The sequence below is a fragment of the Paroedura picta genome, chromosome 6, assembly GCF_049243985.1.
Source record: "Paroedura picta isolate Pp20150507F chromosome 6, Ppicta_v3.0, whole genome shotgun sequence".
NCBI lineage: Eukaryota > Metazoa > Chordata > Lepidosauria > Squamata > Gekkonidae > Paroedura > Paroedura picta.
The window spans coordinates 55817656-55889744 of NC_135374.1; the positions used below are offsets into that span (position 1 = coordinate 55817656).

The 72089-nt window shown below is 41.6% G+C and overlaps 1 long non-coding RNA gene across 1 annotated transcript; it reads right to left on the reverse strand.

Annotated features, from left to right (window-relative positions):
* Positions 1 to 21989: 21989 nt before the first annotated feature.
* On the reverse strand, positions 21990 to 54748 carry LOC143839860 (uncharacterized). The gene is made up of 2 exons (XR_013231915.1): positions 54566 to 54748; positions 21990 to 26720 (listed from the first exon to the last, which is right to left on the reverse strand). It is a non-coding gene; the product is annotated as an uncharacterized LOC143839860 (long non-coding RNA).
* Positions 54749 to 72089: the final 17341 nt, after the last annotated feature.

Below are 72089 nucleotides of genomic sequence, written 5' to 3' on the forward strand. Positions count from 1 at the left end.
CAAAAGCAAGGTGCCACAACAGGAAATGCCCTGCCTATTCATTTCTTACCCTATATGTAAAGGCAGGGGAACAGAAAACAGGGTTGAAAAGGAGATCTTAACTGGCAGGCTGAATAGTACAGGCAGACATTATCTTCAGGTTTAAATAATAAATACTGAATCACTTCAAAATAATATTGAATCATAGATTGTAAACTGTGACTTCTTTGAGTATTGAATCATAGATAACATTTCTTGCTTTATATCTTCAGGTATACCACTTTTTCAATAATTCATAAAATGAAACCAAGTTTCGGGGGGGGGAGGGAGCATGATATGTTTGTTCACTAGATGAAGCTGGGTTCCCGGAACCCAACATTTTCTCCGCAGACCTATATCAGGAATGCTGTTATAAAGATCAGAGGAAATCTTTTTCATCTTGAACTGCTGCTCCTGCCATTTTCAGACAGTGAAACACACACCCAGGGGATTTATTCACATAACTTTGGAGGGCTGCTGAAAACAACATGGGGAAAATCCAGACCCCACCCTTCAGACAGCAGTTCAAACCTCTGATCATTACAATGACATTCCTCTAGTTAATGTGTGCAGAGAAAACCAGCACCCTAGATCTGTCTAAAACAGTAGTTCTTTGAGTCGTTGGCCTCAAAATCCCAAGAGGGTAAGTATCTCTCATCACCATTCTGATAACACTAAAACAGAGCCACTCCTCTTCTTTTTAGGAATGGGGGCATGTACTGTCTCACTCAGCTGTATGGAGAGTCCTGTGTTTTCAAAGACTGGGAGCTCCTAGAACCACGAGCATCCCACAGTCACCTAGTTTCCAGATCAGTGACAATCCTAGAAAATGTTGAAATTAAAACATGAGCTTGCTAAAATTTGAAAACTGCTGCTCTGAAAAATTAAACACAGCTATTTATGTCAGTTTCCACATTTTTGAACCATTTCTCTGAGCAAAGGAGCAAACTGTCCATAATCTTGTTAATTGTAGCATGATTTCAACATTACCCTGCCAACTAATGATCTATGTTTAGCTCTCACTTCCCTCTAGAAAGTGCAAACTAAATTAGAAATTGATTGCATAAGATTTTACAACCAACAATGTTCTGCCAGTAAATTTTCAACATAAACAAAAAGGTTGCCATCTACAATTAAACATCTCCAACAATTCTCTGAGCTGTTGGAACATTTCATTTTATTTTAGATTTGATTTATTTAAAACAATCTCCCTACAAATGCTTCCAAGGTGGCTGTCAATCTCTTCAAAACATTATCAATAAAATACGAAAATAAAAGGTGCAGTCACAGAACAAAATAATACAATAGTAAGAACACTGTTAAATAACTATGGTTGTAAAACTAGATAAGAAACCAATGCAGTTAAAGTACAATTAAAAAAAAAGATAATTCAACTGACCAAAATCTAATCAACAAAAATCCTGGGGGGAAAGAACTTTCTCACCTAGTGTCTATAGTTGGTCATGCTTGATGCCCAGGCTGTCAGCTAGAAGGATAACATTCTACAGCTCAGATATCACCCAGAAAAAGAAATCTTTAGTTATCACTTCTGACAGTGGATGAATCTACATTTGTCAGTTAGGCAGAAAGATGATACAACTCAAGGTTTTGCCGTTTAAGTGGCCACAGCTTTAATAATCAACCCCCCATGGAGGGTTGGCACAACTCGGGAGTAAGCCTGACCTAGGCAGTCCGCTGACTGATGCACCCACATGCAAACCCACAAGGAGTCCTTCAATGTTCCCTGCAAGGAATATGAATCTCCAATTTGGATTTGTGTAAGAATGGGAGATAATCCAGATAAAGGGCCAAAGGGCACAAACCACCTTGGCTTCCTCCTGAGCCATCTGGTCAAGAATGAGCTACTCTAGCCTACCTCACCAGGTCGGCTAGCTGCTCATTACCACCAGCCCCTTAAGAAGGCCCCGATTTCCACAGGGAGGCTGATCGGACACCGGCTCCACTCAAAACAGGCTCATTCTCATATGCAAAGTACGCTGTGACAAAATATAACAATTAACGCAAACAATAACACAAAAACAGGGAGGGTGGGTGGGTTTGCTTGCCTGTGCTCTGGCAAAGAGGTGGTAAGGAAACAGACAGCATCCCAAGAGGATGCTCCTAGCCCAGTCTCTTGCGCCATATGCACTGCTGCCATAGCATGCACCCCCAACACGTGGCGCGGCTGCCTGAGACGCCACACTCTCTGCATACCCTCCACCCACCAAAAAGCAGCACAGGTAAGTTGCTAATTGACAGCAAGGAGGCCAGTTAGGCAGAAAGATGATGCAACTCAAGGTTTTGTCTTTTAAATGGCCACAGGTTTAATAATCAACCTCCCATGGAGGGTTGGCCCCAATTCCCATAGGGAGGCCAATTGCACACCTGAAAACAGGCTTATTCTCACGTGCAAAATGCGCCACAGAATGAGGAACACCTTATTCCTGCCAACCCTTGACCACCCTTAACCAACCAGTTAGGGCCCACCTGATATCATGGAATCATACATCCTGCCCAGAGAGATGCACTCCATCAGAGTGATTTAGCACACCTAATTGGTTATCAATATCAGAATGCCAAACAACCCGGCACCCTAACTTAACAATGACTCATGAAACCGAACAATTAATTTTGGCTTTTGCCCAATTGATGACTCTGGACTCTTCAAACTCCTCCACACCCATCGGCTCAACAGCTCAGACCACATCAGGACAGTACGAGGCATCCACTGATGTGAGAACATCAAATCCTCAGTCATAACTTTAATTAACTGAGAGTAGAGAGCTTTTTTCTGACACACATGAGATGCACTCTCTATGCAGAGTAAAACAATAGTTGAGAGTGGTGTTCCTAGATATTACATATCTTAGAAGGTGGTGCTTCAAAAAGAAACACTATACCAGTATTTGTTGGGCCTACATCTAACAGATTTCCCTTGACCACCCAGCTATACTTCATAATTATTTAATTTTATTGACCACTGAGGAAGACCCAGTAGGATCGAAACACATTTGGTCTGTTCATGTGCAATTAGACCTATATAGTTTTTATGTAGTTTTTACTTTGTTTTTAACCGAATATTGGTGCACTTTAATAAATAATTGTTACAATTTTATATTGTTTTATAGCTCAACTTTTGAGTTCCTGACTTTGTGAAGGTTGGGTTTTCATTCCCCTTTTGGCTTGGTTTTGTACTGAAACATCTGCCTCCAGGAGACCAGCGTATCTGCCAGTCTGTCAGGTGGATGGTATACCAATCAGATAGCCAAGTTATTGACTGCACCTCATCACAGGCCAACACATTCTGTTCCTGGAATTAGAGTCTAGTAGCACCTTTAAAACCAACAAAGATTAATTCAAGGTGTGAGCTTTTGAGTGCAAGCACTTTTCGTCAGACTAAGAACTGACCATCATAACAGTAGGAATATATAAGCAAAAGTTAATCCTGTTACATTATTATTATTAAACTGTGTCACAGCATCCAAACACAGCGACACATTTGACTGTGTTCTTGTCCACGTCAATGAATCCAAGTAGTTGTCCTCGCTTGTGAAACTTCCCCTTACATAATTGAGGCAGTCCTCGTTCACCAGTTGCCAGATGGGCATAAAGCTCCCACTGCCTACTAATCTCATACCTTGTTCTCAGCCAACTGGAGTTATACCCAGATCAACAAAGAGGCCCTTGTAATAATTGCTGGCATCAAAAAGTCCAACAATTATATCTATAGACCAGTGGTTCTCAACCTGGGGGTCGGGACCCTTTCACGGGGGTTGCTGCAGGGCAAACAGCTTGGCCGGGGGGGGGGGGCACCATCCACACAACAGCCTTGTGGTTATATTGAGATAGAGCACTCATCTGCCTGGTGCAGCGGAAAAGAGCAAGATCGGCATGGCGGGACAATAGGCAGAGCTGAACTGAGAAACCCCAGAAAAAAACCAATTCATATACAATCATGAACAATGGATCTTCATGCCATTGGTCAGTTTTGGTTTAATTTCTTATGGTTGGGGGTCACTACAACATGAGGAACTGTATTAAAGGGTTACGGCATTAGGAAGGTTGAAAACCACTACTGTAGACGTTGCTTCATACCATCACCAACCACATCCCTCTTTATCCCTTGGATTGTTATGACCCAATCACAAGTGTACATTTACAGACAATTGTGTGTCTTGGGGTATGGTTTAAGCAAGTATTTAAGGCCTGTTGTTCAATTCTTCATGTTCAATAAAGTTGCCTTGTTGTTTGGATCTTAAGTATCTGTGTCTGACTGAACCCACATACTTAATAGGTAAATTATTCTCACTTCATGACTTATCTGATCTGTCCTCACAGACATACGCTTCTGTAGCCTCAAGTTTTCATTAATTTAAACATAACAATCTGTACACCGCCCGTGGCGCTGTGGGCGCCACGGACTATATAAAGGAGTAAGGGGTTGTGGGAAGGAGTTAGGGCGGGACCAGTCCGGGATAAAAACTTGGAGGCGTCCAATCAGGAGCCGCGAAGCGGCTCCTGATTGGGCCCCTCCGAGTGCCACTCGAGGGCCAAGTGGCCAATTGGGAGGTGCGTGTAGCAGCTGCCGGGCCCTCCCTGCCTCCCCCGCCGCCGCTCACAGGAGGGAGCCGCCACGGAGAGCCGTCGCCGCGGGACACAACAAACTGTAAGTGCCTAGAGCCCGCTGTATCCCTTCTACAGCGGGCTATATTTCTAGTATAAAATAGATACTTATCCAGGATGCTTTAGGCTGATTCTGCACTGAGCAAGGGGTTGGACTAGATAGCCTACATGCCCCCTTCCAACCATATGATTCTGTGACAGATCTACCTATGACAGGCTGTCCTTGAAGATAAGTTATGATGTTACAGCTATAATACACTGATCCACCTTATTTATTTACTTCACTAGTAGCCTCTCTTTCTCATTGAGTGTCCTTTTCCCCAGACAAAATGTTTGCATCATCTGAATTCCTTCACTCTGAAATGGACTTTTGAAGGAGAAGGGCTCCTTAGCTGTCTTAAAGAAGGCTTGTCAAATCCTATGGGTCCTGAGTGATTGTTATTGGTTTGTCTGCTGGGATGTGATTTTTTCCCCTGATGTTCTCTTGTTGTTTCCCAGAGAGCAAGTTTGGTTAGGAGTGCGGACTTCTAATCTGGCATGCCGGGTTCGATTCTGCACTCCCACATGCAGCCAGCTGGGTGACCTTGGGTTTGCCACAGTGCTGATAAAGCTGTTCTGACCAAGCAGTGATATAAGGGCTCTCTCAGCCTCACCCACCTCACAGAGTTTCTGTTGTGGGGAGAGGAAAGGGAAGGCGACTGTAAGCCACTTTGAGACTCCTTCGGGTAGAGAAAAGCGGCATATAAGAACCAACACTTCTTCTTCTTCTTCCCCATTATTTTATGGTGAATTGGTTTCAGATTTTGATGTAAGCTTCTCTGAAATTATGGATAGATATCCATTTGTAAAAATAAATACTTTAAAGTGTTTTACTGAGATGTGACCGAAGGAAGTAACTGCAGATAAATAGCACCCAAGCTGTTTAGGACTTTTTACTACTTGGAGGCCAAAGTGGTGATGCTTATGTCCCTGGTGGTATGGTCATTCTCTCCAGGTAATGAACTGCTGAATTTTGTGCATCAATTGTGTTTCTTGGGAATCTTTAATGACAGCCTCTAATTCAGCCAGTGTCAACTCAAGCCATGAAAAGGCCTAAAGGATTATAATCATATCCCAATCACAGAAGAAACAAAGAATTACACTCCTCCATGGAAGTAAGATGCTGAAAGTCACTCTTAACTATTATGCCACAGCTGGCCCATTTATAAATGTTCTGTGGTTCTTGTGGATGCTTTTGTACTGTAGGCTCTACATGTAAACACCATCATTTTTTGTTGACGTGACACAACTATGTATTTCTTCCTGCAAATGCTAAACTACATTCCAAAAATTATTTGCCACTGTTTTCATTGAAAACCCCCAGTGTAAACATCCTATTTATATTAAGATGGCTTCCCTCCATTATGAAGCATAGATTTCTTGTCCAGCGTGAATAGTGTATACTGTATGGAAGATTATGTTTGGGCCCAAGGTGCATTGCCAAATGTGGCACAGGCTTTCTGTGGTGACAGGAAAGACACAAGGTACAAAACTGTTTATATTGCTCAAATTAGGGCCAAGAGAGCTTTCAAAGAAAGTCATGGGTTCCAAGTCAGTTTAGAAATCTTAGTTTAGAATGATACTGTACTTGAGACTTAAGCTGAAACCAATGCTGTGAGACTTAATGCGATGGACAACAAAGTCAAAGAAAATTAATATACTAAGCCACAAGCAAAAAAAGAAGACAAATGAGACTCATATGTTAAATATCTAGAAGCATGGAGTGGTTTAGTCTAACATGGTCCGCCTGGGTTTCCAATGCTTATTCAGATATTTCTTAAAACCAACACATAGCATTGCGAGAACTGAAGTGTTCTTTCCCCTAGGACCTAGGTAGTGGCTATTTATTAGGTCTTACTAATAAGATCAGTCTCCTGATCATAATGGTCAGCTATTTACACATTTTTTTTTAAACTGAGCCATTCTGTATGATTTTAGAGAAATCAACTTCATGAAGCAAAAATAAATGTTAACACAACTGTGTTTTTCACTGTATATATGGAATTATGGTTAGTGAAGCTTTAACCACTATTGATTTGGTTCCATAATCCACTCAGGGGTAAGAATTGTGCATTTCAGTGCTGTGCAGAATCTATTAAAATGAGTGCAGGTGGAGTCAATTCAGTTCAGTACGTGAAACATTTAACACTGCACTTCTGTTCCAGAATGTCTAATGGGAAGTATTGAAATCTTTTAGAATTGCATTTGTGATGTTCCCATACAGAGGTTTTTGGTTCCACCTTGTGAACAATCTCTTTACATGTTTGTAAGCTGGCAGGCGGGGGGAATCCCTTCGTTTTTGCTTGCAGAGTACTTACTTGGATGGTTTCCACATCGGGAATTTGCCCTGCCTTACCACTCATCTAGTGGTGGGACAAATTCCCAGTTCTACTCAATGTCGGCAGTGAGTTGGGGCCATCCCTAGCGTGGCCTGATTCAGGCCCTCTGTTGCCCTGCAGCAAGGGAACATTTACTGCCATCACACAGTTGTGAAAGGGACCAGAGAGGAACTGGGGGGGAGGGAGGGGAGGCTGATGGCAGCCTCATTTATCGACCCACACCCTGGTTTCATCTACAGCAACTTGAGTTAATTGTAAAAAGGACAAAGGCATTTTAATTAACCTCAAAGACTGTAGGTGCTAACTGCAAATTACAAGTTATTACAAATGCTACACATTTTTACTTTGTGATATAATTATACTACTTTTGCATATTAATTGTTAGTCATACAAAACTCTTTTCTGCCCTGTGACAACTGTGGCTCATTATAGATTTGCTGGATAGGCTTTGCCCACAGTAGCTCTGAATTTGAAATAATAATTAACATCTATATTACTAGGGCTTTTCCAGAATGGAAATTTTAAAAAAAATTACCAATTTTGAACTTCTCCAGAGTCTTATCAAATAAATATAGTAAATACTTTTCCTACTGAACAGTGAGGCATGGCAACCAGTTAAAAAAGAAGCATAGTGGTTTTCAAGAGGACCGCCATCAGATAAGAACAGTAAGAAGAACATAAACATTTTCAGTTATTTGTGATTTAGGCAAGTACACATAGGTGTAGAACAACTTCCTTTTATTTGATAGTACAAGCAGAACTTGGATGAATTAACTAATATTTCTTATATTTGTCTTCATACACATACATACACTGTGTCAGTTCAGTTGTTTGTTATTTATGGCTGACTTTGTTAGAAACCCAATATTATTTCCCCAAATTTGATTTCTTTGCTTGCAAAGGATTAGTTGTGTCAAATGATCCCTCCCCATGTTTTTCACACTGCTTTAGTTAAAAACGTGTGTTTTCAGCCAAGTGGAACTGCCATAACATTCTTGCAGGAGGAACACACAGTTAGCAACCCACTAATTTTAGGGTGGAACTATTTCTGGAAATGTCGTGCGCTTAACTGCTGAAGAACCTCTTCTTCTGCAAGTTACATACACAGGAACTAGAACTGTGATTCACAGTGGGGGAGGGGATAGGGAAAAGCTGTAGGTAAACTGGCCTCCTTTAGATACTTTTTTAAAATAATAAAAATTGTGTTCAACAATAATAAAAAGTTGGATACAAAGTTTTATCTTTAATTCTATAAACAATAACATCTATATGATTTATTCACATCAAAATCACAAGATCACATCAAAATCACAAGATGTCATAGTCCCATTGTATACGGTACTGGTCAGACCACACTTGGAGTACTGTGTGCAGTTCTGGAGGCCTCACTTCAAGAAGGACGTAGATAAAATTGAACGGGTACAGAGGAGAGCGATGAGGATGATCTGGGGCCAAGGGACCAAGCCCTATGAAGATAGGTTGAGGGACTTGGGAATGTTCAGCCTGGAGAAAAGGAGGTTGAGAGGGGACATGATAGCCCTCTTTAAGTATTTGAAAGGTTGTCACTTGGAGGAGGGCAGGATGCTGTTTCTGTTGGCTGCAGAGGAGAGGACACGCAGTAATGGGTTTAAACTTCAAGTACAACGATATAGGCTAGATATCAGGAAAAAGTTTTTCACAGTCAGAGTAGTTCAGCAGTGGAATAGGCTGCCTAAGGAGGTGGTGAGCTCCCCCTCACTGGCAGTCTTCAAGCAAAGGTTGGATACCCACTTTTCTTGGATGCTTTAGGATGCTTAGGGCTAATCCTGCATTGAGCAGGGGGTTGGACTAGATGGCCTGTATGGCCCCTTCCAACTCTATGATTCTATGATTCTATTCATCGAATTAAAGATAAAACTTTGTATCCAGCTAGTCAGCTTTCAATTTATCAAACTAATCTAACTTTTTATCAGGAAACAAGCAGATTAGTTTACTGAACTGTACACATTCCTTTAGTTTCTCCAACCACTCCACTTTATTTTTGAGTTTGTTTCTTAACCTTGGGATTCTTATATGTAGTTTATTCTTATAATAAGCTGGTAGTACTAACCTTATAGTTATAAATGTGGCAAATATTATTTTAACACTAGTTTTACAGATTTCATTACAATCCCACATCTGCCTGAACTTGTCTCAAACAAGAAAAAAATTACATAAGATACTTTCACATGACTACTTTACCCAATGTTTTTTTCATTGCTATATTATCTTCTCTGAACCAGAGAGATTTCAGACAATCTTTTCTTGTAAAGACAGTCAGACAGATGAACAGGTTTCTAATACAATTTGTAGGACATTGCCTCTTTTCAAAATGTAAAGAAGGCTTCCTTTGCAAACTGCCCACCCCATCACATAAATCTTTGAAAATAGCTTCAATCTTTCAAAAAGAAAAAAAAGACTATGTGTCTGTGTGATTCCATATGATGAATTGATCATCCAATTATTATGAGACACATCTTCATTATGTGGATAACAGTGTATCTAGACTGTGACAACCAGAGTACCAGCTCTGGGTCCCAATTGATGGGGGAGCCATTGGAAACAGCAAGTGGCTTTTTGGATCATCCATTTTCTATTGCATTTCAACGGTAATAGAGTGATGGAAACTTCATGCTTTTTATGTTGGGCTTTAAATTTCATAAAATTAGAAAAGCAATATACATGTTAGTCTCACAAACAAAATAAAAATCTGTCTACATAAGACCACAAGAGAAAAAATGTGCCAGTGGCTGGAACTGAAAGTAGAATAGAGAGTTTATCAGACAGCTACGAAATCCTTACTGAGTCAGTTCTGCTGACACTCCCTTTGAGATCAAGTTCAGAGATGAAGCTGTCCATTCTTATTTTTTCTGCATATGTTTTGAAATTATTCTTTAGTGCCTTTTCATTGAAGTTCAAACTCGTGACAGCTATTGCTTGGAAAGAATCCTTATCATTCAGATGCCTACATGGCCATTTATTTTTTAAAAAACGGATATTATGAAAGTGCTGGACCCCATTCACACAGGCATCAGATGTAGCCTTGACATTGGAAACAGCATTAATCTGATCAGTCTGGGATCTCCTTAAGACAAGAAAAAGGCCAAACATTCTTGATGGTTTTGTTTGACCTCATGTTGACCTTTGGTTTTCACCAGTGATCTGCTATGGCTGTCTTAATAGAAAATTCCAGTCAAAAAAGATGAATGTCTCCAGAGAATTTCTTTCAGACAAATCCCAGAGTCTGTTGATGACCTGCCCCTCAACCCAGATGCCCGGAACCCAGAGTCCGGGGTGAGGTTGTGTTTTTATCCCTTTTGTTTACCATCTGTGCAGTTTCTCTAAGGGATTTGCTGGGCTGGTATGGCTTATGGTACCATAATTATATTGATGATGCTGGGTCATCTATCACCCTTTTGTGTGCATATGGCTACCTATCTCTGTATTCTGTTAAAGTTGACAAAACAAAAAGATTTGCATCTGGTCATCTGTATAGATAAATAGCAGGATTTCCCTCTGTGCTGGTTAAAAGCTTCTTTGCAGATCAACGAAGGTAACCTGAATTCAGATGAAGGAACTTATTCTAACCATAATCAATATTTGTATTGCTAATGTTTCCCACTTGACTCATTAGTGAAGATAATTTTGTAGTAGCATTAGGGACCAAGGACATTTTCTGTTTAGCAGACACAGGATTTTAAGGATGGAGTGACCCTTTGAGTCACATCCGTCATTGAATGGAAAGAATTATATATAATTATCTATTTATCCATCTATGGCAGATGGTATTGTAATATGTTAAAATGTTAAAATGTGAGGAATGGCCTCACCATTGGATAGTCTGTCCTCTCTCTGACCGCTACTGCATGGGAGGCTCTGCACTAGGCTGCTGCCCGGTGTTTGAACCAGGGCAGATTGCTCCACCTATTCCTGCTCCCACGCAGGAAAGCATTTGACTGACTGCATCCTGTCCACCCTGGATTCGTGCTCCTGCATGGCAGCTGGGGTAGCAAAGTTCGACCATGCTGCAGGAGAACATGGGCCTTTTCTTGGTTGTTTAAGAATGTGGTATTGCATACCAACACAATACCACGTTCCTAAACGAACAAACAAATGCCCCAGGTGGCTCTGCTATGCATTGTGGAGGAGCCACCCGGGGCATTTTTTGTCCCTTCTGGGGTTCCTGTACCCAGGTGAGGGTGGGGATAAGCTGGGCAGGATGGCCCAACTCTTCCCTTATAGACAGCCCTGGCCCAACATAGGCCCTGTTGATGCCCAGAGGTATTGATGTTGCCTTGCTGCAGGGCAAATGAGGGCATGTGTCTGGCCATGCCTGGGACGGCCACAGGCTAGTGCTAACATCATGGAGAACCTGGTATTTGCTCTGCCACTGGGCGAGTGGTGAGTCAGGCCAAAATTCAAGTGCAGAAAAGGTCTCCGAGGTAGAGCTGAACCACTGCCCTGCTAACAGGCAAAGCTAACCTCCAAACTGCTCTTGTAGAGGCAGACCAAAAACTATCACTGCATTCTCCTTGAGGCAGAACTGAACTACACTGCCACTGTGCTTTCCTTCTGTGTTCAGCTTCCCCCACGCTAAAAGGTGATTGGATGCTGGGGTAGCACTCCCAGAGACTCACAATGAATGTCTCTTTTCCCTTTCAGAGGCATGACAGCCTCTTGTCATGCTACCCCTTCCTACTATGGGGAATGTCTGTGCAGGTGGCCTATATAACAGACAGTGCACATTTTAGAATTCCTTTGTTTTATGCTTTTTTGTACCTTCTTTCAGGTTCATATGCTGTGGGAAATTGGGTTGAGCTCCATGGCCTGCTGAACTGGAAGCATGGGCTTGCAGTGATTTCCACCATTATGGTTTTGTCTGCTGTTTTCTCCCCCTTCCACTTATATGCTCATTGCTGAAGGCAAGTGAACTGTGGCAAGAAAATTCTCAGTTTTGAATTAAGTTTGAGGAAGGTAAAACTATTTTCTTAACTCAGTTGTCTCTGACTCTGATAAGATTTAGAAACATCGGAATGCTGTAATAAAATATTATAAAAAATCACATTCATTTTGTACAAAGGAAATGTACATAATTTTCTTAATTTAGGAGATGCATGGGAGAGGCTCTGTTCTGTAATCCAGCAGAACACACATTTTGGAATGCCAGCATTTCAAAGATGCATTCAGTGTTTTATAAATCATATTGTCCTTTCACTATTGAATGTAAAAGATTATCTTATTATAACAATTACAACTGATGGATGGAATGGATTGCTTAATCTTGTTGCATCTAATTTATTGCTTTTTCCATCAGCCTTTAACATCTGACTCCATGACAGCAATCTGTTTCTCATTATGAAATAAAGCAAATAAAAATACATCTGAACTGGTTAATTGTAATGTTAAGTTGGGAAACAGGCACAAACGCTTATCTAAGACACCAAACTCTGATGATCTTTGTAAATCTTTGATGTCACAACATTAACCAAGCAATAAAGGTGGCACGAGGAAAATAAATTAGGAAAACCAGTGCATACCTGAGGGTTACTTAGAACCAAACTAGACATAGCGTCCTTGTGTCCTTTACTGCCATTTAAAAAAAATGCTCAGAGGAACCGCAACATGGTAGACTTTCTCCCCCCTATCCTGCCTTTTCAAGTTTTGAAATAGCCCCAATGCAGTTTTGGAAATTAAAAAGGAAATTAAAAACGCTTCAGGATGAGTCTTTTATAGTATTTTGAAATCACTTTAAAATGGCTGTAGTTCTCTTCACCAAAGCTAACTCCCTGTTTGACCAGGGAGAGAAACTCTCCTATCAATAGACGATCTCTCCCCTTTTAAAACTGCTTCCGGTAAGGGTTCAAGGGGGTGGCAGGTTACAGTGGGTAAGCGATAGGGTTGTGAGTGTCCTGCATTGTGCAGGGGGTTCGACTAGATGACTCAGGAGGTCCCTTCCAACTCTATGATTCTAGGGATGAATACCAATATTGTCAGTACTCAATTTTTCTCAGCTAGGCCTGAAATCAGACTGAATTTTCCTCAGCAACCAGTTCCAGAGGCCCTTGCTGTTCAGCTGATGCTAACCAGTCAGATGTCTTGGAACAGATTATCACTCAAGGCTCATTTGACCATTTACAGTCATTTCTCTGTTTATACAGCACTTCTAAGCTTTTAAATGGGCAGAATATTATGTATATTTTCACACATGCTGAATAAGGTGCATTCAATGCATTTGGGGTGCAACGTCATAAAGTAAACTAATGTTGGTTATATGTTTTTCACTGTATTTTTGAATTAGATGTTTGGTTCCATCAACCACTCTGTGCTGTTTTGAAAAAGGCCAATGGAGATATTTTAAATACTGAAATGCGAGCACTGACTTCACTATAGGTTGATGATGGAAGTAGGCTATGGAGAAATTAAAAACGAATAGGCACGTCTAGACATGGGATAAAAGGACTAAAAAGGAAAACAGCATTTTTTAACAGTAAGGGATGCCTTACTGAAAACTAATGTTAAATGATTGTTCTGACACTTCATGTGTTACTTTTTTTTAAAGAACCATTTTCCAGTTTAATTTTTCTTGATTGTGGTTTACAGAGATGCTGTTTGGTTACAAGCATTGTACAGGACTTCACTGAGGGAAGTGAATGAAATTGCCGTCTTGGCAGGAGCAAGATAACTTGCAGTTTTTTATGCTGATGGCTAAACTGAAATGGTAGAAAGGAATATGGGCAACCTTCACTCACCCTGTGTACTGATCCAGGATTCCTTGTGGCTGTTCTGCATACAAATGTCCTTTGTGTCTTTTTAATGAGCATCTGGACAATTATATCTTTAAAAGTAAATTATGAGTCCAGGATGTCATGTTGATGATTTGGTTAGAATGAGCAAAACAAAAAGTTTCATTGGAAAGAACTGGCCATAGCCTTCTGTTCACTAGATTAAGTTGTATTAAATTTAACAGACTAGGCTTTTCCAATAAAACATCTGGCTTCCTCACAAGAAACTAGCAAAAATTTCCTGTGAATTAAAAAAAAATCTCACAAGTAAGCAAAAACAATGTTTCCATCATGCTCAAAGCCATGACCGGATCTACTGATGTTTTTACTTTAATGTGGCCAGAGAGGGGAAATTTGAAGACAGCAGTGGAGATGAAGGAAGATGTTTTAACACTTTCACCCATGCTCCTTCCACAATTAAAATTGTTCTTCCCAATTTTTTGCTGCTGCTGAAAAATGTTGATAGCAGTATTGTTCTCCACAAAGCTAGTACAAATAGTCCCAAGTGGGTCAGGTCAGGAAAATGGTGTGGGAGAAAGCACTGAACACTTCAAATGTTCCTGTTCTGGCAAAATTTAAAGTCCCTTAGACCATGTTAAAAGTGTCACAGTACATTGTGTGACAAATCATTAGACACTAAGAGTTACCTACATCAGTGAAGAATGGACCCAGAAAATTCAAAGAAGGATGTTTCCCCTAGAAAGTTGTAGTCTTCACTGAGAATCTTTTATTGAGAATATCAGGACTATTTCTGCAGTTATGATTAGCTGGATTTTTCACATAGGATTCCAAATGTAGACTCTGAATTTTCACCTGGCATTATGCATCTGTGATCTTCTCCTGTCAGTGGTCAAGATTCCAATCACAGCATGAGATTTTCATTTGCAAGTGAAATCAGGGCCTTGTCGGAAATTCAGGAGCTCTTCCACCAAGCCTTTGTTTGGATATAATGTTGATATAATCAAGAAATCATGGTCCTGCCCCTACATACACACTCCCTGTTTGCTCTGTTCCATTAGGAACTCTTCCTATGATATAGTATGGTAGTGTACTGGTATGGTATGGTATGGTATTGGGCTGACATGTGGTGGTTGAGGTACTAACACGAGTTTTATTGAAAGCTAGGTTTTATATAAAACTAGAAATTAAGCCCGCTGTTGAAGAAATACAGCAGGCGATAGCGGATGGGGAGGCAGACTGTATTAAAGGAAGGAAGAAGAGGAAAGGAGGTATGGGAGGGAGAAAAAACGGCAAGGTGTGGTTGAAGGGATGGGTAGAAGGGAGATAGAAAGGAAGTAAAGGAGAAAGACAGGAAGCAAGTGAGAGGGAGAGACAGAGAGACAGGAAGGAGATGGAGAAATAGAGGAAGTCAGGAAGTAAGAAGGAAGAAAGGAAGGCAGACAGAGAGGTAGGTGAAAGGGGAGGGGACAGGGGGTGTGTGAAGGGGGGAATCGCGAGGGAGTGATGGCGAGGGAAGAGGGGGGTAGAGAGGAGTGTGTATGTGGGTGTGTGGGGTGGGGGAAGGAGTGGGCGAGCGCGGTGGCTGTGTTTGTGTGTGTGTGTCTCTGTGTGGGTGGGGAAGTGGTGGCGGTGCATTGGGGGGGTTGTCTGTGTGCGTGTGTGTGTCCGTGGTTGCTGGGAAGCAGCGGCAGGGCTATGGGGGTGCGGCCAGGGAGGTTGTGTGTGTATGTGCATGTCTGTGGGTGCGGGGAAGCCGCGGAAGCACGAGGGGGGCGGCCAGGGGGTTTGTGTGTGTGTGCGTGTTTGTGTGTCTGTGTGCGGGGAAATGGCTGTGGTGCAATGGCCATCGGGAAGGGACCCCGGGCAGGAAAGGAGTAGGGATGCCGCACCGCGGGAGGCGATGGTACCACTTTACTTTGCTCTGGTTCAGCCTCACTTGGAGTACTGTGTTTAGTTTTGTGCACCCCAGTTGAAGAGGGATGTATACAAACTGGAGTGTGTCTAGGGCCCATTATGCATGGCTGCCGAAACTGCGATTTCGGGTCACATGGAAAACGCGGAGGGGGAAGAAGCGAAGCAAACCGCTTATGCATGAGACGGGACGCAACGGCAGCAAACCCCAGAGTAACCGATTATGCACGCGGCGACCCTGGCGCCGCTTCTGTTTGCGCCCCGGTTACCCGGAAGCTGCGCTTTCTTCCACGTTTTGCTAAAGCGGCTTTTTCGGCGGCATGCACCGAATCTGTGGCCAGTTGCCGGTAGCACCCTGTGTTATCGGTGATTTTAGTCACCGCCATTCCACCCCAAATGTGCGCTATTCCCCCCATGCATAATGGGCCTAGAGGAGGGCAACAAAGATGGTGAGAGGTTTGGAGACCAAGATGTATGAGGAAAGGTTGGGGGAACTTGGTCTGTTTAGCTGGAGAGGAGATGACTAAGAGGTGATCTGATAACCATCTTCAAATATTTAAAAGGCTGCCATATAGAGGATGGAGCAGAGTTGTTCTTTCTTCCCCTGAACGGACCAGAACCACTGGGATGAAGTTAATTCAAAAGAAAATCCATCTAAACATCTGGAAGAAATTCCTGACAGTTAGAGCGGTTTCTCAGTGGAACAGGCTTCCTCGGGAGGTGGTGGGTTCTCTGTCTTTGGAAATTTTTAAACAGAGGTTAGATAGCCATCTGACGGAGAGGCTGATTCTGTGAAGGTTCAAGGGAGTAGCAGGTTAGAGTGGATGAGCGATAGGGTTGTGAGTATCTTGCATTGTGCAGCTGTTGGACTAGATGGGAGGTCCCTCCCAACTATATTATTCTATGATTCTAAGTTGCATTTTTAACTGTGTTGTTAGCCGCCCCAAGACAGCAAGTGAGGGGTGGGATACAAATCAAATTAATTATAAAGTTTACACAGCTGTTTCTGCAAATTCATGTTGTAATGCAATCATGCTCAAGATTTTTTTTAAGGAAGTGGAGAATTGGGTGGATGGGAGGAGAGGCAGATAGTAGGCAGAGTTGATATATATCTATGATGACACTATTGATGGTGGAAATGGAGGAGGAAGCAGACCCGGATGCTGAGGTTCCTCTATAAATAACCATGAATTGCCTGCTAAGGCAAGGAGGGAAATTGTGGTTTCTGAAGATTCACAAACCATTGAGCAAACAGAGATTGCATTCAAAGATGCTTCTTAAAAGTCAGATTGTTGAGTAAAACACTTGTTATTCTGTGGAGTGAAACACTTGTTATTCAGGAATGCTGGAGTGGCATTTTTCTTGACTGTGGAAAAGGTTCAGGTGAGACTTATAAAAATGCTTTGTGAGGTTTTCAATGATAATCAGGAGTTGAGTAGGGAAATACATCATCCCTTGATGATTCTACATACTAGAAAATAGGGGGATGGAAGTGATATTACCTGATTCCGCCCAGTGCTTCAGCATCCAATTGTGTGGCATTTTTCTTTGTGTGGCTCTTTAAACCATCCAAGATGGTTTTTCAGGACAAATAGCAGGTTGCTTGAAAAAGTGAGGGAATGATCCGCTGCACCGCCTCCTTCTTTGAACTCTGCACTGGATCAAACGCAGTTTGTTTGTCTTTCAGCCTTTTTGAAACAAGCTACATATTGAGATGATACCTCTCCTAGCTCCTGAATGGTTCTCCAAGAAAAGAATTATCAGAGGTACATCCTTTAACAGCTCTAACTCAGGAAACATCTATATCTGTTAAAAGAACATTAATATAATGTTTCATCAAAGTGTCTGCCTATCTAGAGCCACTGCCAACAAAGCAAAACCATAGCAGTAGGCTCATCTACAGTAATCAGGCAGCAGATCTACATTTTTATTGGTTACATACATTTTTAGTTACAGCACACTAAGTAATGAATCTTTTAAAAATTAATCCATCCTCTAAGAAGACTGAGAGCAGGCCCTTCAAAAATACAGCAAGATGCATATATGAAGCTGCAATAGTGAGAACATCATTTTAAGCTGATTTTGGAGGAGCGGTAAAATTCTATTCAAACTGTTTCTCATTTACATGAAATGACCAAGTGAATTTTGTGTTGAGATTTGAGGTGTAGCAGCACCAATATGATGATGACACACTGCTCTGTCTCTTTTATATCAGATTACAGGGAGGCATGGAAGTTCTGAATTGGTGATAGGAGTCATTTATGTATTTAGATGAGGGCAAACATGCAGAAGTTTAATTCGTACATGATGGAAGTATTGATAATTTAGAATGAGAAGAGTTTGTATATGAAAGTGTCTTGCTCGAAACTTCTTCTTGGAGAGCTTCATTTTGTTCTTTCACTATTGGAACTGTTCAGGCAACTGGAAAGGTGGTACTTAATTGGAGAACTTTTAGAGTGCTGTGATCATTCTTATACACATTTTTAAGGGTGTTCTGAAGTTTTATTTATATGAAATGTTGGTTACAGTAATTTATTTACAGTAATGTGTTTTTGGTGACAGTGTTGTTACTTTTTATTGGATAGAGGTCTTTAAGCAACGTCTGGACAGATACTTATCCTGGATGCTTTAGCTGTTCCTGCCTTCAGCAGAGGCTGAACTAGATGGCCTCTATGGCTCTTTCCAACTCTATGATTCTGTGACTATCAATTAACATCTTGTGGATTCTTTCAAAAAAACCCAAAGACTAAGCTATTAACCATTAACAAAAAATGAACCAACAAATAACGTACAACAAATAAGTGTACTATGAAGTCTCCCAGAATTACAGATTAATTTTTTGTGATCAGTCCTATCCAAAATAAAATATGCCTTCCTAAGAAAACTGACTTCAGTAGACCATAATCGTGTAATTCTGCTTAGGGCTACTATGTTTTATAGCTCACACATTAAAACCCTTGGTGAAATGTTGCCCATATAGTTTGAAGGAACAGAACTTAAAATGTTAGACGTGAAACCTAAACACTTTGAAATTAAAATAATGCTGCCTGGTTATTATAACAGAAGAAACATACAACAAATGTTTTCATTCATTCTGACTCTATCTGTTTTGACGGTGGCTTAGTTGTCTGATAATGCATTAAGACAAATTTTAAATCCTGCTTTAGGTAGTACACAGACCACATTATTTAAACAGAAAATTTAGAAACTATGCAACATCTGCTATTACTGTGCATTTAATCTGATCTTAAAAACAACTTCATTAGTTTAGCTCACATTTCAGTTCATTTTTTAGGAGGGGGCACATTTAGTGCTTAAAATGCGGGTTGAAGAAATAAATCTGGTTCTTGTTCTTGCCCTAATATATCCAGGGAGATAGGGCAATCTTTCTGTAGATCTGATTTCCCATCACTGAAACGGGAAAAATGAAATCTTCTTATCTTTGGGACTGGAAACAGATTTAATTAATTTCCCCATCCCCATCCTTCTCTACAAGTAAAAGGACATTTGCTTGTCTAACCTCAAAGTGTCTTGTGTTTCCTTAACCAGTTCATATAGAACTCTTAAGAATTCACTTGTATCTGCAACTGAGATAAATATTAAGTCAACGGGATGTGGTTACATCCCATTTCACATATAGGGATTGCATGACTGCATGATAGTAATCTGCATGCCAATTTCTTTTTCCAGCTCCCGAGGTTACCTCTGTGACCTATGATTCTAGTTCCATGGAACTATGTTGCAAAGGCCTCAGTTAATTAGTTAGATTATATTAAATTATATTAAAGGGTATGTATCATTTTATCCACCAATCTATTCTTGTTTTCAAGGCCTGGTATATAAATGCAGCAGAATGAAGGGGTGTAAGTTTGAGGTTCTAGAAAGGACTGTACTAGGTCAAACTGTAGGTTGGGAGAATTACACATTTTTATTGGTATTTCATTAAAAAAAAACTCTTTGCAAATGAAAACAAAAATCATATAAATAGAAAGATTCCAGCCTAGCCATTCATATAGTGCTACATGCATTGCACTAGCATAGGACAAAAATGCAACCCCTCACCTGCAGATGGAAGTGGCACAGGATATTCTACCACATCAATACTCTACTGCCTCATTTTCACTTCATGCTGTTGCATGTGCAGAATGGCCAAAGTGTCTCGCCGAAGCAACATGGAGTACTTTGTTGAGATTATCAGGCACCTCTCTCAACCAGAGACATATTCAAGATTGATAGTCACAACAGATTTTTGGTTTTGTGACAAAATTTTGAATGGTAACAGTGAAATATTTGGACAGCTTTATTCTAAATACATGGTATTATTACTTCTAAAACTTAGGAAAAGACAAAGTGTATAGTTTAAAATCCAGTAACATGGTTGCTAACATTTTGTTTCACAATCATTCTTTCTTCCTTTCCATATGTTCATGTACATGTTCATGTTCATTTATTTTAAATTAAGCTACTAATTAGAATGCTGATAATCCACACTCTCAGTCAATTGCAGACTAACAATAAAAGGACGTTAAAACGATATACAAAGTATTAAATTACAACTGTAAAAGAAAAAAGTTAAACAAATGAAAAGCATAGATATCTCAGAGTATTTTATAGTAAAATATAAAAGGAACATAAAAGTTAAAAACAAATTTGCAGCATGACACCAATGTAAAAAGAAAAAGAAAAGCAAGATCAATATAAATACTAATACAGGACATGGGCCAATAGAAACTGGGCCATTTCTACAATCTAGACCAGATGCTGTCTTCTGCACTTGAATTTTTCCAAGTGTTAATCTCCTTGTTCCTTCCTGCTTGATCAAGGTGGAGCAGCCTATAGATTAAGGTGACCAGATTGTCCCACTTTTCGAGGGACATCTGGGGGCACCTTGCAAATTGTACTTATGTTGCAATTTAAAAATATATATATTACAATAATATTGTTGCGTTCTATGCGTTCTATGAAAATTTTTGTTGCTCCATATAAACCAAATTTTTAATCAAGACCCCCCCCCCGGTCAATGGTGTCCCGCTTTACCAATGTTAAAATCTGGTCACCTTACTGTAGATGCCTTTTACTTTCACCTCCCTTCCCAGCCAACTGTGAATCTAGAGTGTGTGTGTGTGTGTGGGGCGGAGGGAGTCAGGGGTTGTGTGAAGCTCCAACCTGGCATTGAAGGAGCATTAGGTGGCTCAAGAGGGCTTTATTTCCTGCCTTTTTTCTCTCCTGATGGCTCTACAGCCAAAGCAAGCCAAGGGAGGAGGAAGTGCCAAAGGACCACAAGGCAGCTTGTTGATTTTTGTTTTCCTGACTAGCTCTTCAGTTACATCAAATGAGGGAGAGGGGAAGTGCCAAAGGAACACAAGGCAGCAGCCTCAGGAAGAAGCAGCTGGATAGAAGGGGGGAAGAAAATCTGAAAAGGCAAACATCTGCACATGGAAGAGTGGGCTTTCAGAGCATTTTTCTCCAATTAAACAGATAATATCCACTCTTGAATATCCCAGGGGAAAGGTGGTATGATTCTAGAGTGGGGCTGAGATATTGCAGATGGAATAATAAACCCAATTTACATCAGACTGGAAATCAGATCAGGTGCAGATTGCTTTTTAAAATATAAGCTAATAGAGGATAAAAAGCCCAGTGCAGGTAAGATCCAGAACCTTGGACAAATTAAGAGGTGTGAGCAGTTTGCTAGTATCATGAAGTACCTGGATTAGAGCATATGATTGCAGTTGTGATTGCCTCCAAATTGTTTCTAATGAGAAAAAGCTATAAGTAGAAGTTGTAAAGAATGGGCAGTATAAAAATCCAAATAAACAAATAAACAAATAAACAGTCATAGACCAGAGCTTTAAACAACACAAACATAAAAACAGATAAGGGTATCAACCATAAAACAGGAGGGGGAAAACAATCCAATGTCCAGAAAACTAAAATAAAATAGGATTAATCCCAATTGAAAATATTAAAATTTCATGAAAAAAACACCTTACCATAAGACAACAGATTTTACAGGCAACATCACAAAACTGCAGTAAAAACAGACACCTTTTCTCATAATTCAATAATATTTTGTCAGAAGTTGGAGATTCTGCCATATATTCGTGCTTTCTATTTCCTAGGACCTTCTGCTTTTATATGCATCTAGCCATTTTGTTGTGCCTTGCCTTTACATTTAGACTTTGAGCAAATCACATATCTGTCTCCATTTGTCATGCTAAGCACTGTTAGTGGGCACTGGATGGGGGGAGGCCCTAAGGAGAATGGGCTGTGTGAAGTGTCCTTGGCTTCCTCTTCCTTTGCTCCAAGGTCTTATCTGTTGTTGTTGTTGTTTTTTTTTTGCAAGGAGTTGTGTCTTTAATCCTACATAGTCTGCTTTCCCACTCAAAATGGGAATTGGGGGGGGGGGCTGAGCAGTGGGAAGGGATATAAGCACACTGATGCTATTGTCCTTTAGTCCTGACAAAGTATTGATTAGGTTTACTTGCATTTTTCCAATTAATTGATCTTTACACCAAGTCAAAGTCTCTTATTGAAACAATCGATAGAAACTCCACACATTTTAAACGAGTCAGAATGACCAAGAAACCTCTTAGATACAGGAGTTATCATTGTAAAAAGGACAGCAAAATAGAATGTGGTCTGTAGTTTCTATGGTTTGTAGTTACCTATTTATGCATGGACAGAATCTCTCTTGAAAAGGGACTTCTTGATACCAACCTTCAAGAATGGCTGACGGCAATGCAGAGCATCTAGCAAGCATTAAAGCTATTGATCTCTGGGGTTGTGAGGTATGCTGCCAGTGCCAGGATATATCTAGATCTATCAGAGGATAGAAAGGTAGGCGAACTTTCTGGGTTGGATTGGCTTCCAATATCCAAAACTCTTGATTGAACCAATTGCTTTACTTGATCAAATCCTAACTCGAGAAGAGATTGAGGAGAAAACCCCAACCTCTCCAGGTAGTTTTTAGTGGCCACTTTTCATGATGACTGAAAGTCATCCCTTAAAATCAGGGGAGTGAGCTTAGGTATAATTCTGATTGGATTCCTACTACTAACTTTTGCTTAAATGAAAGACTTAAAGAAAAAAGATAGATTCAAGTGGGTAGCCGTGTTCGTCTGAAGCAGCAGCAGAAATTTAGTCCAGGAGCAGCATTAAAGAACTCTAAAAAAGAAAAAATCTTACTGATAATCAGGTATCCTTCTGGAAATTCATAGAACATGTGGCCTTTCACCTGTGAAAATGATCAAATATCCCATTCAGTAAAATGTGAAAACATGAATTTTACCTGGAATGAAAAACTATCTGCTACAGAACCTCATGAGTTTAGGAATTTCAACAATAGTAGATTGTTGCACTACTAAAAAAAGAATTAATTTAGTACAGAATTACTTTACTATTTTTTTCCTGAAGTGTGTACATTTTAAAGTGTGTGCATGCATAATAGACTAAACAACACACTTAAGCCCTCCCTCCACATAAAAACCTGTGCCAGAAATCCTTCTGCTGTTTTGCGGCAGTGCTAGTGGGTGGGCCTGGCTGTACTTTTCTCCTATAATGGTACATTGCAGACTCTCCAAATAAGTTTCCATTTAGCCTGATCCAATACTTTTAATTGCTAATTTAACAGGACACTAGTAGACAACAACCATTCACCTGACAGTCTTGAAACAGAATTTTTATTTCTTCTTACTGAAATACTATGGCAAACTATCATGAATGCAAGAGACAGTAATTCAAAGCTCCTATATAACAGAAATATCTCACAAAACCATGAGCAGACATTGGCGTATTCCTTTCAGCTAGAAATATTTCCCAGCCATAACCTTAGTATAATGATAGAGGATTGAGGAATTTGCTTCACACCCTCCAATGAACTTCTAGAGTTTTTATGAAATTGAAACATCTGACATTTCTCTTCCTAACCTTTGCTTCCAAGTATGCTGTAACTGATCTACTGTTATAATGGGTTCACAGGAAGCAGGGGACCATCAGCGTTTGCCACTGGATTAATAGGAAACATATTCAGATTATACTCAATGTGTTAGCAGATTAGAGAGCTGCTTTAAAAGAGAGAACCAGAAAAATGATGGGATACAGAACAGACACCAGCCTTTTATAAGGTAACTTGCTCACACATTAGAATTTCCACCTACAGATTATCCACACAATAGAAGTTGTTGCAAGAAATAAAAATGACTGAATTCCTCCAAAATGTGTTTGCTGTGGTTTTGGCTGTTTGCTCAGCCAAGGAACCTGAGGGAATGGTTGAAAGTCCCCTTTAAGTTAAACTTAAATAGCACTCCAAATGTTTTAAAATTCCAAATAATTAAAAGATTCTATTCAATGTAGAGGGGCAAGATCAGATATACTGAGGTGTAACATTTCTGAGGTAACTCAATGTAGAACACAGAAGTAAATCAGTATGCGCACAGGATTCAGTTCATATGTTTTGTGCTATTGATATTAAGATGAAAGGCTTTTGCTCCAGTATTTCCCAAACATTCCAGCACACTGTATTGGAGTATCCACTGACTCTTTGGAGTTCCAGAAGGCTGCTACACTCCAGTACCCAAACCTCTTCTCCAAACACACCAGGAGGTATTCTGCACAGAGCCAAATAAAACAGTTTAAAAAACAACCAGTTTAGACCGCTTTATTATATTACAATCCTTGTTCTGCATTGAATATAGTCTGTTGAAAAACTATGTTGCAATGCTCTCTGCACGAAATAATTCATAGCCCTGCCCCCTGTAGTTTTGCCAACTCCTTTTTGTTCTCTAATGCAGTCACTAATCTGCATAACGAAGGAGCTTCTCTGCATGACTAATGACTAATAGTGCGTCTCAGGCAGACAGGAGAGAAATGAATGGGTGAAAAGCATCTTTCAGAAACAACGGTTAAAAGATACTTAAAGCACCAAAGAGGCAGTTCACCATGCAGAGCAAAATCAGTTTTGCGGATTAATTCACTCTTCTGTGCAGAGATCACAAAAACAACGATGTATTTAATGAGTTTTCATCAGCAGAAGAGGCCCAATACTCTTCTTGAGCTTTATTGACCCTTCCGGTTTCAAAAGGTAGTTTCTAAATACACCAGACTACAGATCTTTCTACTCTTCTGTGATATCTCCTTGTATGACTGGGTAGGGAAATTTCTTGTCTCACTAGAATTTCTATCCTTTCTCTGGCCTGAATGGGAGTCTTTGCTTAGCTACCACTTGTCCTTGCCAACCTCCCACAGTACTCCCATCTGGGTTAAACTGCTCTCAGTCAGGTCTGAATTTAGACTGGATTTCTCCTCAGCATTCACCCCTCAAGTATTTCTCTGCTCAGATCTCCTGGAACATACTGTCATTCAAGGTTCTTTAGTTCTACACAGAATTAACCCTTCATGGTTCTTTAATTATTTGCACAGCATTCCTAAGTTTTAAAAGTGCAATCCATCACACATGGCTTTGATCTCAGTAATACAAATAAGTACTTGAGGTTCCACAACTCCACAAGTAATCTTTACTCTTATATATGCTTTCAATGTTGTCACAAAAAACTATAAAATGCTAAGAAATTAGTTAAGGTGACAAGAACTCATGACTTGGGATTTTATGCATCTACTCAAGTGGGAAGGGGGGGGTGGGGTCACATTACCATTCTAGACTGGTTATCTGTTGTTGGCCAGATTTCAGGTAAAGCAATACAGGGACAAGAGTTTCACACAGCAATTCCTTTCATTAATGAGTAGTCTCTGAAGTGTTATTGGTATTTCAAACAGGGCCACTTTTCCCCTGCCCCTTTTTGCCCTACAAGCTGCCTCAGAGTGTTTAATTTTTTTTTAACTGAGTGCTATAGCACTATAATGCTTCAATAGCACCATTGGGATTGATTGACCACTTCTTATAAACTGGTCAATTGAGCCAAATGGTGTTCAGCTTAGAACATTAAAAATAAACAACTGTCCGAGGCAGCTTGCACAGCAAAAAAAAGGACGGGCAAGGGGGAAAGTTACAATGCAGGAAGGGTTACAGACATTTTATACAGCACTCTATAGTGATTCAGAAAAGCAAGGAAGAGGTGAAAACCAGAAGAAACCCATTTATGTCAATTTTGCTTTAACCACGCTTTGCTAGCCCAATGCAAGTGAGTTTGTAGGCAAACAAATTCGACTTGTTGTTGTTGTTGTTAGGTGCGAAGTCGTGTCCAACCCATCGCGACCCCATGGACAATGATCCTCCAGGCCTTCCTGTCCTCTACCATTCCCCGGAGTCCATTTAAGTTTGCACCTACTGCTTCAGTGACTCCATCCAGCCACCTCATTCTCTGTCGTCCCCTTCTTCTTTTGCCCTCGATTGCTCCCAGCATTAGGCTCTTCTCCAGAGAGTCCTTCCTTCTGCAGTGATCTTGGAGCCCAGGAAAATAAAATCTGTCACTATCTCCATTTCTTCCCCATCTATTTGTCAGGAATTGAGAGGGCCAGATGCCATGATCTTTGTTTTCTTAATGTTGAGTTTCAAGCCAACTTTTGCACTCTTCTCCTTCACCCGCATCAACAGGCTCTTTAGTTCCTCTTCACTTTCTGCCATTAGAGTGGTATCATCTGCATATCTGAGGTTGTTGATATTTCTCCCTGCAATCTTGATCCCAATTTGTGACTCCTCTAATCCTGCCTTTCTCATGATACGCTCCGCAGACAAGTTAAATAGGCAAGGCAACAGTATACAGCCTTGCCGAACTCCTTTCTCAATTTTGAACCGATCAGTGATTCCATGTTCAATTCTCACTGTTGCTTCTTGACCTGCATATAAGTTTCTCAAGAGACAAATAAGATGCTCTGGTATTCCCATCTCTTTAAGAACTTGCCACAATTTGTTGTGTTCCACACAATCAAAGGCTTCAGCATAGTCAATGAAGCAGAAGTAGATGTTCTTCTGGAACTCCCTAGCTTTCTTCATGATCCAGCGTATGTTGGCAATTTGATCTCTAGTTCCTCTGCCTCTTCGAAATCCTAGCAGCTACTAAAACAGACATGTCTGAAATGACAGAAAGAAATCTATTAGTAATCAGTTACTAAAACAAAATACAAAGACACTTTGAAAACCCCAAGGTTTCTCTGTTGTGTACAATCTAGATCGCTCAGTGCTTGATTTGATTTTCAGTGATTTCTAAACAATGATTGCTTGGTATTGTTTACTCACATGTCGTTATCTAAGGTTAATAAGATAAATTCATGCTGAACATCCAATGTTTAGCATTTGCAGGTCAGTTCATCATGTTCTTGGCTCTACCGCAATTTGCTCCCTACACGTGCAGAGTTCAAGCTTGTGACAAGGAGCACTTAATAACTTGCATCTGTCGGCTTCAGATAATATTCTAACATGCCATTGCTTCATTTCTGCTTTTTGGCTCAAGGAATGGTAGATGGAGTGTACCACCCAGAATGTATCATGAGCATTTGCTTTGCAACAAGAAGAGATGTGATGCAACATTAGGCAGCATCTGAAGTATGGTATGTACTTGTCTCATCTCCCTTGATACATATGACATCTGGCTTTTTGAATTGGAGCAGAGGGGTAGGTGATACTGAAAAACTCAGTGGGATTAGCATTTTGGCTAAACCAATAAGCCTGTTTTTGCTAAATGGTTCATTAAAAGGTCTGGATCTGTTTATAAAACAAAGAAAGCCTTAAAAAGGAAACAAACGCAGTGGACATTCTCATTTTAGAAGGAAGCTTCTGACTATGATCAGATCACCAATCTCTTCAAAAAACTTTGACTAACAGACAGGGTGGCACAGTTTGCAGTACTGGGAGAACCTTTTCCCTCTAAAACATTTTTCCAGAAGTAAATGGTACCTTAAACAGCGCCAAAGGAAAACATACATTTTCCCCCAAGGAATTTTAATTCTTTTTCTTTACACTTAGTTTGTTTGCTTCAAAAAAATTGATTTATATTTTACTACTGGGATTTAAAGTATTGGTTATTACATTCTTTATTTGTTTCCATGAGTTAGGGCACATGTTCAGTGTTAAACCATACAAAATACTAAACATGCATGTCTCACACATTTTTTCCAAAAATCCCATAATGTAAATATTCCTGAGGACATTAATGGTGTCACGGGACACTGAGAGATCACATTAGAGGCAGCATGAATGACGGTTGCACCATTTGACTCACTACTCTTTCCTGGATTTCTAGAATAAAAGGATCTTTCTCTCCCAACACCTGATTATTGAAATCCTTTAACAGGAGATTGGACATAGGCATTCTGCATGTAATGCAAGTGTTGCACCACTGAGTTCTGATGGTTTATTTATTAACACTGAACTTCAGGGCTTATAACTTAGCTTGAAAAAGAGATATAACAATATTTAATAAAAAGCTGTTTCTTGTACCCTGAGCTCAAGATTTTCCTAGACTTTTTCTGAGCAGTTTGTGTAGGCCTAGTGTAACCCATGAGCCTCTTGTGGTGCAGAGTGGTAAGGCATCAGACAGGCAGTCTGAAAGCTCTGCCCATGATGTTGGGAGTTCGATCCCAGCAGCCGGCTCAAGGTTGACTCAGCCTTCCATCCTTCCGAGGTCGGTAAAATGAGTACCCAGCTTGCTGGGGGGTAAACGGTAATGACTGGGGAAGGCACTGGCAAACCACCCCGTATTGAGTCTGCCATGAAAACGCTAGAGGGCGTCACCCCAAGGGTCAGACATGACTCGGTGCTTGCACAGGGGATATCTTTACCTTTACCTTTACCTTTAGTGCAACCCACGTCATTTTTTTGTTGTCGTGATTTAGTTAAACAGTTTAGGATTTAGGCCTAAGGAGACAAAGGTCACCAAGCATGAGCAGTAAATTAAATTGCTCACATATTATTAGTTGCAAAACCCCACCCCTCAGTCAGTCTGGCCTGAAGCAGCAATGGGAAATCCACCTACTGTCATTCTTCAGGCCTCCCATGGATCTGCTGATTCTTTTTACAATGCCATTGGAATAAGTAGGTGTTCCTACATTTTGAGGCAGCAAAATCCCTGAACTCAATGACATGTTATGTGAAAGAGTCCTTCCTTTGGCTCATCCTGAATCTACCACGCATCAGGCTCACTAAGGTGACTGTAGTTCTGTGAGCTCCTCCCTGGCCACAAGGGGAGGAGGGAATTAAGTCTGCCAGGTCCAGGTTGGGAAACTCCTTGAGATTTGAGGGTTTAGCCTGGGGGTAGAAAGGATACAAATGCCATAGTGGGCAGGGATGGACAGGGATACAAATGCCACAGATTGAGGTACAAGGTCACAATAGACAGGGGTAAAAATATCACAGATTGGGGCACAAATGCCCTAGTGGGCAGGGGTGTACTGGAATATAAGTCTCGTAGATTGGGGCACAGCACTTTTCCAGCACTTGCTCCCCCTAGCTGCCTCTTTCCCTTCTCTTTTGCCAGCGTTGCTGAGCATGCTTGGAAATGGAATCTTTCCCCACAGCCCAATTGTGCAAGGGTGTAATGCAGTGGTCCCCAACCTGCGGGCCGCACCCGGTGCCGGACCGCAAAGGCTATGGTGCCGGGCCGCGGCTCCCTCTCCCCCCCCCCCGCAGTAAAAAACTTCCCAGGCCGCAAGCTTGCGGCCCGGGAAGCTTCTTACTGCGGGAGGGCGGGGAGAGGGAATCAGGGCCGGGCCGCGCATTGCGCATGTGCGGCCCGCTGTGCGGGCGCGACCCACTGTGCGGGCGTGGTCCGTGCGGGTGCGGCCCGATGCCCTGCCGGTCCCCAGCCTCAGAAAGGTTGGGGACCACTGCTGTAATGGACTTTCAGTCCATTCTGAAGATTTTTCCTATGGGTGCCGGATAAGATGTTTTCACATCAACAAGGACTGCAAAATTCTCCCTTCTAATGTATGGTTTCACTGTTCACACACACAATATGAAACCCTCCCTTTCTTGGAGCTTCCCAGGCCACAACTTCATTATGACAGCAATCAGCGGAAATATCAGATTTGTCTCTTTTATTAGGTAATAACGAAGTAATTTAGAATGAAAAAGGAAATGCAGTTCTGTTAGTTTTCCTGAATGGAGGACACAATTATATTCAGATCCAAGAACCTTCATTTCCAGCAAAATCTCTTATCTTTCCTGACTTGTACATATGCCTTTCATCACTGGGCCATTTCTAAATGACAAAATGAATTATGTTTATGTGGTTGTTTCTATACTTGTGTAAATTAAGTTTAAACATGCAAATGACATTTCAGGTAGAGTCTGGAGACGGTAGTGAAATGCAACATACATACAAACAAAACTAGAGTGAAGTAATAAAGAGCCAGGGGTTACAATGTAGAACACTGGCCAGATATTCTCTCACTTTTGCCTTGGAGGAGAGCTCTAGGCATACTTCTGTAAATAAAATGGGAATAACTCTGGCCTACCTGTAGTATTGTGACTCAATGAAACCATAAAACATTGTATTTATCTTACCAGATAATTTAGAAATAATATAGTTCCAAATTATGGTTTGTATAGTTCCCAATTATGGTTTGATCTGTATGTTAACATTTAACAAAAGATTCTGTAGAAATCAAACCTTTGTATAAAAAAATCCACTCCACAACAGAAGCCACATGTTAAATCTCTGTTAAAATTCGTGTGATCACTTAACCTACTGTTTGTCCTTTACCTATTCCACATCCTCACATTATTTATAAATACCACGCTATCTGGATAAATTAAAATAATTAAACTTGTTTCCACTAAAAGCAAAATGGCCACATAAGTTTTTTTTAATTAATTCTGCTTCATTTTTGTTTCTTTACAAGAATTTTAGAGAAATGCGGCATATAAGAACCAACTCTTCTTCTTCTTCTTCTTCTTCTTCTTCTTCTTCTTCTTCTTGGAGATATTCATTTTGCTCCAGCAAACCTCTGAAATTCAGGATCAAAGGGCAAATATAAAGTGCAATGTTCATTCCTCATAATCAATGACCATACAATTAGTAGGTTCTGAATAAATTTAATCTGCTGATGCTTTCAAAAGTGGTATTTTGCAGAACTTGTATCTGGAAACAAACCGGCAACTCCAGGCTTCAAGTGCTGTGTTGGCCAAGGACCAAAGGCAATGAAAGTTTTACAGTGTGATTATGGGAAGCCTTCTATTGAATCTCCATTCAATCAAGAAACAAAATGAAATTGTGTAAGTGGTATACACCCAGTACTAAACTACACTGTGTAGCATATTCCTCTGTCAGTGTCAATACTGCAGTTAGGGGAAAATGTACTCCAATGATCTTAATGGGAATTATCACACAGGATTTGATTTTTTCAGGGCATATCTGGATAAGCATAATTTGGGAATTGCTTTCAGTATGTCTGAAGTTTAAGTAAGATACGCTAGCGCACATGCCTCCCTGTTGGCATTTATGAATGACAATGACCAGTGTGGTAGTACCTTGTCCAGGGATGTAGGAAGGTTCTGTTGTGATTTTGGTGTTGTAAGATAGTTTGAAGCACATAAGGGAGTTCCTGTGATTCTGAAGCTGTTTATTTTCCCAGGGAAGAGACCCATACATTGTACAAAGATGCCAAAGAACAGAGATAAATTTCCACAAAGAGATAATCATATACCTACCTGCAAGGGAGGGCAAGATAGATGCCTATTGTAAATCATGATCTGAGTATTAAGATGCATGGGTCATGTGCTCTAAATTAGCAGTCCCCAACATTCTTGTAGTCGGGGACCGTCTCCGAGGGTAGGAGAGAACCGGCATCCCGGCCACCGCAGCTGCACATAAACGTGCACGCGCAGTTGCCGCGCAAGCGTGTGTTCGCCACTAGGTGGCACTAACGTGCATGTGCAGAGCTGCTGCACATGTGCGTTTTCACCAGCACGGGGCGCAAAGACGCATGCGCGGCAGCTCCGCGCGTGCACGTTTGTGTCGCTGGTGTGCCGGCGGCCGTGCCTGCCTCTTCCCCCCCTCTCGCTGCGGGGAGGAGAGGCAGGCGCGGTCGCTGGCGGCCCGATACCATGGCCTTCGCGGCTCGGTACCGGGCCGTGGACCGGGGGTTGAGGACCCCTGCTCTAAATTGACTGGGAAATTCAGCAAATTTTCTAAACTAGATTGGGAGAGCCTTTCTGCCAAGAAGGGTAGGAAGAAATATTTGTTGATCATTGTTCAGGCAGTGGAAGTTGGACTCCCCTTGCATGGAGCAGGTGAGAGGATCAGGAGAACATCCATTTGTTCCGTAGAAATTGGGAGGGGATATGTCACAGGGAAACCTTCTGTATTGTTAAGTTTATATTAGTGTTACATTTTCCTTTTCTTTTAATTTGATCTGTAATCAGTAGGTGTGATAACATCTTCCCTGCCTTGTGCTGTAGCAGAATCTATAGTAATAAAGTATTTTCCTATTTAAGAGACCAGACTGGAATTTAGTTCTTCCCTGCATACCTTAGATCAGTGGTCCCCAACCACCGGGCCATGGCCCGGTGCCAGGCCGCAAAGGCCCTGGCACTGGGCCATGGCTCCCTCTTCCTGCCCCCCCCAGTGAGAAACTTCCCAGGCCGCAAGTAAATCGGCCGCCAAATCAGCCAATTAGCTTGCGGCCCGGCAAGCTTCTTTTTGTGTATGTGTGGGGAGAGGGAAGCAGGGCTGCCAGCGCAAACATGCATGCACGGCAGGTCCACGCATGCACATTTGCAGCCGTGCATGGCACAAACGCGCATGCACTGACCTGCCGCACATGCGTGTTTGTGCATGCGTGGCCGCACATGTGCGGCATGCCTGTCTGCTGGATCGCCCTCCCCCCTACCGGTCCGCAGCCTTCGAAAGGTTGTGGATCACTGTCTTAGATCACTCACAAATACTTAGACTGCCTGCCCAAGTAGAGATCTAGAGTAACTGGTAAACTGTACCCTCATTATTTGTGTAGAGGCATCCCTGACCAGTGTTCCCCAGGTTATTGGCAATATGAAAGTCTGATTTCTTAATTTGGGGTGGGGTGGCACAATTAACAGGAATTCATTTTATGTATAAATTAGAATTAAAGCCCGTTGTAGATGATACGTTGTAGCGTAACATGACCAGATTTTAACATTGGTAAAGCGGGACACCATCGACTGGGGGGGGGGTGTCTTGATTTAAAAATAGGTCTATATGGAGCAACAAAAAGTTCATAGAATACATAGAATGCAAAAATAGTATTGTAATATATATATTTTAAATTCAACATAGGTACAATTTGCCAGGTAACCCAGATGTCCTTCCAAAAGTGGGACAATCTGGTCACCTTACGCTAGCGGTAGGGAGATGGGGGGAAATAGCAAAGAGAGAGGGAGGTAGAAGGGAAGAGAGTGATTAAGATAGATAGAGAGAGCTTGGCATTGGGAAGAGGAAGGGGAGGGTTTGTTCAGTCTGTAAGGGTATATGGTTGAATATGTGTGTTGTGTGGGGGGTTGTGGTGGTGTTGCGACAAATGAGGGTGTGGGTGTGGAGAGATGGGTGTCAAGAACCTGTGGTTTGGAATGTTTGTTGAGTATGGGAGAGGACTGACCTTTGGGAATTGTGGCACAATGGTTACAGATGAGCTTTCAAGAGCCATATGTGAAGGGAAAATCAGACTGGGGACTCTTATTAGGGAGAAAATACATGGCAACCCATTCTTCCCAGTTCTGCGTTCGACCTCATTTCCCTTCTTGTGTGAATTAGGCCGCAGAAACCCGAAATGTCCCCCTGCCCTAATTCACATGGGGTAGTCACAGTACATAGGTATTCACCTTGCTCCTTCTGTTTCCATTTTTTTACTGCTGATATAATGTTATGTGTTCACATGATTCTTTCACTGTTGCCCTTTAGAGGAAGAGCTGGATTTTTGTACCCTGCTGTTTACTACCAAAGGAGTCTCAAAATGGTTTACAAACACCTTTTCCCTTCATCTCCCCACAGTAGACAACCTGTGAGGGAGCTGGGGCTGAGAGCTCTAAGAGAACTGGGAATGGTCCACAGTCACCCAGCAAACCTCAGGTGTCTCTAAGCAGATTAAAATTTCTTTTCCTTCCTCTCCCCATAATAGGCACCCTGTGAGGGAGGCTGCTAGGGGGCAGCAAGCGTAGGGGCTGGACCAATCAGGGTGCGGCCAGCTGAACAGGTAACAGGTAAGCGCAGATGGACCCAGGGTGGGTTTATGATATTTACCTCTGAGTGGTGGGGAAGGACCCAGAGCTCTCAGCCCCAGCTCCTTCACAAGTTGTCTACTGTGGGGAGATGAACGGAGTCAGTGGCACTTACTGAGTTTACTAAATGAAATAACTGAACCCTCCCCCACTTACTTACATATTTAAATATCAACATCCCATCTTCTTGGCAGTCTTCCAAGGTAGCTCAAAGTTATCTCTCTTTCCTCCATCTAGCAAGATGCTACTTTCAAGTGAGAACCTTTCATGCAATATTTTATTCATTATTAAATTCAGGACTAGAATTTCTCATTCTTAAGAAGCAGGGAGATGATAAAATCATGTTTTCATGGTGTGACTTGGACTGATTACATCATATATGTTTCAAGGGCTCCTGCTTCCATTTGTAATGGCCCAAGAATGTTGAAACTTTGACAAAGTCCTTGAATTTAAACTGCAGGTATAGTGTGTCTGAGCAGAGAAATAATCATATACTATATACTACATTTCCAAGCCTCTAAATAAATTATTTGTCTTTAATTATGGATACCCAAGTCAAAACACATTAAGGCAGCAATCCGTATCCACTTATAAGTTCCAGAACTGAAACTAGGAAATAAGACTAGGTATAAATTACTGAGCACTGGAAACATTAACAAATATTCTTCTAGAGTGAACCTAAATATGTTTACTCAGATGTAAACCCTATTGAAGGCAGTAGGAATTCCTCTATGTGTAACTTGGACTGAAACCATGACGTGCAAGAGAATGAGGTGGCAAAATGGACTTCACTATTACAGACTGCAGTTGGTAGATTTCAGCCTTAAAACAAATCTATGAGCACATAGAATTAGCATAGGACAAAAGTTGTACCCCTCTCCCGGGTTGCTGTGTTAGATTTGCATTTGATAGCAGTTTTTAAAAACAGAATGTGATCTTCCATTATCCTCCGTAAGGTAGACACAAACAGAACCATGAAGCAACACATTTTTCCTTGTTTGCGGTTCAGGATCAAAAGTTAGTGCTGGGTCTACGATCATGAACTTCCATGAACTTGTAAAACAGTTCAAGGCATTTCATGGTGGCTCATGGATGAAGCAGAAAGCATGGGTTTAAAGAGATTCCAGGTCTCTTTAAATCCCTGCTTTCTCCCCACCCCCCACCCCCCAAAAAAGCCACAAAACAGCTGAATGGCATGGAAGCATTCCCTGCCATTGAACTGTTTCAGGCTGTCTTGTACAGTTATTTTAAAATTTAAAGGGACTACAGAAGACAGCCCAAAACAGCTGAGCTATAGGAAGCAGTCTCCCCACTAGTCAGCTGTTTGGGGCTCTCTTATGCAGTTCCTTTAGATGGGCACATTTAAAGGGGCAAGACAAGGGAGCATATTCCCCAGTGACCCAGCTTTGAGCTCTTTTTTGTGACCCCTTTTAATGGGTGGAGAGAGTTGTCTATGCATGCTCAGCTGTATTCGTCTTCCTTGTGCACTCCCTTAAATGTATCCATATAAAGGGACTGCACAAGAGAGCTCAAAATGGCTGACCAGTAGGGAGACTACTAAAATTTACGACTAAAATTTAAAAGGACTTCACAGGACAGCCCCAAACAACTTAGCAGCAGGAAGCAAACTGCCCCCTGGCTCAAGTTTTTTTTGGGGGGGGGGCTTTCTACTACGGTCCCTTTCAATGGGGTTTGTGGGGCCACAAACCATTAACTGATTTGCTTTGTGAACAGACTTTCTGGTTCATTTCGGTTCATAGTTTGGTTTGTGGTTTAGTAAAAGTGTGAACCATGCCACAGCCACATTTTCCTGGTTCATGCTATCCCTAATCCTCAGCCCATAGCGTAGTGCAATGTATGGTACTGTCTCAGATCTGTGCGACCTCATTATCCTGCATGGATAAACCAAAATGTAAGACAGCTTACATTTGCCACTTGAGATTTGCCACTTGATATATTTACTGGGGCAAAAGTCATATCAAGTGAGTTGTCCCCAGAGAACTAGAAAACATGTTCTAAATATCAGTGAACAGGACCATGCTACTTTTGAGGCTATGATACTGGTTAGGCTGTCAAGTGACATATAATATTAGGAATTAAGTGAGTTGATCAGACATCTAGAACTGTCATGATCCAAACAATGTTCCTCATTGGTTAAACTCTTGGTGTGCATATGCAGGGCAAAGGAGCAATAAAGACAGCTGACACAGTTTCCCTTTTTAAATTTTTTATCTGAACATGCTAAAAAGGATACACTACAAAAATGGATCATCCACAGTTATGCCAGAGGCCAATTTGTGGGATCTAGGAGATTGCAGATCATGCCCAACCTGGGCCTGACAGACTCCAACTAGCAGGCCAGTATGGGTCATCTTAACTGGATGAATAGACTGCATTTTGAAAGAGGGTTGTTTTGTGAAGGTGGGCTGGTACAGCTGTGATATTTTTTGTGCAGCTTGTAGGCAGAACTGCATCTGGGCAGAGCTGGAGAACAGACCTTTTTAATCATATCAGATGTTTGTGTACAGAGTCAGCAATTCAAATGGAATAAGAATATGATGGAAAAGGGCAGAAGAGTACCTTGAAATTATAGGGCTCTTTAAAAAGTCTCCCAACATGCCAGTTTAAAAATAACCATTATAAAAGTTAATAGATGCATTTTCCAGATAGCAGAGTTAATATGAATAATAATAACATTATTCCCGTAAATATGAATATTTTTCTGTTTAAAAAATGTTTAAAAAAAAACAGAGTGATTTTCTGTACATTCCAGACTTCAGTTTTACTGAAGAACCAAGCATTGTGTGATTGTTTTTTTCTCTATAGAAATGCAAAGAATGTTAGTGTTAACATTTGTCCAGACTGTCCATCTTGTCAGAACATGCAGGATGGAGGCCTGTATGGCTAAATGTGTTCCTAACAGTCCCTCTCAGGGATTTTTACTTTAAAGACTCCAAGTTCCAGGGGACTCACTATGTGGGTAAATCCATGCCAATGGGCTGCTCAGTACCATGTGCAATATTTGTGGCCTTTAACACCTTCCTGAAGTAGGCAGTGAAAGACAGGGTAGATGCAATCTGTGTCACTTGTTATTGGATTATTTTTTATTTGCAGCCAGGAGGTACTCTTGTTTACATGGCCTTACTCATAACCTTTTGATTACTGGTAGACTGGGTGTCTCCCTGGCACATGACAAGACCAAGGGTCCAGTGAGCCAACTGGTATACCTGGGTATCCTGCTGGATTTGGTCCAAGGGAACTTCCACCTTCTAGAGCAGTGGTCCCCAACCCGCGGGCCACGGCCTGGTGCCGGGCCGCGAAGGCCTTGGCGCCGGGCCGCGGCTCCCTCTCCCCGCCCCCCCACAGTAAAAAACTTCCCAGGCCGCAAGCTTGCGGCCCGGGAAGTTTCTTACTGCGGGAGGGGTGGAGAGGGAATCAGGGCCGCGCCCGCACATGTGCCATGCGCGGCCGAAACCGGAAGTGCCATGCATGCTCGATTTTGGCCGCACATGGCGCATGTGCAATGCGCGGCCGCGGCCTCGCATGTGCGGCATGCGCGGGCGGGCAGTTGCCCTGCCGGTCCCCAGCCTCAAAAAGGTTGGGGACAACTGTTCTAGAGGACAAGCCAGATGCACTCTGGTCACTGTCAAGTAAGGTCTTTCCATGCAGCAAGTGTATGCTTAAGAAGCTTCAGTCCTTGCTGGATCAGCTCAGTTTTGCCTGTTGTGTAAACCTGGCAAGGGCCACTGTTGGTGCCACTGCTCTGCATCACTACATACATGCTACATGGGCCATGGGGGATGGCCTTAGGGTAAGGTGACCAGATTTTAAGATTGGTAAAGAGGGACACAATTGACCTGGAGGTTACCAACCTCCAGGCGCAGTTCTGGAATCACCACTCAAGCCTGCACAGCTTGGAGACCAAGGGCTGCCCTGGAGGCCAAACTGTGTTCTTCTCGCACCTTCCAGCGCTGCCTTACTCCAGAGCCGATCCTTGCAGCCCTGCCCCGCCCCGCTGCCTTTGCCAAGCCTCTCACCTGGCAAGCCACCCACCCATTTACTTATTATACCATAACTGTTCTCCATTCATCTATTGTCTTCTCTGTACATTTTTACTCTAAATGCACCCTCAGGAGATAAATGTTACCTGATACCATATGAGGAACTCTAAAACTGGTTTACCTAAAATTCCTAATGTGCTTAACTGCATACTTATATTCATGGTTTGTTGGCTTAGGGGAATAATTCTTGCTTAAAGAAATTCAGATACTGGAAGGACTGTTCTTGCCTAGTGAAGAACAGAGGCCTGTAACTTAAAGAATCAGAGCTAAGAGTGTCAGTGTCAGTGTCCGAGACAGTGTCAGAGACCATACTTTTCATAAACAAAATTACAGGTTCAGCCTATAGCATTTGCAGTTATAAGGTCTCATTTAGCAGGGTAATATCTTTCCAAGCCTCTAGAGCTGCCAGTCTGAACACAGTATTAGACCAACAGTTCAACTCAGTTTAAGGCAGTTGCTGTCAATTTTTGGCAGTATTATTTATGAATTAAGACTCCACTCTTATTAAGATGCCTAATTTATAATTTTAATTCATATTTTAAAGCCACTTTTCTCCTGCCATCTATAAAATTAATACAGATGAAAGCAGGGGCCTGTATACACACATCTATAAAGCACACATCAAAGAAAATACTACAGAGGGCAACTAGAGATCCCCCAAAAGAGTCTGTAGTTGAAACCAGTTTAAAAATAAGGTGACAAAATAACTATTCAGACCATACAACTTTGTATCCAAGATATATATAAGCCAAAAATAACAAAAGTACAAGAGAAATAACACCAAGTAACTATTTCCTACTCATGGTTCAACTGTATGTAGGAGATCACCTGATTTGAATGACAGTAATCACATGCCCCTCCCATAGTACAGTGTAATCAGTATCCCAGACAGCAATCAAAAACCCCACTCCAATTCATATGGCACACCTCACTAGTTCTCCCTTTGTGTTGCAGCAAAACCAGCACATCTAAATAATAGTTAATGTTGTAATTCAGATCCAAGAAATGGAAAGAAAAGCAATAATAAATGAGGTACAGCTTGATTTAGAGCAGGGACAAGGATGCAAGAGGGAAGAGTAAAAGGCAATAAACCTGTATTGGTTTGAATTGGGCGGGGGGGGGGGGGAGATCCAATGCAACCTAGGTAATAAAGCAAGCAAAAAATATTGCCCATAATAAGGTCCTACAAAATACTAGTAATAGCAGCAATCTTTATTTATGAATGTTTCTATGTCAATCTTACTATGTATGTTATCACTCTTTCCATTTTGGTTTTTGAACTCTTATTAGTTTTACATTTTCCCCCTATCTTATCGATAGTTAATCAACCTTTCAGGAAACTGCTCTTTTAGATAAATGTTTAAAATGTTTAATATTTTCCCGTTTTACTAATCCGAGGATGTAAACCGCCTTGAGTATTATTTGTAACTGAAAGATGGGACATAACAACTAATAAGCGCATGCATTAACAATACAAGGAGTAGCATGGAGAAAGAGAAGAGATGGCTTCTATTGACTATAATGCAGAAAATGGAAAACCCTTCACTGTGGCGCTGCAGCTTGAGCTTAGCGAAGGTGGGCAGTGCTTGATTCATATATTAGGGATAAGTAGATGTCCCCTAGGTGTAAACTGCACGGAGCTTTTATTCCAACCCCAGATCGATTCAGTCCCTGCCCTCTCCACAGAATTTGATTTCCGTTTGGATTTGGGGCGATTTAAAATTTCCTTCTAGAGCAAGAAGGATTGATCTGGAGTGACCCTACCTTTATTGTGCGATATCTTAGAGTGCTTTTAATCCTGAATATATTATAAAATCGCATTGTTTTGAATCGGGGCTCTCCTCCGTGGTAGAGGACCCGTGATTGGCCACAGGTGGTCATGTGAGGAATTTGCCTTAAAGGAAAAGGCCCTAATTTATCTCAACTTCTGTTGGTCCTGGATTTTTCTCCCTTTTCTGCCTTTTTCGATCTTCTCCCCCTCCACTCCAAGAAAAGAAAGAGGCTCCCTGCTTGGCTTGGCTCCCCCCCCCCTTCTGAACTAAGAAGACTTTCCTGTTTCAATGGGGAGGAGGGGGGAAGAGGAAGATCCAAGTTCAAAGCGATCTGAATTCAACAGGATTGACAATGGAATAAACAAAGTAAGTACAGACTCTGCCTTAATCTATTTCATTTTGTCTGTATATTAGTCTTGCCCCATATTGTGCTCTGCCTGCCTTGAAATTAACTTGGATTATTTCTAAACAAGTTTGGAATTCATACATCTGTGATTTGGTCTAGGTTTCTGCCTCTCTTTTTTCTTCACCCATTATAGATGAAAACAAATGCCTATGCAGACTGATTAATACAGTTTGGTGTAGTGGTTAGGAGTGCAGACTTCTAATCTGGCAAGCCAGGTTCGATTCTGCGCTCCCCCACATGCAACCAGCTGGGTAACCTTGGGCTCGCCACGGCACTGATAAAACTGTTCTGACCAGGCAGTGATATCAGGGCTCTCTCAGCCTCACCCACCCCACAGGGTGTCTGTTGTGGGGAAGGCGAGGAATGGGAAGGCGACTGTAAGCCGCTTTGAGCCTCCTTCGGATAGGGAAAAGCGGCATGTAAGAACCAACTCTTCTTCTTCTTCTTCTTCTTCTTCTTCTATATCCAGCTTTAATTGATTCTAGCTAAGCCATATGATTTTCCCATTTAAAAAAATATCCTGTTCGTTTGTTCATTCATTCATTTGACTTATAGACCACTACTCTCAGCCAGGCTGGCTCGTGGCAGTTTACATAAAAGTTCTGTTTTTAAAATTCTCTTTTAATTATCTGCCAGATTTGACCTTAGTTTACAACATTATGTATTTTGTAATATTCATTCTGTGGATTTTATAACCCTAACCCTAACTTTACATATAATTGAGAGATACTAGGTATGCTCTGACCTAGATGGCCCAGGCCAGCCTGATCTTGGAATTTAAGCAGGGTCAGCCCTGGTTAGATATTTGGATGGGAGACCTCCCAGGAAGTCTGGGGTCACTACACAGAGGAAGGCAATGGCAAGCCACCTCTGAATTCCTCTTCTCTTGAAAACCCAATGGGGTTGCCATAAGTGGGCTGCAACCTGACAGCACTTCCTTCCACCACCACCACCACCACCACCACCACCATACTTGGAAATGTTCTGGAAAGTCAAAAATGCAATTATTAAATGCAAATAAATACAAACAATGATTGCTATTTAAAATGTTCTGAATATGTGTTATTTCACTAAGAATCAACACTTATCATCACTGCTGTATATCCCCCACCCCCATCAATATGGGTCATATTTGCACATAGCATAAAAATATATTCCACAGTGCTAATTTGATCTTTTATAATTCTGATTTAACCTTGGAAGAACTTCCAGGTTAAACCAATTCTGGCAACCATCAGCAATAACAGTGTGCAGGAGGATCTGTGACGGCTTGCATGCTTCCCCTGCCCCCACCCAACTAGGAAAAGTGCCTATTTGGAAAGGAGTGCTCTCGACATAAGGCAGCATTCCACTTTTCTGTTTCACTGAAACTACAGCATATGTTCATGATCAAAACTGAGCTATGCATGCCAGTTTTTTCCATCCATTAAAAACACTATCCCACCTCCAACCCACCCCCTGTAAATCCTACCTCTGCAGAGGAGTGCAGTAAGTTCAGAAAAACACTTCCTTGGTATTTTAGTAACATGATGTATGGTTTTGCCTTTTGAACTCTGCACCATCTTACTTTAAATAAAAGCTGGACTTCCAGCAAAAATAAATAGCAAAATCAAAAGGATACCACACCTGCTAGACATGAAAATTCTTCATCTTTTGCTTTTAAAAAAATGATGGGGGGGGGAGCCACAGTGAGGAGATTTAGGCCTTTAAAACATATATACAGTGTTTTCACTCCTGTCACTGCTCAGTTCCATTAGGTTGCTTTTTATATAGATTATAGGTTGTTTTATATGTAAGTATCAAAATAAAATAAAATAAATAAAAATAAAATAATTGACATGCCAGGCTGTGTGGTGTGCTTATAGGATTTTTATTTTATTTTTTTGAAAACAATAACATGAGCCATCCACAAAGGTGCTGTGACTCACCAGTGGCAAGTATGTTTTGTCATCCTGGCAACTTGGAAGCAGCTGCTGGCAGCACCTCATTTCCTTGGCTGCCAACCAGCACAACCACTGCTACTTCCAGCATGGCAAAGAAGGCAGCAAGCTGGTTGTAAGAGCAAAGTTGAGAAAGGGCAAAACGTCCAGAGACCATAGAAAGTTAGTGAGAGAACCAGCTAGTAGTCCTGATCTTTTTTCTTTCTTTTTTTTTTTGCATCCAAATCATAGTTGACTCAGGATGAACTCACCACGTGAATGGGTGGATCATGAGGAAGAAAAATGGAGGGAATTCTCTCCCCAATCTTTTGCTCTGTAAGGTTTGCTTTTTGCATTATTTTTTGTAATTTGATTTTAATGTCAAAGAATTACCACTCATCTGGACCCTGATTTCCTCCTTTTCTTCATTGAAAGCAACTTCGGTATCTCATTTTTGCCTCTCTTTTTTGGTGCTCATCCTTGCATTTTTCTTATTTACTCTTGGGCTTTGTGAAGCGTAGGAACATGTCCCTCTAACCAATTTCTCTATCATTCCACTCTGGGGACTTCCACTGTTCTTCCAAGAAGCTCAGGGTAGCTTGCATCATTCATTATTCCTCTAACTTTCAAATCATATCAAAAACACTTCAATGAAACTGATGCCCAGACATTGGTCGTTTCTGTACCAGTGGTTTCCTCTGGTTTCATAGTGAATTCCCATCTGATTATTTTTTCACTTCTCCATTTGACCCTACTTTCCAAGCAGATGTCTGTTAGATATTTTTTCTTTTGCATTGGTATTCCACCTTCAGTATTCAGCCAAAAAACTATATGAGCACAGTGTGAAAAATGCTTATGAAAACATAATACAGACCTTATTAAAATGTGTCTGGTTTTATAAAATGCACTGAAAGATATACCCAATTACACACTATAGCACATCAATAATATTATATTACAAAACATGTTTATACCACCCTGAGCCACATAAGAGGGTGGTATATAAAGAAATAAATTAATTAAATAATGTTTTGTATACATCATATATAATAACCAGTGAAGCGATAGTCAGTCTCGAATGTTGCTGCAATGTCTTGGGGTTCATATACAGTAGCAGTTTATTCTAGTAGGACATGTAGGACATGCTATAGGCCCCATGGTTCCAGGGGTGCCATGTGGTTCCTTTCCCCCATGGATGGTTGTACTCAGATGCATATCTAGGCAGATAGGGCATGCCCTGAGTACAAGCTGATGGGTTTGCCAGCCCTGCCACTGAAGGTACCATAGGATAGCCAAGCTGTTTAACCCACAGTGCCAATGAGAATGGGAAGCATTGTCAAGGGATAAAACTGGGAGGGAGAGAGGACCACTGAAACTCCAGAATTGGGTGCCAGGCAGTGATGCATCCACCATTAAGAAGTTCAGTTTCATTTTAGCTCATTGTGGGGAGAGAACCAATTTATCCACAATGCCAGAGAATTCTTTCAAAATGCCATTTTAATAGATGCAGGATGTCATGTTTAAAATCCAGCATCCACCCCAAGACACACTGGATACAGATTTTTATACAGTCCTAATAACACTCCCAAATTAGGTCTTTATCTATCTATCTATCTATCTATCTATCTATCTATCTATCTATCTATCTATCTATCTGTCTGTCTGTCTGTCTGTCTGTCTGTCTGTCTGTCTGTCTGTCTGTCTGTCTGTCCGTCCGTCCGTCCGTCCGTCCGTCCGTCCGTCCGTCCGTCCGTCCGTCCGTCCGTCCGTCGGTCTTTCTGTCTGTCTGTCTACTAGGGGCAAAGCCTGTTGTCTCCAAGAATACAATGGGTGCTAGAGCTTGGCAGTGGGAAGAGGAAGGGGAGGAGTTGTCCAGTCTGTAAGGGCATGCGGTTGAATGTGTGTGTTGTGTGGGAGGTTGTGGTGGCATGGTGGCAAATGAGGGCATGGATGTGGAGATATGGGTGTCAAGAACCTGTGGTTTGTAATGTTCCTTGAGTGTGGAAGATGACTGACCTTTGGGAATTGTGGCATAGTGGTTACAGATGAGCTTTCCAGAGCCATGTCTTCAGATATGTGAAGGGAAAATCAGACTTCTTAGGAGAAGATTACATGGCAACCAATTCCTCCCAGTTCTGTGTCATTTCCCTTCTTGTGTGAATTAGGCCACAGACACCAAAATGCCCCTCTGCCCTAATACACATGGGGTAGTCATAGTACACAGGTGTCCACCCTGCTTTTTCTTCTCCATTTGTTCACTGTTGATAAAATGTTATGTGCCCCCATGCTTCTTTCATGGTTGCTCCTTAGAAGAACGGATTTTTGTACCCTGTTGTTTACTACCCACAGGAGTCTCAAAGTGGCTTACAAACACCTTTTCCATTCGTCTCCCCACAATAGTCAACCTGTGAGGTATGTGGGTCTGTGAGAGGTCTGAGAGAACTGGGAATGGGCCGCAGTGACCCAGCAGGCCTCAGGTGTCTCAAAGCATTTTCCAATCATCTTCCCTTTCTCTCCCCATAGCAGACTCCCCATGAGGGAGGTGGGGTAGATAGCCTCACATGGAAGCTGGCAACCCTAAAAGGAAGACTCTCTGGCACAGCAGTCTTGACCTTAGTAAGGTTTTTTATACTGTTTTTTTTATTTGCCAGGCCAAGGTTATTTGCCAGGCCAATAAGTCATTCAGTTACTATGTGTCTCCAGACATTTACTTGTTCTCTATTTACAGTTTCAGGCTGTAAGTATTTATTTAGATCTTCCTGCACTTTCCAGACTCACAGAACTAATGCTGGTCTGCCTGTCTGCACCCCAGAATACAAACAGTTGCTGGTAAGGGATGGGCAGCCTACTTGGAGCTGATGATGAAGTACCGTATATACTCGCATATAAGCCAACCCACATATAAGCCAAGGCACCAAATTTTACCACAAAATCTGGGCAAACTTATTGACTCTCATATAAGCTGAGGGTGGAAAATGCAGCAGTTACTGGTAAATTTACATTAATTGAGTCACCAGTAGGTTAAATGTTTTTGAATAGTTATTTCAAAGAAAAAACAGTGACCTAGCTCTGCAAGTGCAAAAGAGGGCCAGCAAACCAGAGCAGAACACCAGTACCCAAAGTTGGCAACCTCCCACAACAAGTACAACAGCTACCAAACTGGGAGAATGGACTACTCTAACTAGAAGCTACAGTGCCCCCCCCCAGAACAAAACACTGAAATAAAGAACTGTAAAACTCAACACTGAAAGAAAGAACTGTAAAAATCAACTTTTAAAAGAAGAAAAGGCAAACAATGCTGCCCCTTAGAAAAAAAGAAGAAATAAACATTAGGATACACAGTAAATCCCAAAGCAACCCCAAAACCCACCCCATCCCACCCACAGAAACCAAAAGAATAGTTTGGAAGAAGTGAAGGCAAAAGGGGAAAAAAACATCAGAGTCCCTCAGTCAAACCGTTGCTGTCCTTCAAGCAGCCATAGCAAGCAAGCTTCAGCTTACAGCAGGCTTACAGAAGCAATGTAACTATTGGCTGGCTGGAGCAGGCTTTTATTTCAATTACCGTATATACCCACGTATAAGCCGGGGAGCACTTATTCAGTGTGAAATACTGTGCTGAAAAACTCAGCTTATACACGAGTATATACGGTAAGTGAGAAGTTAAGTGTATTTTTACTCTTAGCCTCCTTCCCATTTAAACAAAAGAATGCATGTGAGATTTGTTTTTATGTGAGTTTATTGTAAGTTTGCACATGTAAGGCATTACTTAAACATTACTTAAAAGGCATTTTAAGTAAATCTCTGTGATTTACTATGACAAGAATGCCCATTGAGAAAACTGGGAGATGCCTGAAGGGTCTTTGTGTATAACAGGAGGTATGAATGCCAGTTAATTTGCATGGGCTACAATGAAATATATTTCAGTACTGCAATGTTGGAGTGAAAATGTGGAATGGATTTAAATAAATCTGCTCTGTGCTTGGGAATGAAAGTCCCCAGAGTGGAATGACAATATGTGTTGCCAAGTCTCATAAACATTTCGTGTGAACGTGAAACATATAAATAACTATTTTAAAAAAAAACAAATATACTCAAATAATTTGTTTCGGTTGTTTTCTTTTTTATGTTAAGGAAGTTTAAGTTCAGAATAATACCAGCAAATATTTTCAGCAAAATAAAGCTGTCAGTTGCTTCCAAAGTTCCAACTATCCCTGGGAAAGATGCTCCTCCGTTATTTGTGCAGCACAAGTAACAGCACCAGTTGTGCCCTGCTAGGGCCCCACCAGCCCTTAAACTGGCTCTGGTGCTGTGGGCCCTGTGACTCCTTAAACTGGGCCTGTTCACATCTTACGTCATAATTAATTAAGATAGCAGGTTATAAATCACACAAATCAGGTGAAGTGAAAAGCTTTGAAAAATGAGTGTCTTCTTTATTTGTTTGCTTATTTAATTTGTATACTACTCTCCCCTGACACTCACGGCAGTTCACATGGAGCATAAAAGAGCAACACGTCAAACTCAGGTTTTGTGTCAAATAAAAATACGGCAATGGTAATAATAATGATGATGATGATGATGATGATGATGAATAATGAATAATAATGAATAATAATGAATAACAATTTAACGGAATAAAAATCAAACAGGTCCATGGTTCAGTTCAGGTCCATGGATGCCTGGGAGGTAGGTTCAGGGGCCCAGTCGGTGTTGCCAGTTCTGGTAGACCTCAACTAAATGCCTGGTGGAAAAGCTCCCCTTTGCAGGCTCTGCAGAACTGTTCAAGTTCCATTAGGGCCCTGATCTCCTCTAGGAGCTTGTTCCACCATGTGGGGATCAGGACAAAGAAGTCTCTGGCCCTGGTTGAGGTCAAGTGGGCTTCTTTTGGTCCAGGATGGTGGCAGCAGAGCACAAAGCTCTTTGAGGGGCATATGCAGAAAGGCGGTCCCTCAGGTACATTGGGCCCTGACTGCATATGTGTTTGAAGGTGATTACTAGAGCGCTTAGCCTGATCCGGAATTTGACTGGTAGCCACTGCAATTGTTGGAGAATAGGCCAGATGTGGGATCTCCATGGTGTTGCTGTGAGGACCCTGGCCACTGCGTTTTGGATCAGCTGTAGTCTCTAGATGAAGGTTAAGGGTAGGCCTGTGTAGAACGAGTTGCAGAAGTCTAGTAGAGGTGACTGTTGCATGTTTAAATGTGGCTGGGTGTTCTGGGGCCAAGTAGGGTGCTAGTAGTTTAGCTTGGCAAAGGTGTTAGATGCCAGCTGTGCTACACTCGTGATCTGAGCTTCCATTGAGAGGGACCATGCCCAGGTTCCTGGCGGAATGAGCCACTGATAGCTGCACACCATCCAGGATGGGCGGATGCACTTCCTCACATTGTCCCTTCCTGCCCAGCCATAGGACCTCTGTCTTTGAAGGACTGAGCTTCATATGACTCTGCTTAATCCATTTTGTCACTGCTTCCAGGCAGCTGGCTAATGCTTCTGGGGAAGAGTCAGAGCAGTCATCCATCAAGAGGAAGAGCTGGGTGTCATCTGCCTATTGATGACATACCAGCCCAGATTTCCATGCCAAACTTCTGTTTCAATTGGGCAAGAGGGTGCATTAAGATATTAAATAAAATTGGAGCAAGGCTACGCAAGTGAATTGTTGGCGGCTCGATGATCTCTCTCCTATTGCTACCCTCTGTCTGCGACCCCGGAGGAAGGAGATGAGCTACTGAATTCTGGCATTGGTGAGGCAGCAAGCTAAAATCTTATGGTTGACTGTGTCGAAAGCTGCTGAGAGATCTAGTAGTATCAGCAGCGTTGATTCCCCCCCCCCCTCCTGTCCATCAGGGAGACTAGCGCTGTCTCTACCCATACTGGAAATCTGACTGAGATGGGTCCAAGCTTCTTCCAGGAATGCTGATATTTGATCCGTAACAGCCCTTTCCACCATTTTACTAAGAAACACTAAGTGCAAGAAGGGTCAATAGTTGTTGGGCTATCACAGGTCTAAAGATGCTTTTTTTCCCCAGTAGAAAGTATACTACTGCCTCTTTTAATCCCTCTGGTAATTCTCCTGTTATGAGAGAAAGGTTGATTATCTCCTGGAGGAGGGACCTTATCAGATGTATTTAGAAGCCACAATGGGCAGGGGTCTAGTGGGCATGTTGTTAGCCTCGCTGCTATTAGCATCCTGTCTATTTCAGACAGCATGAGTTATCTGAAGAGCTGTTATTTTTTCCAAAAGATGTCTGACCACAGTCTCTTCAAGATGTTTTCCAAAGTTAGGGATAAAATTACAATCTCCCAGAGAGGGACCCAGATCTCTTCACCACGAGCTTTCACTAGCCATAGGGGCACAGGCCAGGAGGCTATCCAAGTCCTGTCTACATCAAATAAGGAGAATGGACTGAAGCAGTTCAAAATAAAACCTTGAGGCAGCCAAGGGGTCTCCAGTTACATTATTGTAAAGGCTTTAATGTATCTGTTTGTCTGTCTGTTTATAGGCTTATAGGCCACCTCTCTTACTGTTGGATTAAAACCCCATACAATACAGTTCACCCAAGAGACGACTCTACACATGGACATCACCAGACAGTCAACACAGAAATCAGATTGACTATGTGCTCTGCAGCCAAAGTTGGAGAAGTTCTATACAGTCAGTAAAAACAAGACCAGGAGCTGATTGTGGTTCAGATCATCAGCTTCTTGTTGCAAAATTTAGGCTTAAACTGAAGAAAGTAGGGAAAAGCACTAGGCCACTCAGATATGAACTAAATCATATCCCTGACGAACATACAGTAGAGGTGAAAAATAGATTTAAGGAATTAGATCTGATAGACAGAGTGCCTGAAGAACTATGGACGGAGGTTCGCAACATTGTACAAGAGGTAGCAACTAAAACCATCCCAAAGAAAAAGAAATGCAAGAAATCAAAATGGCTTTCTGAGGAGAGAAGGGAAGTGAAAGGCAAGAGAGAAAGAGAAAGATACACCCAATTGAATGCAGAATTCCAGAGAAAAGCTAGAAGAGATAAGAATGCCTTCTTAAATGAACAGTGCAAACAAATAGAAGAAAACAATAGAATGGGGAAGACCAGAGATCTTTTCAAGAAAATTGGAGATATGAAGAGAATGTTTCATGCAAAGATGGGTATGATAAGGGACCAAAATGGTAGGGACCTCACAGAAGCAGAACAGATATTAAAAAGGTGGCAAAATTATACAGAAGAACTATACAAGAGCGAGCTTAACATCCCTGATAACCACAATGGGGTAGTTACTGACCTGGAGCCAGACATCCTGGAATGTGAAGTCAAATGAGCCTTAGGAAGTCTGAGCAACAATAAAGCTAGTGGTGGTGACAGCATTCCAGCTGAACTATTAAAAATCTTAAAAGACGATGTAGTAAAAGTGCTACACTCAATATGCCAGCAAATTTGGAAAACTGAACAATGGCCACAGGATTGGAAAAGGTCAGTTTACATTCCAATCCCAAAGAAGGGCAATGCCAAAGAATGTTCAAACTACCGCACCATTGCACTCATTTCTCATGCTAGCAAAGTTATGCTCAAAATGCCACAAGCTAGGCTCCAGCAATATGTGGACCGAGAACTTCCAGAAGTACAGGCAGGATTTCGAAGAGGCAAAGGAACTAGAGATCAAATTGCCAACATATGCTGGATCATGGAGAAAGCTAGGGAGTTCCAGAAGAAAATCCACTTCTGCTTCATTGACTATGCTAAAGCCTTTGATTGTGTGGAGCACAACAAATTGTGGCAAGTTCTTAAAGAGATGGGAATACCAGAGCATTTAATTTGTCTCTTGAGAAACCTATATGCAGGTCAAGAAATAACAGTGAGAACTGAACATGGAATCACTGATTGGTTCAAAATTGAGAAAGGAGTTCGGCAAGGCTGTATACTGTCACCTTGCCTATTTAACTTGTATACAGAGCACATCATGAGAAAGGCGGGATTAGAGGAGTCACAAATTGGGATCAAGATTGCAGGGAGAAATATCAACAACCTGAGATATGCAGATGATACCACTCTAATGGCAGAAAGTGAAGAGGAACTAAAGAGCCTGTTGATGCGGGTGAAGGAGGAGAGTGCAAAAGTTGGCTTGAAACTCAACATCAAGAATACAAAGATCATGGCAGCCGGCCCTCTCAATTCCTGGCAAATAGATGGGGAAGAAATGGAGATAGTTGACAGATTTTATTTTCCTGGGCTCCAAGATCACTGCAGATGGGGACTGCAGCAAAGAAATTAAAAGACGCTTGCTCCTAGAGAGGAAAGCTATGGCAAATCTAGACAGCATCCTAAAAAGCAGAGACATCACCCTGCCAACAAAAGTGCTTCTAGTCAAGGCTATGGTATTCCCAGTTGCAATGTATGGCTGCGAAAGTTGGACCATAAGGAAGGCCGAGCGTCAAAGAATTGAGGCTTTTGAACTCTGGTGCTGGAGAAGACTCTTGCGAGTCCCTTGGACTGCTAGGCGAACAAACCTGTCAGTCCTAGAGGAGATCAGCCCTGACTGCTCCTTAGAAGGCCAGATACTGAAGATGAAACTGAAATACTTTGGCCAGCTCATGAGAAGGAAGGACTCCCTGGAGAAGAGCCTAATGCTGGGAACGATCGAGGGCAAAAGAAGAAGGGGACGACAGAGTATGAGGATGGAGTCACTGAAGCAGTAGGTGCAAACTTAAATGGACTCCGGAGAATGTTAGAGCAGTGGTCCCCAACCTTTTTATCACCGGGGACCTCTCAACTCTTGACAATTTTACTGAGGCCTGGGGGGGGGTATTTTACTCCTCTACTCTCAACCAATGCCCTAACGCTCTCTGATCGCTATGGTAATGTTTAAACATCCCTTAAAAATAAGATAGAAGCACGCCACAACAATGAACATAAGGAACATTTTATTTTCATGGAAATTTTAACTCATGACAATGACAAATCAATGGGAACCCTGAGCTTGTTTCTCTGCAACGAGATAGTCCCATCTGGGAGTGATGGGAGACAATGACACCTAAAGTGTGTTGTAAAGGGCCGGGGGGGGGGAGAAGATGTCCTTCGCGGCCCACCTCCAATTAGTTGATGGACCACTTGTGGTTCGCGGCCCACAGGTTGGGGATCGCTATGGTAGAGGACAGGAAGGCCTGGAGGATCATTGTCCATGGGGTCATGATGGGTCGGACAACTTCGCACCTAACAACAACAACAACATCATCAACAACAACAACAACAACACAGTTCAAATCTTAAAAAATTATCAACCTAAAATATTGTCTTGAGCTTATTCTCCCCCCCCCCAAATATTGTGTTAACTCAGGCCATTTCTGCACGAGAAAAATGTTCCTGGACAGCCTTCACATGTTGGTGGCATATAGAGCCCCCTCCACTTGACAACACCAACATCTTGAGGCTGTCCAGTAGCTGGGGAGTGATTTAGCCATTTTTAACTTATCATTTTAGGAATCCAAAATACTGGATTTACCACCCTAAATCTTTCAAACCACTGGTGAGCAACCAGTCAGCAACCAGGGATAAGACCGTATGGAGGGGAAAATGCATGATAGTCATGGCAGCTTTGTACGCCCTCGCACCTGACCTCCCCTCTCCATTTCCTGTTCTGAATAATTTTGTTTAAATGGCACAGTCCATATTTTAGAACAACTGCAAACCTACATTGTCAAAGGTGAACTAAAATATTCTTTAAAGTGTTGATGGTCTTTTTGGGATCAGGCAGGCAAAACACAACCCCTTTTGTTTTCTGGAGGTGGGGAATGAGCTGAGAAGGGGAGAGCAGGTGATCTAGCAGCCTTCTTCCGATCTTACAGGGGTCTGAACACCTTGTTTTAAAGACAACCATTAGTACAAATGTCTTTTTGGCCTCCATTTATCATGTTCAAGGTCTCAGAAATCTACCCAGACAGAAATAAAGTGGAAAAGAACATAAATTTCCCCCCAAAGGGGGGGAATGTTGTGTCTTTCTAGTGTTTCTCCATAGCAATGGGGTAGTATTGATTTCTATTTAAAATGTATCTGTGTTGTGGCATTACTGCAGAGCAACACAGAATTGCCTTTAAAAAATATTCGGGGCTGGAGTAGTGAGTTTCAGTCTGTGAGAAAACTGCTGTGTTGTGACTGGTGGCTTGCTATGATTGACAAGCCAAGGTGTAGAGGGAGAAGTTCGTGTTGCTTTTCCTTGCAGCCTCGTCAGGAGGCAAAAAGCTGCAATGCAGCAGAGGGAGAATGTTAGAGGGTCTCCCCATGAGGAGGGCTGCAAAAGTGAGATTTTCCATCCTGAGTTCGTAAGCAGGAAGCCACTTGCGTTTTACCCCTCCTTGAGGAAATGGCCTCAATTTCCCCCCTTCTGCGTGTTTTGTTTCCCACAGGCAAGCCTCCCACAAATTGAACTCCTGTGAGGCACATTCCTGTCTGAATAAGACTGAGGTAATTTCAGCATTTGAATTGAATAACACTTTCTCAGAACCAATGATAAGGCCTGCCAAAGGCAGAAGATTAAAACCTACTGTAAGTGCTTACATTATATATATATATATATATATATATATATTTTAAAACACATTGGGGTGGGGTGGGAATGAGAAATTTCTGATGGCCTGCACAGAATTTCATAACTGTTTTTGAGACACATGATCAAGGCAAATTAGGAAAATATTATGTGTTTGATAAGATCTTTGCAAAAAGTTATAAAAATGTCAATTCATGCACTTTTCCAGTAGCTTATTTGTTTTCCGCTGTGTGCATAAATCGGTCATGACATTGCAGCGTGTTAGGATTGGCATGAATGATATTACTTGATTCTCTCTGGTTTTCCATATATCCTTTGACTGTCTGGATCCAAACCAGATGGAACAACAATTCCTGACCGCTGTCCATTCTGCATTGCATGTGTGTGTGCATGCAAAGTGCTATCAAGCTGCAGATGACTGACTGTGACCCTAACAAGGGGCTTTCATGGCAGATGAGAAGCAAAAGTAACATTGTCAATGTCTTCCTCTGCAGAATCTACCTTAGTGGTCTACTTTCCAATACCAATCATGCTTAGCTTCTGAGATCTGATGAGATATAACCATATCATGGTGCCTTCATGCTCTATGTCAATCCTAGTATGATCCAAATATCATGGAAATACAGGCTTAAATCCGAAGGCTTGTTTCATCATTCAATATACCTGTTTCGGGGGGGGGGGGCAGTCCTCTGTTTCAGAGCCTGTTCCTCCAGTATTAGAGGCATCTGCTAATGCAAGCTTAAAGTCTTTCAATGATTCAACATGCCAAGAATGTGGTCTTCTGTAGAGAACTGACAAAAAAAATCTCCCTGTTTGCCACTGGTAAACTCTCTATGAGCCAAACAGATACGTGTTCAAGCACCCCTAATTCAATGTCAGGGCACAATAGTTACATCAAGGAGCACCCATGGATTTATCTACACAGTATGGATTTATATTCATGTGTGTTTGCACTGGTTATACAGTTGTGTAACTAATTCTTCTCTAGCCAAAAAATGAACACAAAAGGCTGCTGTTTCTCCCAGCAGCATCGTATGCTTCTATATGATCAAAAATAGGCAGACGACTGGAATTTATTTGCAGGACGTCATCTGATGACTCATTACCTCCAAGCTAAAGAGGCATGAGCCATCCAGAATAAACAAATTCTGAACCCTCCAAAACTGCTTAAGGACAATTTACATTTGGTTAAAAAAAATGATGAATTTACCCAATAAGTGTATTCATGCTGCATAACTTCCTTTGCGTTCTGTTTTAAATGATAGTGATTACTTTTTCCTGTACTTAAATATACAGAATTCAAATGCCATGGCAATAAATACAGTCTGTATGTAACAGTATATTTTCAACAGTTAATACTGCTTTGCATATTGCTTTTGCATAGTACCACAATTGCCAACGGCAACAAATGTAGCATTTTTGCAATGGCAGGTGGGGTGGGGAATAAGGTCAAGGGGAAATAATCTCTGTGGGATCTGATCTGAAGTTAACTGGTTTTTCAGTCCTCCATGCTGGTTATCTGCCAAAATGTGACTTTTCTTCCCAGGCCAGTAAAATAATGGACTGTTGGCAATCTTAACTTTTCCACAAGAGATTATTAATGATTTCATTTCTTTCCTAGCAGAACGCCTTCCCCTTTTCCTAGATTTGCCAAAGCTTTGTCTTTTTTGTTTTCATCAACATAAGATTTTATTCTAATAACAGCTCAACTTTTAAATGCTACTGTTCTTATGAGGTTAAATTTTCAAAGTGATACTGCATCCTAATCTTTTTCATTTCTGCAAGTCATTTGATTCCTTTTCCTTAATTCTAAGCTAAGTGAGCATCTCTACACACTGAGGTGTTATCAGTAGACCTTTCTGAGGATGTCTTTGCCTCAGAATGGTGGTCTCTCCCTCTGGGGTCTTGTCAGGCTGTATTCATAAACAAGATGAATAACCATGAATTCTTACACTTTATTATTGACTAGAAATTAAGCCCATTTTATGTCTAAATAAAATGGGTGCTAGCAGACTGGAGCAGAATAAAAGGTGGCTTACCGTTGAGTGGGTGGGCTCCCTGGCGGCGTCTTCTGGCTGGCAGCCATTTTCTTTACGGAGGCGTTGTGTGCCGGGCCGCTAGGGGCCTGGGGAGGTGTTTTCTCCCTCCCCCCCCAATTTGGAAAAAAGCTCCCCAGGCCCCGGGGAAGGCGCTCCGCGGCTCTGCGAGCTGCGGAGCGCTTTCCCCGGGGCTTGGGGAGCCTTTTTCCTTCCCCTCCGTTGGGGAAAAAAGCTCCCCAGGCCCCGGGGAAGGCGCTCCGCAGCTCTGCGAGCTGCGGAGCGCTTTCCCCGGGGCTTGGGGAGCCTTTTTCCTTCCCCCCCGTTGAGGAAAAAAGCTCCCCAGGCCCTGGGGAAGGCGCTCCGCGGCTCTGCGAGCTGCGGAACGCCTTCCCCGGGGCTTGGGGAGCCTTTTTCCTTCCCCCCCCGTTGGGAAAAAAAGCTCCCCAGGCTCCGAGGAAGGTGCTCCACGGCTCTGCGAGCTGCGGACCGCCTTCCCCGGAGCCTGGGGAGCCTTTTTCCTTCCCCCCGTAGCGAAAAAAAGCTCCCCAGGCCCCGGGGAAGGGGAAGCTCCCCAGGCCCCCGGGGAAGCTTCCTCCCGGCCGGCGGAGCGGCCTCGCGGCGTCTCCAACGCCGCAAGGCCGCTCCGCCGGCCGGGAGAAGGCGGCCAGGCCCACCCGCCGCCCCGAGGCTCTCCCAAGCCTCCTCCCGGCCGGCGGAGCGGCCTCGCGGCATCTACGACACCGCGTGGCCGCTCCGCCGGCCGGGAGGAGGCGGCCAGGCCCACCCGCCACCCCGAGGCTCTCCCAAGCCTCCTCCCGGCCGGCGGAGCGGCCTCGCGGCGTCCTAGACACAGTGAGGCCGCTCTGCCGGCTGGGAGGAGGCGGCCAGGCCCACCCGTCGCCCCAAGGCTCTCCCAAGCCTCCTCCCGGCCGGCGGAGCGGCCTCACGGTGTCCTAGACGCCGCGAGGCCGCTCCGCCGGCCGGGAGGAGGCGGCCAGGCCCACCCGCCGCCCCAAGGCTCTCCCAAGCCAACTTACTCCCAACTTACATTATTCTTCTCTCCATTTTATCTGCACAACAAACCTGTGAGATAGATTAGTTTTAAAGTATGTGATTATCACAAAATCACCCAGTGAGTTTCCACAACAAGATGGGATTCGAACCTGCATCTCTCAGACCCTACTCTGAGTCTCTAACCAGTATACCACACAGACTTTCATAATGTGACCGCTGTTGAAAAGTAGGAAGCAGCAAAGCCTAAGTGAATCAAACAAGTCAGGTGATATCAAGTCACCCAGAGATTGCTTCCAGATCTAGGGTTGCCAATTTGCAGGTAGGACTTTGAGATATCCCAGATGACAGAGATTGGCCACCCTGGATAAAATGACTGCTTTGGAGAGTGGACTCTTATGCATTATATCTAGCTGATGTCTCTAGATTCCCCAAACCCTGCTTTCCACCATCTCTACTACAAAATCTACTACAAAAATTTTGAACCTGAACCTGGCAATCCTAAGACTCAGACCTAGTTCCAAGGAATTCTCCCTCAAAGGCCTGGAAAGAACACTGGTCCTCCCATAGCTTTTACTCATGGAAACTGAAGCCTGTAGTTCTTTAGCTGCCTAGCAAAGTCCATTGCTTTAAAGCTATATGGACTCCTGGGTTATAGAAAGATCTGTCTTGCCCATTCACAACTTCAGGCACAGGATTCAAGTATCAGGAATCAGGCAAAAGGGTTACACAAATCAAAAGATTTGTTTGCCTTTGCTAACAGAATACAAGACATGTGAGAACATGTAAGTACTTGCAGGATACATTTCCTTCTCATCCAGTATTTCCTGTTTCCATTTTTTCAAAAATCCCATAACCTCTTCCTTTTTCCTGCTTCCTTCTCTCCTTCTAAGGGTTGCCAAACTACAAATATGGGGAAACAAACAGATGACCACTCAGTGGTAGGATGATCAAAACAAGGAACTGAGTTGAGGCTCCCCAAACAACTGTGATAAATGTCATTATTGGCCATTAATGGCCAAAAAAGTGGTGAGGACAGCCAAAACTCTCATGTGGAAGTGGTCTGAGAGGGGAAAAAGAGAAGGACAAGGGACGGGAGATATACTGTAATAGGCCGGATATGGCTAGAAATTGTAGACTATTGTTTAGACTGGCTGATTTGGTTTCTGTTCCTGTAAAAGCAGTTGTATGTTAATGTTTGTATGGTAATTGCTTCCAAGTCTGAACCTCTTAGAAAACTTCCTTTGTAATAACAAGGCATGGAGCACCTCTCAGCATTGGTAACTTGTATCATCTACTGTAGTGGTCCCCAACCTTTTTATCACCAGGAACCGGTCAACGCTTGACAATTTTACTGAGGCCCGGGGGGGGGGTAGTCTTTTGCCGAGGGACATCGCTGCCACCATCTGAGCCCCTGCTCCATTTGCTTTCTGACCGGTGCCCCTGACTTCCCACTGCCCACAGGGGGGCGCTGCCAGCATCAGCTGCGCGGTGCCATGCCGAGGGGGAGCCCCAGCCATGGCGGCTGCTGGAGAGCACCAAAGGTGAGCCGGCGGCAGAGTGGCAGGGCAGCCCCTGAGGCAGCAGCCAGGGAGGAGGATGAGGAGGAACCGGGGCCTGGTACCAACTGATCCATGGACTGGGACTGGTTCCCGGACCAGGGGTTGGAGACCACTGATCTACTGTACTAGAGTGGGAGGGAATTGCTACACTAATACCTTTTCCGCAGGGGGAATTAGGCCCAGGCCGACACTGGTCTGGCTCCAGGACTAATGCCCGCTTTCAGATGACATCAGCACTGGCTTGGACCCGGCCTAGACCTGGCCCAATTCAGGCCCTCCATTGCCCTGAATGCCAATGGGGCCTCTGTCGGGCCAGCCCCATCTGGCAGGGAAGAGTTGGGCCATCCAGGCCCAGTTCCTCACCTGACTACGGCATCCCAGAAGGGACAACAATTGCCCCAGACAGTGGAATTGCATTGTAACACAATCCTACTTTCTTAAAAATGAACAAAAGTGTCTTGCACTTCTGCAACGGACAGCAGAAACTCGCTACCCTGGCTGCCTCATCTGGAGGCAGAAATCCAGGGTGGATGGGGTGAAAACAGTCCCCCATGAGGATGCAGGAACCAATGGGGCAACGTGCCCCATTGCAAATACCTGGTGACAGCTTGGCATGGCACGGCCAGTGCAGAAAAGGTCTTAGAAAAGATTTTCACATTATCATTCTAAGCTGGATGTTATTCATTGTTAACCCAAATTCAAGTAGCGATACATGGATGCAGGTTTTATACAACGGATTTCCTTCCATTATTGAGGCATCTCTGAAGTGGTCATTTCAAACTGTGTAGCTTTTCTCTTCACCCTTTTCTGCTGTGCTATCTTCCATGGAAGAAAACAGTTTCCCTCAAATGCAATTCAACTATGCTTTGCTAACCTGATGCAAGTGGGTTTGTACGAATCTAGCAGGTAGTTATGAAAATGGCTTTGTCTGAAATGACAGAAAAAAAATCCATTAGCAACCAGTTACTAAAATGGAATACAAAGGCAGAAGAAGAAGAAGAGTTGGTTCTCACATGCTGCTTTTCTCTACCCAGTCTCAAAGCGGCTTACAGTCGCCTTCCCTTTCCTCTCCCCACAACAGACACCCTGTGAGGTGGGTGAGGCTGAGAAAGCCCTGGTATTACTGCTTAGTCAGAACAGCTTTATCAGTGCTGTGGTGAGCTCAAGGTCACCCAGCTGGCTGCATGTGGGGGAGTGCAGAATCAAACTCGGCTCACCAGAATAGAAGTCCGCACTCCTAACCACTACACCAAGCCGTTGTATATTTACAAAATAAGTATGTTTATTATCCTTGACTTCAGTGTTTTCATTCCCCCATAACATATTGTAGATACTTTAGGCCTAGGAGCTAGGGAGAAAAGGTCCTTTTTGGTATCAGTTCTGTACTCTGTTTTAAGAATTAGGCCCTGGACTAGGGGTCTTGACACCCCCTCCCATTCCTTTTTTAAATTGTGCATCATATTATAGGTTTTCCATGGGAAAGGACTGTAAGTTTTAAAAATCAATAAACAGTCTTAAATTTATATTTCTTAGCCAAAGTGTATGTTGTTGAGAATTCCAGATGTTGTCCTGACCATTCCAGATGTTGAGTGTTACAAATGTTGGCATAGATTCAGCACAACACAGAAGGACTTCTTCCCATAAAGTGTACCTGTCCTGCCTCACTCCTTAAATGCTCCTGGAGCACCATTTTAAAAGTAATTTGGGTGTCAAGGGAAGGAAAAGGCAAGAAAGCCATGATCCATGGGCAGAATTATTCTGCCAGTGGAAGATCTATGCTGGATCCAAGCTGTTACCTTCACATTACCTTGGACAAGGCTAGCTGTGTTTCCATAATCACAGTAGTACTTTACTGCCAGGAATAATTGGCATAATGACAAATATAGAGGATAACATTTGGGTATGCAGAAACATAGACCTGCAGGATTCAGATCATGATAACATTCAATAGGTCAAGTCTTTGGAAAATTCAAATTGGAATTCATGCTATTTTCTTCCCCCTCCTCCCAGAATGCATAGCAGTGGATTCTCATGTAAATTTTGCAAGAGAAGTTATTCACAGCACTAGCCATACATTGCACTACCAGGAGGCATAGAGGACAATTAAAGTAGTCTGTATATATCGTGGTCTGTTCTTTCAGTTGAAATAGCAACACAAACAGACAGAGACAGCTACAAATAAAGCAGATGGGATGTAAAAGGTTGCAAATCCTTCACACACGTTGAATGTTGCTTTTCATCTAATCCACTTTGGAATTCCTCTGCTAAGTATGGAGTTCTAGTGGGTGGAGGAATATTTTAAGGCTGAAATTAGACTTACACATGTGGTACCACCTGTTGCAAGTTTTTGTAGGCCTTATGAAGCGTTTCAACTACTTGGATTGATGGACTCATTCATGAACAAGCACAAGATACAGAGTATACAAGGAATACAATGTATTCTTTTATTACAGACTAGGGGCAAAGCCCGTTGTATCCAAGAATACAACAGGCACTAGAGCTTGGCAGTGGAAAGAGGAAGGGGAGGAGTTGTCTGTTTTGTAAGGGCATGGGGTTGAATGTGTGTGTTGTGTGGGAGGTCGTGGTGGCATGGTGGCAAATGAGGGCATGGGTGTGGAGATATGGGTGTCAAGAGCCTGTGGTGTGGAATGTTCGTTGAGTGTGGGAAAGGACTGACCTTTGGGAATTTTGGCATAGTGGTTACAGATGAGCTTTCCAGAGCCATGTCCTCAGATATGTGAAGGGAAAATCAGACTGGAGACTCTTCTTAGGGGAAATTACATAGCAACCAATTCCTCCCAGTTCTGCGTCATTTCCCTTCTTGTGTGAATTAGGCCGCATTCACCGAAATGCCCCTCTGCTCTAATACACATGGGGTAGTCACTTAGATCTTCCTGCACTTTCCAGACTCACAGGACTGATGCTGGTCTGCCTGTCTGCGCCCCAGAATACAAACAGTTGCTGGTAAGGGCTGGCCATAACCCATAGCCCAGGAGGGACACGCCATGTTTGTTTTCTCTCACCAAACTTTGTTCCTCAATGTATTTAATAATTATCTTTTTAACAACAGTTCCACAACCGAACTGACAAATGCTTATCCACCTGACCTTTGGTCCTCAAACAAAACCACAACTCTTTATGACAGCGGTGCCATTTTTGACAAAACAACTGTCTCATAGGGGTAAAGGATACATTTTCTTTGACATCCTTCAGTTTGAAAACTGAGAGCATATTTTACTCCAGTAATTTTAAAGATTACCAGTAATTTTAAAGATTCCCCCCCCTCCGAATTTTTCCTAACTGGTCATGGAAAAAAATATTTTTGAGGAAATTGAAATTCTATAGCAAATAGAAATTATCCAGTTGCAGTAAATTTTCTGTTATATTCATTTGAAGCAGCTTTCGACGTTGGACAGCTGTATGTATTAGCTTTAAAGCTTATTCTTATTTTACTTCCACTCTGCATGACTTCACCTCTGTTTCTGTATATTGTTGCCATGGAGCTTTATTATTATACTGAGATTTTAAAAATCAGATGCATGGAGGCTGGCATTTCAGTTTGCATGTGAGTACTTTAAAAAGGCTTTGGATGAGCAAAATATATAGCTCATGTGTTGGATTCCAACCATGAGTTAGTATTATATACAACAAGCCAGTTCCCACGACAATTGGAGTGGAAAATATATCATTACTATAAATGTATATCTTCTTGCTCAGTCTTTGGGTGGTAAAATGGCCATGTAAACTTATGCTCCCCAATATTTTTCATGCAGTTTCACTTCATGGGAGCCCATCTGCCGTGTATTTTGTTGGAGGTTTGCTCAAGATTAGCCTAAGGCAGCAACTTAATAAGTCTTTATTGGAATATCTGAAACCCACAGATTAATTTGCTTTGGGTACTATATCAGAATGATAATATTTAGGCCATTCAGTTAAACATCCTTTGCTTCTATTTGAATTCTTTTATTTTCATTGTACCAAATAACTTCCAAGAATTTCATCCCCCTTGTGAAAACAAACCATTTATTTTCACCTCTGCCATGCTAGTATTGGCTGCTAATATTTTAACATCTGCTTTACAGTCCCATTGCTAAATTTCTAACTTTAAGACTTAAACATAACATATATCAGCCTGTAATTTAAAGGATATTTGAAACACTCAGAATAATATTAAAAAGCATATGTAGTTAGAAATCACATAATAAAGACACACACACACACACACATTTTATAGTCTATATTCTATTTCTATTTTCTGGATATTTCAGAACATATACAAAGATGTTATGCAGAATATATAGCACCTACAAACTTCTTTACTAGAATGTATAGTATACTATATACTGTTAATACCTGAACAATCTTAAGAAATGATATTCACAAGTCTAGTTTATTATCACTATATATCCTTTCCATTGATAATATAAGAATCAGAAGCTATGAGAGGTATACTTGGCCTCAGTGAGGGACAGGGCTTTGTCAGCCCTGGTTTCAGCCTGGTGGATTAGCTGACTATGGATACCCAGGTCCTTATGGAACTTCTAAAATTTCAAAGGGTGCTCTTCCACCAGGCATATGGTTGAAGCCAAGAGTTGCACCCTTGACTATATGGGCCCCCTGCCCGGGATTCTTCCGAGGTTCCTCCCCCCATCTCAGCTAGGTCAGAAACCGCAATTACATCAACTCTGTGCCTGGCTCATCAGAGAATTATAAAATATTGGAGTGAATGCTTAGACAATTGTTTAAAAAATACATAAATGTTTAGATCATGTATGTTTTTTATTGTACTTGGAGTTTTATTTATCAGATTCTTTTAAGCCACCCTGAGACCACTTTGGAGAGTGGTGGCCAAAAACCTAAAAATAAATGTATTGGTGACTTTAAAAAGAATAAAATGGAGAAATGGAGCACAATACTGATGAGCAAGGTCACTAAAGGACCTGCTCCATAGTCTCCTTGGTGACATCATCCATTAAGAAAAGACCTTGATTAATTTTCTTTAGCAGTATGATTTAATGCCAGGCAGTTTTCACATGGGTTTTGGTCAATTGGCTTAGCTGTTCTTTGACTGTAGGTTTGATATTTTCTTGGTCATTTTTGTTGCCAGCTTTGTTAAATTTTGATTTTGATTTAATAAGCATAACATTAAATGTTTGTTTTGAATATTATAATTATGCTGTTTTGAATATTATAACTAAATCTAATTTGATTTAGTATTGAATTCAAATTATTTTATTTATATCACATTTTATGTTCATGAATAGGTGGATTCTCTGTATATCTAGAAAAATGCTTAAAATAAACTAAATGTTTTCTATCAGAATTCTTTTGAGATCCTTGGTAATCTTGTTTAGTAAAAAGCTTAGTAAAAAGCCCATAATGATTAAGTGAAGTGGATCTAAATATGCTAATTCTTGACCTATAACATTATTTTAAAATTATTTTCTTGTTTAGTGCCATCATTTTAAAAAGAAAAATTTAGAAAAATCTATCCAAATTGCAAATAAACAAACAAAGAAGTTACCCTGCATCAATATCGACATGACTGGGCTCTGCAACTAAGATGGACTTTGCTACCCATTTCCCTGGCTGTCTGGATTCTACTTCTTCTATGCCTGCTGCTGTTGTTCTCAGGATGACAACAGTTAATGTCCCCTTGTCTCCCCAGCTTCAAATCCAGGGCCTCATCTTTTGGTGCCACTTGTCCTGTATGGCCATCAGATTGGCTAACAAAGCATATGGGATAGCAATGCTAGCCCCCATTTTTCCATATAATTATCATCATCCAACAAAATTTAAGGCCAATGGCATCTTTACGGCCAGCAAAGATTTATTCAAGGTGTGAGCTTTCATCTGCATACACAGTTCCTCAGACAATAGAACAGCCAGTTTGGTGTAGTTGTTAGGAATGCGGACTTCTAATCTAGCATGCTGGGTTTGATTCTGCACTTCCCCACATGCAGCCAGATGGGTGACCCTGGGCTTGCCATGGCACTGATCAAACTGTTCTGACTGAGCAGTGATATCAGGGCTCTCTCAGCCTCACCTACTTCATAGGGTGTCTGTCGTGGGGAGAGGAAAGGAAAGGCGACTGTACGGTGCTTTGAGCCTCCTTTGGGTAGAGAAAAGCAGCTTATAAGAACCAAGTCTTCTTCTTCTTCTTCTTCTTCTTCTTCTTCTTCTTCTTCTTCTTCTTCTTCTTCTTCTTCTTCTTCTTCTTCTTCTTCTTCTTCTTCTTTTGTAGGAGTACAGATATAAAGAGAAAGTAAATTAGTAGGAAATTAGTAAACAGCATCACAACCTCCAAAATATGCAGTATGAAAATTCATTTCTAGAAAGGCAAAGCAGTCCTTTGGGTTCAATTGTCATTGACAAAAATATTGTGGGAATGAAAATGTTAAGGCTAGTGAGTAATGGCGGACACTTTCCAACTTGTGAAAAGAAGTAAACAAAGTGGGCACACTTGGTATCAGTGACCATGTGCTTTTGGAATTTTCAATTGTGGGAAAGAGAAAAGCTTTACGTAGTCATACGGATAGACTGGACTTCAGGAAAGCTGATTTTCACAGACTTAAAGGTAAGTTGCGTAGAGTCCCATGGTCAGAAAGTCTTAAAGAGATGGGAGTCCAAGAGGGATGGGAATTTCTTAAAAGTGAAATACTGAAGGCTCAATCACAAACAATTCCCTTGAGAAGACAAGATGGAAGGAGCCTAAGGAAGCCAAGTTGTCTCTGTAAGCAGTTGTTAAGAAATTCGAGGAATAAAAAAGAGTCATTTAGGAAATGGAAGGAAGGCCTTATTACCAAGGATGAGTATAAACAAATAACCAATAATTGTAGGGGGGTTGTTAGAAAAGTTAAAGCTCAATATGAGCTTAGGCTAGCAAGAAATGCTCAACATAACAAAAAAGGCTTCTTTAGTTATATTTCAAGCAAGAAAAAGAATAGGGACACCATAGGACCATTGCAAGGACAAGAAAGTGAAATTATAACAGATGATGAAGAGAGGGCTGAACTGCTTAACTCCTATTTCTCCTCAGTCTTCTCTTGTGAGGGAAATAGTGATCAGTGTGGCAAAAACATAACACAACACGGGGGATGGGAATGGTGGCCTAGGATCACTGTTGAAGCAGTCCAAAACCACCTAGTTTCTTTAAATGAAACAAAGTCTTCTGGGCCAGATGAACTGCATCCAAGGGTACTAAAAGAACTTGCAGATGTCATCTCTGAACCTCTATCCGTTATTTTTTACACTTCTTGGAGAACAGGTGAGGTGTCAGATGATCGGACGGGCAAATGTTGTCCCCATCTTCAAGAAAGGGAAAAAGGAGGATCCGGGTAATTATCGACCTGTCAGCTTGACATCTGTAGCTGGCAAAATTTTGGAACAAATAATCAAACACTCATTCCTTGAGCAGCTAGAACTGAGAGCTCTGATTTCTAAGACTCAGCACAGGTTTCGCAAGAACATGTCATGTCAGACCAACCTTATTTCTTTTTTCCAGAAAGTGACTACCTTGCTGGATCAGGGGAATGCCATGGGCATAATTTATCTGGATTTCAGTAAAGCTTTTGGTAAGGTTCCACATGATATTCTTGTACACAACTTGGTAAAATGCGATATGGATCCTAATTCTGTCAGGTGGATCAATAACTGGTTGAAAAATCGTACCAGAGGGTACTTGTTAATGGTTCAGCATCTTCATGGAAAAGAGTGACAAGTGGAGTACCCCAAGGATCTGTCCTGGGGCCTGTGTTGTTCAACATATTTATAAATGATTTGGATGAGGGATTAGGGGGGATACTTATTAAATTTGCAAATGATACTAAACTGGGAGGCGTAGCAAACACAACTGAAGACAGCAACAGAATACAGGATGATCTTTATAGGCTCGAGGAGTGGAATAAACTTAATAAAATGAAGTTCAATAGGGACAAATGTAAAGTTCTGCATTTAGGTAGGAAAAACCAAATACACCAATATATGATGGGGGAGACTTGTCTTGGCAGTAGCATGTGCGAAAAGGATCTAGGTGTCATAGTATGACTCAGTGGCTAAGAAGGCATATGGGATTTTGGGCTGTATCAAATGGAATATTGTGTCCAGATCACGGGAGGTGATGCTGCCATTGTACTCTGCTCTGGTTCGGCATCACTCGAAGTACAGTGTTCGGTTTTGGGCACCCCAGTTGAAGAGGGATGTTGACAAACTGGAACATGTCCAGAGGAGGGCAACAAAGATGATGAAGGGTTTGGAGACCAAGATATATGACGAAAGGTTGGGGGAGCTTGGTCTGTTTAGCCTGGAGAGGAAACGACTGAGAGTGGATCTGATAACCATCTTCAAGTATTTAAAAGGGTGCCATATGGAGGATGGAGCAGAATTGTTCTCTCTTGCCCCAGAGGGACAGACCAGAATGAATGGGATGAAATTAATTCAAAAGAAATTCCATCTAAGCATCCAGAAGAAGTTCCTGACAGTTAGAGTGGTTTGTCGGTGGAAGTGGCTTCCTGGGGGGGGGGGATATCTCCATATTTGGAAATTTTTAAACAGAGGATAGATAGCCATCTCACATAGAGGCTGATTCTGTGAAGGCAAAGGGGTGGCAGATTACAGTAGATGAGAAATTGGGATGTGAGTGTCCTGCATAGTGCAGGGGGTTGGACTAGATGACCCATGAGGTTCCTTCCAACTCTATTATTCTATGATTAATCCATAGGGTTGCCATAAATTGGAAATTATTTTATTATGGCACTTAATTCACATAGGTAAGTAGTTTTTTATGTGACCATATGAACCTTATGGCATATGTATTCACTCTAAGTGTACCAAGTACACTTGGATGTTGGGATTCACACTAAGACAAGGTGACCTTCTGTTTGGCTGGACTGTCCTGCTTTTGGGGCATTTGCCCCGTGTCCCGCGGCATTTACTGCCTGTACCGCGGCGTTTCCATATTTTTTATTTTTTGCCGCACGACAGGCAGCTGAGTAGGCAGTCCAGGCTCAGGAGTAGGCAGACCCCCACAGGCACCTGGGGTCAGGATGCCCCCTCCTGAGAATAATAGAATCTATGATTCTATGAATTAAAAGAGACTTGTTGCTTGCCCCATCCATCTCCACCCAGCCATGGAATCATCCTCACAAGTGACAAGCTGTGCTGAGTTACTGGTAATTCTTCTATTCTGAGACTAGAGAGTTAGATTATAAATTACATTACATACTTACACCACATTACAGTTTCATTGTTCCAAATAAAACAAGAGGGGGTTTAAGGAATGTAGGTATAAGAGTTGAGTTAGTTAGTATACATAGTGAGATAAGAAACCAATATCCTTCTTGAGTCTGAGGGATTTCATTGTTTTGAGTGTTGTAATAGTTTGTATTCATTCTCCCTTTCCAGTGTGTTCTTGATGTTTCTTTGCAATAAAATAGCTACTTTGAGGTCCCTCTTTGAATGTCCTAGAAGGTTGAAGTATTCCCCTACAGGTTTCTCAGTCCTGTGATTTTTAATGTCAGACTTGTATCCATTCATCCTTGGGTGGAGGGTTTGACCCATTTGCCCTATGTAGAGAACAGAAGGGCATTATTGGCATTTTATCATATCATCATCATCAGAATTGTCTCCTCCAGTTCCATGGTCAATCTGTGTTTGTGGAATGGGAGGACAGGGCCCAGGGCTTGTGAAGAAAATTATAGCTGGTAAACTGGACAATATGGGAAGTGAGGTCCTTCAAGAACTTAGGCCTCAGACCACTTATGGCCTTAATGGCTTAAAGCAAATTGACAGCTGGTGCATATCTTTCAGCTTTGAAATGATATGGGTTTCCTGAATAGATGGGAGTTAATTAATTCGTATTTAAAAAAATTAGTTAAACATTTATTGGGTGATATGACCATATATAGTCATGTTAACCCCCCTCCCCCCACAAAAAACTGGCCAATGATGGACCAGGAGGGCATGGGGAAAGGGAGGGTCCCTGGGTGGGCATGCACACAGCTATGCTTCCCAACCATATTCTGCATGGTCTCACCACTTCTGTTTCGGAGATCATTAATTCATAGGGCTGCTATATGTCAGAAGAATTTTTTCAAAGAAGTCAAGTATTGAGCCAGATGACATCTATGAATTAATGAACTCAAAAATATACTATTGTTAAAAGACTTGTCCAGGTCTTGCAAACTGAGGGCTGTGGCTTCCTTCATTAAGTCTATACATCTCATTAGACTTGGTTTACATAATGTATGGCTTGCTCTTTAATTATCCTGGGGCACATTTATTCCCAGCAACCAGTACATTGTTTGTAAGTGTCACATTGAATGCTGCCCACTGTGTCAACACAAAACCACTTGAAAGCATGGTGAATGCAGAGTTTTCAGCAGAAGGGTAAAAAAAAATCAGTCACTGAAAGCTTGTGGTCAGTACCTCCTCCTGGTTGGTATCAATGGAGGCAACTAAGCCTACTTTGAGGGCCTGTAAAATCAACTTCCTTTGTCCAATTCACTTGAAACCTGGGAGAAGGGTTAGAGAAGGAGTATGTTCTTGGTAAATGTAGTGCCATGAACTTTATAAACAGTTGCCCCCAGGTGCTCCAGTAGATTCAACATTGAAAGTAATGGTCCCAAACTTCTGCCCCCCCTAAAAGAAACAGATTTGAGCCAGAACTGTCTCACATAGACACAAGCAATTGCAGAAACCCCCACCTTCCAGATTTGAAAGTATAATGCATTTCCCCCCAGTTAACATTAAGTTGCCAGTGGCATTTGCCATGATGGTACACACAGAGAACTGACTACAATTCCCAAGAAGACATGTAAGAATGTACAATATGATGATCCAGTTTAGAACATACAACTTTAGGAGTCAGGCAGGCTGAATGGAATCTAAATAAACTAGCCACAGTACTGCAGTATTTACTTCTGTCCCAGTGGGTTGAAGACAGGCATTGGAAATTTCCTTTAAATGTTTTTGGGTCTGTCTTCTCAGTTGGATGGACTACAGATTGCAAGTGTGGGAGGAAACAGATTTATAAAATCAGGTATAACAATGCATATTTGCAAAATGTATACAATATGATTTGTGCACACATAAGTTTAAAGAACCTGTATTGGACTGTGGTATATATTTTGTGATCTTTATTTCCATCCATTAGGAGGCAACCATGCTTTTAATGTTTAAATATTTAAGTAGTGGTTTATGCACAGTAATTTATAATTTACAATGTGGACATTTCATTAACAGTCAGTGGAAAATAAATAAAGCTGCTTTCAGGAAGCAGATTTAAACATAGGCAAGTGATCACAAAGGTTCTATCAGACTTTTCCTGTTAGCTAAATGGTATTGGCTAGCATTTGGGTTGTATATTTAAACACAAAGTGACATTGTTTAAACTGCTACAGCATGTGATTTTTATAACAATAATACAAACGCTATTCTACATAAACTCAATTAAGTAGCCAACAAGGATCTGGATTTAGTTAATGTGTCAATCTAACTTCTCCATTGGCCTTACTGAAAATAAAAGGCATAGTATACAAACCCAATGAATCTGAGTTTTCAGACTATCATAGTAGAGTCAAGAAACAACTAATTAAGAGCGGGGAAATGACAGAACATCTCAGAGCTGTGAGGGGAGTTTAAATTCTCCAGTGAAATGTTAGATGTGCATATCTGTTAAGCAAATTTATAAGCAAATTGGATTCCTGAATTTGGAATGAATGAATTGTCAATCAGATGGCTGACTTTTAACAAATCTTAATGCCTCTTGTTATATCCATGGTTCTTGATCTCAGAAAAGATCAGGTCATAAGTTAAATGTACAAGCTCAAAGCCGTATTCAGGCTTATTCCTTATATGTACATACAGTACATGCGGATCATATTTATGTAAATTCTACATTCCTTCCATATGAAAACATAATTGGAATGTACTTTTCTCTGTCACCACTATTTGGAATAATACTTAGGGTTCTTTATCTTGTTTTCATACTAGTTCACAATGAGAACAAAATAAATCTCTTCATTTTAAAAAGGGTAATGTCAATTCCTACTTATGAAACATACTGAAGTCCAGAGAAAATAGAGAAAAATTGTAAGCCTAATACTGAAAATGCATTTGCTATTGTGTGTAGGAAAGTTCCAGTACTTCATACATAAATATAGCCATAAATTCAATACATGACTATTTAATGTTTAAATAAACACATAATTTAAAATGTTTCAATCAGGACACAGCACTGAATTTCAGCATCCAAGAAAGCTAAATATGACCTTAGACTCTCTATTTATTATGAATGTTTTGAAGTATGTGTTGACATGCTATGAGTTTCATTTTTTTAGAAATCACATTAATCAGTCTATCACTTGCCAGTCTACAAATAATGTACACACATTTCCAAATAGCTTAAGGGACCAAATCTATTAAGGTTGAATGTATGATGACGTATACAACAGCCTGTCTGTTGAACTGGACTTTGATTAACAAAAGCTTACTTTGGATCAATTTGTAATTGGTTCTTTCCCCACTGCATAGGAAAAGTCATGCTATATAAATAAAGCTTCAAGATAGATATTATTCAAAAACAGATGTAGAGACAGATATGCATGTCCAAATTCATTCATTAACATGAATTCTTGATCATTTTTATGTGGTAGAGGAATAGGTGTACATCACTTTCTGCTATGAACGAAGGTATAAACTTAGATCTCAAAGAGAATGGTGGTGTATACAAAGAGTAGAATAAAAAATGCTTGATTCTTGCAAAAATATATTGATGAAGGCAGCCTAGACTCTTAGCTATGTTTATTGCTCAATTATTTATACATCATGTCTCTAATTAGCCCTTCCTGAACACCTTTCCACCCTCTATCTATCTATAATGGATGGTGACTTCGATTTCAGTGTATCTGAAGAAGTCTGCATGCACACAAAAGCTTATACCCAGAATAAAACTTTGTTGGTTTTAAAGGAGCCAAGGAAGAGAACATAGAAACAAAGTCAGAAAGGATGATGGCTGGATAGGGGTCATTCTGAGTTTAGGTTTATATTGTTTATAAATATTTTAGAGTGGAGGTTCTTCTTTTGCTCTTTTGAGCCTCATCTACCTCTGTAGTCCCCCTCATACTTGCTGTTAGCTGAAAAAAAGGTACATTACCATCTGCACTGATTATTAATCTAAACTGTATCCTTGATCATTTACACACTGGGAACTTCACTGCCCCAGCTCCTGTGCAGGAGCACAAATCGGAGGTGGATTAGGTACACCAGGCCAAATGCTCCCTCATGTGGGTGCAGGAAGAAGTGGGGCAACCTGCCATGACTAAAACTCCAGCCTGCTGCCCAGCATGAAACCTCCAGTGCATAAACGGTCTTTTATATGCAGCTTACATGACCACATGCTTTTATGGGAAACAATTGTCATATTAGACACATTGCCACCATACCATCCTGTTGTTATGGAATATATCGTGGGGCAGATACACTACACCAGCGAGTAATCTTTTTTGAAAAGTAATAATTAATGATTTAGCAAGGAAAGTACCTTTGTCTATATTCTATCAAAACATAATGATTGGTTTCTAATGAATATAACATTTTATTTATTATTTCTGCATTCCAGGCAATCCTAAATTATTTATATTTAGATAATAGATTTTTTAACAATTATTTACTGTTAACAAACCATGGGACTTGCTATTTTATTTGCTTCAACAGACCAAAAATAGCTGCCCATCTGGAATTATTACCTCTAACAATCATACGGTAAATAGACTTTGGAAACACATGAAGATTTTTCAGCCCCTTGATAACAGTCAGCAACTCCCATTCAGGACAGAAGGTTGATGGGCATACTTCAACTTTATTACAATTAATACAACCAATTCAGCTGTTCTTCAAATGAAAGTAATCCTATCAAAAGGTTTGTATAAATGCAGAAGAAAAAGAGAGCAGATATATTCCATCCAACAGAGAGGTCAAAGGCATTTAGATGTATGCTTTTGAATAAATTCTTTAAGTAATGTACATGAAAGAAGATCTCTATAAACTACAGCACAATATTTTCTTAGTAATAAGTGATACTCTGACACATGTGCAATCACGATGCTTTACATTAGATGCTTAGCAAAAGAGAATGTGTAAAACTGGGCCATCAATTCAATAGGGTGATAACTGAGCCAATATCAACAGTGGATGATGGGAGTTTTGTATATAAACTTGAACAGTGGGATTTGAAAAGGAATAATTTTAAAATGAAGCATATTATTGGGTGTGAGACCTGCTGCTCCTAGGAAAATAAAGTAGAATGTGTGCTTTGAGTGGGGAGCCACTCTTTGAGCAAATATGTAGCCTATCCTCCAGCATGATATCTTAGAGTCCTGAGCATCTATGTAAGATATCTAGGAGGTTTAAATAAAATGAGCATCATTGTTTTCTTAGCCATGTACGGATAGTGTCCGGTGAAATATCTCTACACACAATGCAAATAGGAAAGTGTTGATTTAGTGAGGGCAAACATGACCTTGCAATACAGAATGAAAACAAATGATCCAGAAAGGCAAAACAAAAGTCTGTACTAATGATAACTACAGGAGTAATTTTTATTCAGAAGTGGGCGAAGGACAGGTTTGCTTTATCTGGGTTGAGAAATACCTGGAACCTTTGGGGGTAGACCTTGTGGAGGATGGGGCTTGGGGAAGGACCTCAACAGGATATAATGTCATACAGTTCACCTTCCAAAGCAGCCATTTTCTTCTGGGAAACTGATCTCTTTTGTCTGGAGATCACTTGTAACCCCAGGAGATCTCCAGCTGCCACCAGGAAATTGGCAACCATAATTCAGAATGAGATTTATCTCAGTACAAATCTTTTCACTCAATATGCAAACATAGACAATGGGATGTAGCCTACAAACTGTTGTGTATAGGGCACAATATAGAGGATGTACAAGTGGA